The sequence below is a fragment of the Argiope bruennichi genome, chromosome 5, assembly GCF_947563725.1.
Source record: "Argiope bruennichi chromosome 5, qqArgBrue1.1, whole genome shotgun sequence".
In the NCBI taxonomy this organism is placed as follows: Eukaryota; Metazoa; Arthropoda; class Arachnida; order Araneae; family Araneidae; genus Argiope; species Argiope bruennichi.
Window position 1 is genome coordinate 119271969 of NC_079155.1, and position 72089 is coordinate 119344057.

The following is a 72089-nucleotide window of genomic DNA, read 5'->3' on the forward strand; positions in this document are numbered from 1 at the left end:
GCGCATTACATATATGAACCATATTAGTACTAGGTTTAATTCATCATCAAATCTGTTTTATATGGAAATTTTGAATTTGCTCCCGCAGAATTAGCAAATTTTCAGAGTTCAAATTTGTCTCAAATTTCGACTGCCAGAATTTCAAATTGTCCTCACATATTATCTAAATGGAATGATAATTTGATGAATGAAATAACTAAGATTAATTATGATCTGTCAACGCTATAAGAAAATGCATTTACTATTTAAGCAGTAGATGTTAAAATTTTTGAAAAAATATAAATAGCAGCATTGTATATGCATTGTATGTCGTGAATCATTCCAAATGACGAGCAGAAAATATCGTATATTAAAATATTACAAGAACCAAAACATGCAATATTTTGATATAACAGCTATGAGCAACATTTGGCATTTTGTCGTAGTATGTAACAATTTGAAATTAGATCTTGATAAACCTGTACAAATACTTTGGGAAATTCAGAATAAGACGACATGTATAAATGGTCAACATTCAAAAGCAAACGGTTTAAAACAATATTGACAAATGATTAATAAAAATAAAGTTATAAATAGTTTAAAATTTTTAAGTGATTCAAAAGACAGATTATTTTTGCATTTTCTTATGACGAGTCTATGAAATGAAACATATCTTAGATTTTCGTGACCTTGTTTAGAGCTTTTGATTTTACTTTATGTAATTCACTTATTTTTCACTCAAAATTATTTTCCATGTTTAACGGGCTGCATTTCGTTTGAATATTCTTTTTAAAATATTTGAAAAATTTGAAAGAATATTTTTTTACAGTAGATTTTACAGATCAATTAACTATAGATTTATTTATTTATTTTTGGAATTTCGAGCCAAATAACTTAAAAATATTATCTAGGCATCAGTCAGATTAAAAAATACGGTTTGAAGCCTTGAAAGAGCGAAAATTCAACATACAGCAAACAATAATGTTGGAAGAGAACAGAGAGACTGAAACTTCTGAATTTGTAGTGCAGAGTCGTCGAAATGCAAAATAAATAAATAAATTTAAAAAAAGGTTCTTTTTTGGGTTTTTTTACTGATTGCAATATTTTCTTGTATATGAAATATTCAGAGAGAAAAAAATCGCAATCGTCTAAATTTCGAACTCATGGACATTTCCGTTTCAGAGTTTTTCGATCCCGAAAAACAAAATTTTGGATTAAAGTTATCTACAAACATAGTAATTCAAAAACGTTTTGAGTTATTCGTATGAAATTTGATATGCGATTTTAACACAAATTTTACAGAGTTTGAATGAAATCCATTCAGAGGAAGTTTGTCTGATTCTCTGTTCGTGTCAAATAAATGTAATAAATTCAAAACGCAAATAGCTACATCGGTAAAATTTGGTATCTAGTTTTACTATATAAAGATACGGATAAAATTTTGAATCAAAGTCTTTAAAGTATTGAAAATCTGTCGGTCTGTACATTTGTATACTTCTAATCCTATTCTGTAGGAGGCACCCCACACCATTTTTACACCCACCAAAATGGCGAAAGCTAACCATCATACCGGAAGCTTCTCATGCTTGTGTCTAAGATGTCCCCTTTTGGAAGATATTACTGCAATAATTTAAAAACGCAAGAAATTTAAAGAAATAAAATTTGGTACATTTATTTTGTGATTACAATCATAGTTCTGTGTCAAATTTCTATTTCAACAATGTTGAAAAGAAACGACCAAAATGTATATTCTATTTCCTTCGCTATGCTATGGAACACATAATGCTCATTTATTAGAAACAACCCTTTCTGGATCCGAATTTCCGACTTCTCGACTTTAATAGATCACTAATTTTTGCGGAACGGAGAATTGATGATACTTTTATTTAGAAGTATGCAAGAACGTTTCGGGAGACCATTCCCATCGGTTTGTCATAATTTGTTGGGAGTAACACAAAGTAATCATGCAGATACAAAAATTCAATTATGTGAATGAGCGACGAAAATTTAATTATGCATGTTATCTGAACACAGTATCCGCAATTCAACAACTGTAGTATTTATACTTTTCATTCAGTAATTTTATTAAATAGATAGATAGATAAATATCAACAATAGAAGAAACTAGTACCAGATAAAAGACAATAGGTATATCTGACTGTAAAATGTTATCACACATACGATAGAAAACATGGATCATCTGTACCTTACAAACACAGTGGAAGTGCAATTAAAAAAATGTTATTGCCTTTGTAGTTTCCATATTTGCGGATGGTTTTTTATTTTAACACAGTAATAGTTTCAGCTATATTTTTTGTGTCTAAAAATTTTCTGGTTAATTTTTCCATTTTTTTTCAGGATTAAATCATACCTTGACACATTTGTGATGACATATTAAATAAAAACATTTCGATCTTTGTCTATGGAGTTTATCTGTTTAGTTCAGATTTTAATGCAAAATTTATTTTAGTTTGTTAAAAAGGATCGCACGCCTGTTAACTATAAACATTTTATTCGCATAAAAAGTACTAGAAAAACGCTAATAATGTTTAACGTTTTCATGTAGAAGGAAAAATGGTGCAACTTGTATTTTATTCAAACGATGGTCAGTGAATTAAAATATCTAATAACTTTCTTTTTTATCACATTGATTGATATATGACATCAAAATAAGCTGATGTGTATCATATAGTATATGATATCTCACAACCTTGAAAATATTTGATAAAAAATGTGATCTAATTAGTTAAAAGTACTGTTTACAAGCTCCAAGAATTGTTTAAAAGTATGTTAAATTTAAATTAAATTACTTAAATAAGACAGTGCCATTATATGTTTAACTCTTGAAAGTATTTTATTTAAATTGTCCTTTTCGAAACAGGCATGCAACTATAAAAAAAATGAAATACTGACTCATTGCGCTCAATTTTACTTTCTCGTGTATGAAGTATACAAGAGAGACAATTGTAGTTGTCAAACATTTTGAACTCAAGATTTTGACGAATCGCCATACTTCAGACCTTTCCAAGTCTGATAGTGTTTTTTAAAATTATGTCTAACTTCCTGTCTGTCTGACATTGAGCACAATATCTCAAAACTGCTTTTATCTAGACGGAAGAAATTTGATATAAGTTGTTTACACCAAATTTGCCAGTGGCATGCGGTTAATAATGTAGAAATGTCATCCAATTAAATGGGGGGGGGGGAGAATCGTTTAGTCTCTTAAAGTAATTTAAATAAGGAACACTTTTATTTATTGAAATGATTGTAATTCTTGCAAAAATAAAATTACCATGTCGCAAGATTAATTTCTAATTGTATTTCAAGAACAGGTGCTACTTTCCATGGACTCTTTTTTTTTTTTTTACACTTTTCCTCCCTGGACGTTTTATAACAAAAAAAAGTTATTTTGTATCTAGTTATTCTGCTCTTATATATATATATATACAAATCATTTAAATGTTTCCATATGTTTGCAAAATCTTCTAAATCCAAATTGTTAAAAGAAGGAATGAAAACATGCATGCCAGGTGATATCCATTTTTACGTCGTGTAAGCTCTCTATTAGGGAACAAAATTATTCAGCAATAAATATTTTGCCAAAGATTGTTTTTATCTGTCTACATGTTATATGAAAATGTTTTTTAAACAATCAAAATAAATATATCAAATAACCAAAAGAAATATTTACAAGAGATACTAACCTTTGCTTTGTACAAAGGAAATAAGCACTAAAACATAGAGTGAATTTAAAATTTTCGCTGTCTGCTATCTTTCCTCTTTATCTGCTAACCCCTGACCAAAGTTCAAAGTTGTCCACCCTCTATACTAAAAGTACAACTATTATAGGAGTTCCTTCATTGACGTACAGATAGAAAGACGAGAAGGTTCATTGACGTAAGAAAGAAAGAAGATGGCCTGTTATTTCATTACATATTTAGTCTTAAAAATTTTAATGTGACCTTCATTTCCTTTTTGGTTTTACTTTCATTTGACACATATAAAATAATTTTTAGAAATAAAATAAGGAATAATTATTTATTCTGTTTTTGCAACGAACCTATTATAATACTTATGCAAATGGTGAACGTTTTTTGGTCACAGTTGCCAGAATTTCAAAACGGACGAATTAAGGTTTGATATTAGTTTCTGAAAGCAGAAACTAATATCGAACTTATAAACAGTAAATAAGAATTGAGAATTCGTGAAATTAAAAAAAAAGAACTCTTAGTAATTTACTATTAATTTGGTATCGATTTATATAAAATTAGATTACATTATTATTACCTAAATTAATCGAGTATATATCAATAGCAAATTTAAAAAAAATAATATAACACACGCAAAATATTTCTCAAACCGCGTATTGAGATACTAGCTAAAGCTATCCCCAAGAGGCCACCTGAGATGAGAAGCAACCATCTGGGTGGTTCACGCCAAATTTTGTAGGCTCAACTATCCCCTATCGATGACGGGGCGTGCCTCTTAAGGGAGGGGTTATACCGTGACCGGTGATAGCTTTCAGAACTTAACCTTAGTTTACACCAGTGTTATCTTGCCATCCGATTATTCAGATTTTTCTGGTGCCTTCGGTGAGTTGGAGTATCTATTTATGGTTACCAATTTAAATTATTTGAGAATAATACCGGCGTTGCCCATTTGAAGATTTCAGCAATTGTTTAATCTTTCCAAAAAAAGAACCTGTGACTATGAAAAAAAATGCTAAGATTATGTTACATTAGTGTGCCGAGATAAATTTTTTCTTCAATCTTTCTTGCATATGAAGAAATCTGAGCTTGCTTGTTTTCTAAAGTAGCCATTTTTATCTTCACCTTTTAAGTTCGCTTTTTCAACTTCTCATAAACGAAGTACTCAAAGATAGATTACTGCAATTGTCAAATATTCGAACTCTGAAATTTTGACGAATTTTCAAGTTTTAGACTTACATGAATTCGAAAATCACATTTTTAGAAAATGAACGTCTGTGATAAAGATAACTATAAAATGGTTTGAGTTATATTGAAGAAATTTGGTACTCGGTCTTCACTTCAAATGTGTAAATTTCTATCAAATTTTGAGCAAAATCCGTTCAGATAAAGTCTGTCTGTCTGCCGTTCGAACATAAGTAAATGCGATAACTACAAAATAATGAGAATTAGTTGGATAAAATTCGGTATATAGATTCAAAAACATCTATAGTATAGGTACTTATTAAATTTTGAGTTAAATCTAACAAAAGGTTGACCGTTTATTGGCCTGTACATTCAAAAACATATAAACACGATAACTCTAAAACGCAAGGGCTTAAATATATAAAATTTCGTATGTGATTTTGTGACTCCAATTGAAGTTCTGGATCAGTTTTTCTTTCAATCGATAGGACAAAATGAATCTAAAATACAAACTCGATTTTCGGATGCTATTAATCTCATGTTGAAATTAATCGCCAAAAAATCGCCAAGGACCGCATGATAGATTTAGAAAAAGTGCTAAACTCACGCCAATGATTAATATTTCATAACTATTATATATCAATAGTATGCACTGCGGTCTCTGGGATAACACTTTTTTTAGGGATCATACAAGAAAGTTTTGGTTACTACAAGTATTGCCTTTTAAAGATAAAACGAGTCCGCGAATAATTATATTTTCGACTCTTCTTCATATTTGGCTTTAAAAGGTAAATAAGGTCAATAATATTTTATTTTCATATTTGTTCGGGATTGATATTCGGGGATTTACAAAAATTTAATATGCAGGTATGCATACTAATTCATATACAGGTACAGGTCTACATACACTATATATTAATTAACGCACAGGTTTTTAATTACCACAGTAGATTAAATAAATAAATAAAAACGAAATATCAAATAAGACAGAGGTAGATAAGTTGGCCTTTAATGCTATTTCCTTTGCGAAGCTATTCCGATAAATGGTTTCAAGGCCTGTATTGTTTTCGTGATTGCTGAAATCCGATAACAACTTGTAACCGCGATATTCTAACTTGCAGAGTTATGACTCGGAAGAAAACAAGACGCCGCTTTTACGTCACTGCTTCCGACAAAGTGTTTTTATTGCTTTGTTTTCTTCCCTCAGTCTATTACCGAAACTCCAAAATATGAGAATTCCAAAACCGGTTCAGTGTGGCTTATGACGTTTTGTGTGCAAATACCATTAGTTGCCATTCCATATTTTCTAACAGTAAGCAAGACAAAACAAAATAAAATACCATTCTTCTTATTATTATTGCTCGATTTCACCGTTAAAAACTTTTTGGTTCTTAGAAAACTGCAATGTAACTTTCTGAGGTTGTTTGTAGGTAACTATTAATGTAAGTTTCTTAGGTACTGGCTACAGAAATCCCAATTGTTCTCTCATTTCTTAAAATAAAGGAGTGGCCTTCACAAAGCATTCTCGGATGCTCTTTAATAAACTTGTCGTGCCAGAGAACTCCTTACTTAGTACTGGCATTAAATATTTTTCGGTGTGAATTAACATTTTTACTGAATCTGTTGTGTCTTCCTTGGCGAGTGTTTTGGCGATTAATTCTTGGCATGTGTTAATATTACTTGAAAATCGAATTTGTGTTTTAGACACGTTTTTCTCAATCGACTGAAATAAAAATTTGACACAAAGCTGCACTTGTAGCCACAAAATTTTATACCAAATTTAATATATTTACATTATTGCATTTTTGAATTATCGCGTTTACATTTTTCTGAAAGTACAGACCGACAGACAGTCAACTTGTATTTGGATTTGATTCAAATCTGACATGTGTCTAAACTATAGATGTTAAATATGTATACTGAATTTTATTTATCTAGCTCTCTTCATTTTGTAATTATCGTGTTAACTTATATATATTGGAACAGCCGGACAGATGGACTTTCTCTGAACAAGGTTTACTCAAAATTTGATAAAAATCTGCAAATTTTGTGTAAGATCAAATTTGAACTAACTAGCTCAAAGCATTTTTGAGTTATTTTTGTCACAGACAGATAGACGGACGGATATTTTCCTAAAAAATGTGTTGCTCGAACTCAGGCCGATCAAAAAGGTAGAGATTCGGCATAAACTGGAGTTCGAATCTTTTGATGTTTACTATACTTTAAACTACGTGTACGGAAAAGTTAAAAAAAAAAAAGTTAATTGTTACTGAAAGGTTTTGCCCTAAAATTTGAATTTTTTAAAAACTTTGGTATACAAAATTACCTAACAGGTAACAATTACCTAATTTGGCAGCTAAATTACCTAATTATCTTTTTTCAGTACATTTTAATAGCAAATTCACAGTGCTAAATACACACACACTTGTGCTTCTTTTGAAACTTGAATTTAATTTTTTGTATAACCAGCGTGGTCTATCATTTTAAGAACTATGCTGTTCACAAGAACACCGAAATCGTCACTCACCTAGATTAAAGATGCTTAAACGGCCAATCTACCAAGTTTTTCTTAATGAAGTTTCTTAATTTTGTTACAAATTTTTCCTTTGGAGATATCAAAAACGGCTTATGCCTCTCTAAATGCTAACCACCCTCCTTGTGAAATAGCATTAGTAGCTTTTAAGGTCCTACTCTTACTAAATCCACATACCGGGTTATTAAATAGACAAATGAGGAAATTGTTTAAGGGCCCCTCAATTTTGAGGCAACCGTAATAACAAGACTTTTTTTATGCAGTTTTTTCAGATAATTTAGTTTTACCTATTCATTTAATTATAAACGCCTTGAATTTATTCAAATTCAATAAAATATTGTTTTAATTTAGAAGCATTGTTTCAGAAAAATTTCATGTGAATTACGATTTGCAAGTTTTAGATCATAAACATTTTTTTAGATATAACAATTGTACATAGGCTAGCTTTAGTTATTTTAAAAATGATATCAAATTTTAAAACGCTATATGGCATAACTAAATATTAGTCAGACTGCGTTGAAAAAAATGTAGTAAATTTTTTTATTATAATAAATAAAATTATTTTTTAAATAAACAAAAATTTAAAACAACGTTTCAATATATAACTGGGCATTTCTGATTAATTGATTGATTGATTTTTTTCTGGCGCAAGGGTCAATATTGCCCAATCTCTGCCAAACTCGTGTTAACTTAAAATACAAAAAAAAAAAAAAATACTCATTAAAAACAGTAAGGAGATACTAAGTTAAAAAAACAAAGTGAAAATAGAAATTATATATTACGCATGAAATTGATGTTAAGTAAAAATGAAAATGCAATAACTGTTAAGGTTCTCCAAATATATCTTTCAAATTTGGATAATCTTTTCCAAAATATTTTATTCTTAGAAAACGGTATTGGATTCTTAGAAACTGGTACTGATACTGGATTGATGAGTCTTTTTAAATCCTTATGCTTAAATTGGAGATATATTTCAAAATTTGTCTGAGGTGATCAATGAAAAGATGTTCAAAATCCATATTGACATCAAACTGTTTTTGCTACAGTATGGAGACCGAAATTAAAATGTACCAAAACATGAGAAAAGCTGGATAGGCCTTAGGGTTCAACTTAAAAAGTTCATCATTAATTTAAAGTTTCTTGAGTTTTTTTTAAAGAAAACTCAAGAAGAACTTATTATCTAAAAATTCACCTTCCAAAGTCATAGTTTTGGTATGTTTCTCGATCAACCCATTGCTTGAAATTTCAGTTCCCTTTAAAACATTTGATGAATTCATTAAAAAAGATGTTCGATTGTGACAGACTTGGCTTCAGTCCTTTTGATAGAGAACACGGCTTAGAGCCGACTGATTTTCATCTCTTCCTTGAATTGAAGAAATGATTTGGAGGTCAAAGACTATTTGGGAATTTAAATTCTTTAGGGATCATGTCGCATCAATCGCGGCAGTGTTCTTCGAAGAATGATATCGAAAACCTAGTCTATTGGTATGACAATTGCTTAAATCATCAAGACGATTTTGGCGAAAAGTAAATATATTTGTGGATAAATAAATTCACTTTACACACTTCTCTGTCCTCTTTTTTTAATGATCCATTGGAGCAAGAAAACAAATAACCTTGTGTACACAAAGTAATGGATACAAACAGAGCAATGGATGCGTAAAGCACAGAAAGCTGCTCTTCTTGGTTTGAGAGTGCTTACTAGCCAAAAGTCTTACAAATATTTTAACTAATTAAGAATTAATTCTCAATATAATGCTTTTCTTCAGATATTAAAGAACGTTCTATCACACGAAACCAAACCATTCATTTTAAAATTAAAAAAGAATTAGATTGTCAACGATATCAAGTTTTATTTCCATGTATTTCTTCCCCTTTTATTTTAATAAATCTTTCAAAGGATTTAAAATGCAGCTTTCAACAATGTTTTTAAATCGAAATTCAAACTATTTTATTGTTTCATTAAATCTTCCATTCCCATGATTTTTCAATTGTTGAAATTAAGTTGAAAAATGTTGCTTTATTTTCTTCAAACCAGAAATTTTACCTATTTTTTTTATTAGTTTTAATAATTTAGTTTGGCATTCTATTTGTGAATTCCGGGCACAATGCAATGGCTGATGCAATCAAGCTAGAAGATGACGGGATAGACGAAACAAATTATCATCTTGATGTTTTGACCTGCAGGTTTGAAAGTTTTTTTTTTTTTTTTTTTTTTTTTTTTTTGACATTATAATGAATTGGGATAGATTTGGATTAAGGCAAAACCTCGTACTTATGAATACGACATTTATAAAAGAACATTGCTGCAGTAAAATTTTAAGAATTTTTTAAACGTTAGAAATTTTGTTTCAATACAAACAGTGCTAGTATTGTGTATTATAGAATTTTTATAGAAGCTTATCATTCATTCCGCAAGTGATTTTATGGGAAAGAAGACTTTTTTTTGCTATAAATGAAATAAGGATTTTCTTCTGTTTTCCTACCTCTTTTTAAATCTATGGGAATGTAAATTTCCATTACATAATGCTACAATACTAGACGTCGGCGTGGTTGTTATATGTATTGTCTTTTTGGCCTTCCTAATATTTAAATCACGATTTTGTGAATTTGACTCATTTTGCGATTTCATAATTCAGATTTAACAATTGAATTGGACAGTTGGGATGATTTTATAGGTATCTTTGTGATACTGATGATTATTTTAGTTTTTATATATTATTGTTGTAAGAATTGGCGATTCATGGCTTGCATAATTTCTTTTTCCCTCGAATGCATGTTAAGAGTTCTTTTTTCACACAAAAAGCAAAGTTTATTGATCTTGACTCTCTGTCATGAATAAATTTATCTATTGTCTTTTTTTTATTTTTACATTTACTTCAACACCTTGAGTTACTAAATGATAGTTAGTTACTGTCTATTCAAATCTTATTCATGTATTTCACTCAAAAGCAACTTGGTAACGAATACACTTTTTGGAATTCATTTGTTTATTACTGTAGTATAATGCTATGTGATTGCGGTCGGGCTGAAGTTTTTACAAAATGCTGTAAGATTTTATATTTTTGAATTTTTGTGTAAAATATGAAATTTGTTTCGTTAAGTAAATACTGTTTTGAAATTAAAAACGCACTACCGTACTTTTTTTATTAACTGTATTTTTACACGAAAACTTTACTTTAACATAGTTTTAAGCACAGTTTCTACCAAAATTAAGGTATTTGTTGTTTCTTTTAACCAGCTTTTGAACTCCTTTCTCATAGAAATCTGTTCTGATCTGATTCTATAATCTCTGCAATATAGCCGTTTTGAAGTCGTGATTGTCATTATGACTGCTTTTAAAATGTAGGTTTAAGTGATAATTACTAGATTCTAGATCGGGATTACATGGGGAGTGATCAAATAATTTCCAACCAAATATTGCGATGAGATCTTGGATATGATTAACAAAATGTGGATGGACATTATCGTGATGCAAAACCCTTCCTCAGAATGCTACTCTTTTTTTTTTCGGATTGCATGGCGCAATTTAATTAGGGTCTCACAATAGGTCCTTGAATTAGTTGCATCACCAAGAGGCAAAAAAAAAAAAAAACCTAAGTAAATAATCAAGATTAATTTTTTTACTAAATTTATATATAGGAAATAAAAATGTCTGTCCGAATGTGCTCAATAACTACAAAATACAAAAAGCTAGATAAATAAAATTTGGTACACAACTATAGTTTTCAAAATGCCGATCATTATCAAATTTTGAACGGAATAGGTCGAAGAGTGAACAATCTGTCAATTTATATAACATTCATGTAAACTCATAAATTTAACTATTCGAATAACTAAATTTCATTCTGATATTGTAACTAAAATCGTAATTCTTTATCGAATTTTAGCTTGAATCAATTGACAAAAAGGATATCCAAAGTGCATACTGGTTTTCATCATTATATTATGAAATCCAAGCTGCTCACGTGCAGAACTCTGAAAATAAAAATCTGAGTTCTGAAGCAGAACTCTGAAAATAAACATCTGAGTTCTCATGGTAATTACGTCCTTGACCGAGGTATCTAAATTTTATGGAAGTGAAAGAGGCGATAATACATTTATTAGAGAATATATACGAAAATTTCTAGGTTACCACTCCCATTGGTCCTATATTGGATAAATTTAGTGTGTCCATCATTATGCCTCTCATTGAATCATTAAAAGATTTCAAATCTGGTTCTTTGAAAGGTTGGAATAGCAACAGACTTGATGGACGCTGTGATTTGATTTAGTTAAATGTTGGTCTTAAAGGTAGATTTCGAATAAATGTTTTATTTAATACCCCGATAATTTCTCGAAAAATTCGCCAGTCATTTACATATTCTCGTCAAATGGTCACCTTCTTGGATAATAGCACAAAACGAAATTTCGCTTCAGTTTGGTGTCTGCAAGGCTGGAGAGGACTTTTCTGTATTAATAAATTTGGCTAGAAATCGCTTTAAAAATTAAATCGTACTACATATTTATAGGTTGAATTATTCAAACCGTCGTGGTTGACTATATCTGCATTGTACTTAATCATATTTAAATACAATAATCGTAAAACAATGAATGTGGTTTCCTGCCATGGAGTCGTATTGAAACAAAACTTACTGTTTCAATAAGCAGATTCTTTAAATATTTATTCTTTACAGAAGAAACACGCTTGAATTATTGACTATTATAAATAAAAATGCTTAAATTATTGAATAAAATAAACAGATAAAACAAAACGGAGCAGAAAGGAAAACATATATATTTTTTCTTTGGACAAATTGCGTGTAAAAATGAAATTAATAGCTTTCGAAACTGCTATCATTTTCCAGTTTATCACAGAGATTCAAAACAAGAGCTTATCCGTCTAGATAAAATGATGAAATATTGAACTGATAAAACTGAAATTCGAATTTTTTTGCAAGAAATTAGATGGTTTTATCTTTAGACTTATCAAATGATTACAAAATCAAAAACATTCTCATTTTCTTCTTTCTAGGAATGATATCATACATGAACTTTTTATCATTTAAACAAAAAAAATTTAGGAATAAACCATTTTTCAGCCTACAAATAATCTTAATAATCTTACCATAATACTTTTTATAAATATGAATGTTTGTTTGTGTTTACAAGCGTGTATGTGTGTTGGCGCACTACAGGCCAGATTGTTTCCCCTCGAACTACCAAACTTGACACATATATACTTAGCAGCTTGGGAATGAGCACCTCGGAGAGATTTCTTAGCATTTATAATTAGAATTTGTATTAATTAAAAATTTAATGAAATGTTGACTTTTTCCCGCTATAACATATGAAAATATTACGGTAAAAGTAAATAAGTTTTACATCATCGTAAAATTAAAAAAAAAAAAAAATCTCTTCAGCGAAGCCCATTTTTTATAATATAAATTTTTTTTCTATTTTTAATCATTTTCAAAACTATTTTGAGCATATTTCACAACAGTTTATTTCACATAAAATAAAAAAATAAAGTTTAATCTTCCAGAACATATTATACTTGAACATGTTAATTAGCTTTTATTAACATATTGCCATCACGTTGATAAAAGCTCAAATTAAAAGATTAAGTTAAATCTTTCTGCAAACTAAACTTGGATAAATATAATTTTTAGCACGTGTCTGCTTATGAAATAAAATAAATAGGAAACAGGATATATTCTAGAAAATTAAAGGTTATAAAGAAATTTTTGTGGCTCGTGACGTATCTGCATTATTAATTCAATAATTTTGTGTTATATAAGTCAAAAATAATTTAATATACACTGTTATTAAATTATTTTTATTAATTATTCCACGTTAATTGGGCTCAATAGCTAATTTCTGAACTGTGGGCAATAAGAATGTGCATTTAATGAAAAAAGTGGAAGCAAGTTTTTTTTCCTGATTTCCAACAACAAATTACATTATTCACCTGATGTTCAAACCGCCTTCATCGTTTCATCAAATATTTAATCGCATGATTTTCTTCCATTGTAGGAAACTAAAAAGAAACCCTGTTTGATATCTGCGTAGTTTACGTTAAAAATAAAAAGTGCAATTTTTATGATAGATAGCAGGCATTTAGAAGATTGCAATTTTTATGATAGATAGCAGACATTTAGAAGATTGCAATTTTTATGATAGATAGAAGAAATTTAGAAGATAGATGAAGTAGATGAGGATGATTTAGAAGATAGTTTTTAATAGCACTATGATCTCATGGAACTGGTCTCCATCAGAAAACCTCATGAGCATAACAGACAAATAAAATAACAGAAATAGACAACTTTAATTGACAATTTAACGGTGTCACGGTCTTGAAGTTATATTTAAATGATTTAATTGAAATTAAACATAATGTATAACCCAAGCGGATCAACTTGTTGCCAAAGATGATTAGTATCTGAATGAATACTTAATTTCCATCCAAGTTATATATTAGTGATTCGTTTTGAAGCAACGGAAGAGACGACATTGCAATTTTGTGCTGAATTAAGATGGCAGTAACTATATCTCCTAAATTGCAGGTAACTCTAGAAGGAGGGCGTTTAAACCTCATTGTAAAATTGGAATGTGGAATCTTCCAGTCTCAAAGTTCAGATCTTATCACCAAACCATAACCATTTAAATATTTGAAATAGCAGTTACTCGGCCAAGCGTTGTGAAAAATAGTTAATACCAGCTTAACAAAACATTTATTGAAAATTAATAGCAATTAATAGCAATAGCAATAGCAATATATTAATAGCAAAATATAATATATTTTTATCTTCGTTTAATTTAAAAGTAAAATAAACATGCAAAATTTAATTTATGGATATTTAAATATGTATATAAAATGGGAAAAGCAAATTAATATATAAAATGATATATGTTCGATTGAAAAGGATATATGACATATGTTTGATTACAGCATCAAATTGTAGCAATTGTTAAAAATAAAATTGTATTTTATTAGTCTATTATATTTAATTGTAATATAAACTTATAAAACATGTTAATAAATAAATTATAGCTTCTTTTCCAGTGATGAAGAGCATAAAGTTATTCAAACTGACCCATTAAAAATATTAAATAAGCCAATTTCTTTAAACTGGAAGGAATATGTTCAGTTTAGGAAAATGCCTCACATTTGCAAAAGAATTTCATAACAGCATTCAACATAATATAATTCTGTCAGTTGTTTAATATATGCAGTCATTTTTAGCCAAATCTTAAACTTATTTGATTTTTTGTCTTGGAATAAATTCTTTCCGTAACCATATATCCTAGTATCCCAAGAGTGGACACTGTTAGCAAGATATAGATTTTCACTGACGTGCATATGTAGTCGCTAATAGTGAAAGGTATGAGCCAGCCCATAGAACTGCAGACGTAGTAGCATCCGAAAGCCGCCTCCTCGTCTTTCTTAAATAGAACACCGTAAAAAGCTGAAAAGAAAGCACAATATTTTATTATAATCAGTACTTACATCGAAACAATTATTCCTTCCTAGAAAACCTTGTGAAATTAATCAACCTATATCTTTAATAATATTAATAAATTTAATTTTTTTTCAAAAAACTCCCTGCAGAATGACAGAATGTTACCTCGAATACTAATTGTGAATGACGATGTAAAAAAGAAATTGTATAGCGTCATTTCCAATCTTTTTCCAAGACGTTTTCAATATGCCATTTTTAATTAAATCTCAATTTCTATTGTTAAAAATTGACCGTTATATGGAATGAAAATTCGATAGTATTGTTATTTAAGTGGGCTTTAACACTTAAGTACTTAATGTATAACTGTTCATTGTGAAAACTTCCTTGGAATATACCATCATATTATAATTCAAAAATATACAATTTGTACATTTGGTAAAAAAAATAAAAATAAATAGAACTGATTAAACATTTATAAAAAAAGTAAAAAAAAAAAAAATTACACAACTCACTAAAATTCGAGCATATTAAACTCCGAAATGGTATGGATCAATGATGTTATTGAATTCTTCATCATGTTGAATTAAAACTAAATTCATGATGTTAATAGATATTGTAATCCGGCATAAGTTGGAGTCCTGAAATAGTATCTCATATATTTTATTGATTCTAATTTCCTATTCCTAACATAGGAGATATCGTGTATAGTATTAAGTAATCACGAAAAGAAATTTAACGCTGTAATTTAATAATAAAATTATATAATGCCTGTCATTTCAAGCACACATTCACACATTTCAGTTGTTTTGTGTTCCAAATAATCAGAGTTTTCTTCCAATAGTGTGTCTTCTAAATCCTTCTAATTATTTTTTTAAATCACAAATATTTCCTGAAAGCAAGATAACACGGATTAAATGTATAAAAATATTAAATACATAGATAGTTACTCTAGAAATATTTTTGCTTCTTTTAAATCGTTCATCATCGATTGAGCACTAGGCCACGTTGTAATCCAGACTGACGGAATTCCCCATCGAATAGGAAAGATCCCAGAGTTTCTCTGTGTATTCTAGGGGGTATTTTGGCCTGAAGTCGTCACAAGTAACATTGGTCAGTTAATTGTTATACATTCCTTTTTTTTGTCAGATCCCACAGTTTTGAAGCGTCGTAAATTGACAAAAGATATAACTTCTTTCTAATCCTCCAAATTTCCACGCAACAGCATACGTAAACCATTTAATTCGAAAAGAATTTAATGTGAAACAGCCTACTCATATTTAAAAAAGTGAATTCGATTTTCTATATAAAAAGTGACCTAATATTAATCGTTAATAATACCCAAAGCTTGCGAATAAATCTAAGCGTTTTTACAAAGAAACGTGATGCTATTCGTAAGTAATGCTATTAAATCATCTTATGTTAAATTTAATAAAATAAAGACATCTGATTTATCTGTATTTATTAAATCCATTCGGTGTATTGAAACATTATTTTATAGCACGTTTACTGATTTATGATGTATTAATTATCTCACCTGGTATTTGTGCCCAGAATACACCAGTAACGAAACCGCAAAGGCCTGCAGTAACGAAAAACATAGCTGGGTGATCTGAATCCGGAATCCACAGCATCATGAAGATGCTGATTCCTAAATTCACCAGCTGAGCCGTAAGAAATATTGGAATTCTTCCAATGTATTTGACTAAATACCCAGAGAGTGTGGCGGCAAGCGCACAAGCTAGGCCATAGAAAACTGTAACTATGCCAACGTAAGAAGAACCCCATGCGCAACCTATAAATGACTACAAAGGAAAGAAATAAAAAATCTATTATTATAAGTATTTTATTAAAATGCATTATTACGAAATCATGTTATTAATTAGTTATCAAATTCATCAGAAGATAGCATCTCTGGTAGATAAGGAAAATATTATTACATTTCATAGCTTAATTCATCGTTTGGTTATGAAAACAATAAAGCATCGTTATCTAAGGCATACATATGTGTGCACATATGAAAGAAGTCAAGTTAAATCTCTAAACGAAATTGTTGTTTTCATAGAAATCGTAATGATTTATCACTATCCTCAAATAAACTGCAGGCAATATCATCAAAAAGACGTTATTAAATATATTTGATTTTATCATCCGCATTCATTTTTTTTTAAATTTCAACATTGGGCCTAAGAGAAAAGCCATGAAGTTAAAAGAAACGGCAACTATCAACTAATTTATTACAAAGCTAATATTTTCAGTTATCACCATTCGTTATTTAAAAAAAAACATTTTTAAATTCAACAATAAATCGCAGTGGGCAAACTGTTAGCCAAGAGTGCCTGTAACAAAAACAAATGATGCTAAGCAACAGAATAAAAGCAAACAAAAATTATTTTTAAAGTAAAATTTCATTTTTTGGCATCTTTTATTTGTTACTTGAAGAATTCCATACAAATTTGATAAAACTGAGTCAAGTTTCCATTTTTTTTATTTGCTTAAAAATCAAATATGAATGGAAACCGGTGTCTTTTTTTGTGAAAAATTTTGTAGTCTCCATTCATTTTGTGTTCACATTTATTAGGACAATATCACAATAAGGACTCATAGATGTCTTAACAGACATCAAGAAGACAAGATAATTCCATTATTTCACTTTATGACTCTAAATGTAAAAGAACGAATAAAGCTATATCCTGATTTCACTTATCAATATTTCACAACATAATTGTGAAAAATTAAATTAGTAATCATTTGGGATATGAAAAATTATTAATCTGCATCGTCTTAAATTCTTATGAGGATTGCATTTAAGAATGAATTAAATTCTTTCAACAAAGATTTAAATGAATGAAACATTCAAAGAAAAACGTTTAAAGAAGCAGTTTCTGACTTTCATGACATCTTGCAATTTACGGTGACAGTCTGAAAAAAAAATCAGAATTGCTTATATTCATTAAAGAAATCACATTCAAAATGCTACTTAAATCTCTTCTAATAATAAAAATGAATATGTATGTATGTATGTTGTTGGCCCTAAACAGGCCGGATGGTTTAGCTTATATGTATAAAATTTGGCACATCTATACCTTGGAGGATAAGAATGTGCACCTCGAAGCGATTTTTTTGAAATCATAGTTAAAATTTTAATTAATTAAAAATTAAACTGAATTTTGGCGTTTTCGGTGATAACTTCGAAAAGTAATATTGGAAAACAAATTTTACTTCGTTTTAAAATTAAAGTTTTTTTTTCAATGATTCCAATTTAATACACGAGCGAATTTTTCCTAAATTTTGACAATATTAACTTTTTTTTGCTAAATTTCCAACAATAGATTAGATTGTTACCTTGAAATTCAAATCGTTAACCTTTTTACCATGAAAAAATAAATCGCGTGATTTTTTTTATATTATTGAAAGCGTAAAAGAAGGAATTTTTTAATATCTGTGTAGTTTACGAGACAAATTTTTTAAAAATTGAAGGTACAATAGCGTAAAATTTAGGAAATAGACTCACCTATCATTTATATTTTCAATAGTGCTGTGATATCATGGGATTTATTTCCATTAGAAAATTTCATGTGCTAATCAAACAAAGCATATGTAAGACAATTAAAGTAACACAGCTTTAATGTCTCATCATTCTGAAATCGCATGAAGTTATTCCTATATGAATTAAATAAAATGAAATATAACCAATATTTTTCCGAAACAACGTCAAAAGTGACTAGTTGCAGTTCACATTTCAATCTTTCTGCTTAGTTTCAAATGTTCAAATTCATGCATTTTCATTCTAAATGCTCATGATAAGGCTTAATAAAAAGATCTGTACTGATTATTGAGTCACGAATTTAATATTTAATCGCTTCTTTACTATAATATCTTCCACACGCAAAGCGAAATCAGCGAAAAGAAGACATAGTTTAAAATGAAATTTATGGTTTAAACGAAGTATACTCAACTATCTGGTATAGTTGAAAGACATTTCTACCTAATGAAAACAGAAGAATAATTTATTTTGCGAAAGCGCTTAATTCTTTCAAAAACTAAAATATATCAGCTTTATATTCTTCATTTTAAGTCTATTATTTTAAAATTATTATTTTAAAAATGTCATACTTATAATTCTATTCTTCTAATTATTTTAAAACAAGGATTTAAAAAATATGTTTGAAATCTAAAATACATATATTTACATACCTTCGTGAAATCAGCCGTATAAAATCCTTGAATCATTCCTACGTAGAGTGATATCGGTATCAGGAAAAGCTGTTCTACCTTCTTGCAATTGCGGAAAGTAGCCATGAGAACGTTAAAATTAAACTTGACGGGTTCTTTCTCCGTATTCAGAGGATCGAGGAATATAATAACCAGCATAACACCGATTACAGCAAGAATGACTGACAACCCAGACAGAAGGTAGCGCAGGTCCTCATCAATCCCACTAGCGCTCACGCCAACGCAGTCCGGTTGCGAGTTGCAGAATTGAGACCCACAAAAGCAAGTCGAATTTACAGTCGCATTTACATGGTTACCGACTTGTAATATGTAATATGATACAAGATTACTCCACACTTGCGCTGAATGGAAAACTAGTCCATGGCATCCGAAAAAGCGGGCAGTGATCGATTCGAGACCTGCAAATCTTTGAAGTGCGTCGATGTAACCAGTGCTTTTCCTGGGAACTCTGTAGTATGATTCTCTGTTTTGTCTTGAAGAAGTAGCATTCCCTTCCCTTTGATTAGAGTTGAAGTTAGGGGCAATAATTGATACTCTCTTTCCTGTTGTAGTCGGCAGTGAATTCAATTCATTTTGAGGCTCATTTCCTGACCTTTCTTCTAAATTTTTTCCAATATCGTTAGATTCTGCATTCATTTTATTGATTGAATAACTACCTCGCTTTTGTGTAATATCTGTTTTTTCGGGAAATGTATCACCTTTGAATTTTGCTTTTACCTCTGGTGTGCTGATCAATTCCTGTGAATTCTCATAAAAGTGATTGTAATTAGAATTTAGATTTTTGTAAGAAAGCTGTTCCGCACTTTGGTAATTGGAATTGTTTGCCGATATATCATTAATTATTTTAGAATTCGAATTTCTAACAGAAAGATCTTCCACACTTGGAACATTGGATTCTGCAATAGAAGAAATAGCTTCTGTACTTGTCTGAGCTGATTCTGTATTGCTTTTTTTTATCTCTTCTCTTGCAGTAAGCGTACAGTATATGAGAGCAGACTCATTAAAGTATGTACACTGGGCTCCCCAAATCAAGGACGATCCTACACCCAACAGGAAAGCGGACGGCATCATTGTGAAAAAGTTTGGATAAAAATTTGCTGCAATGTATGGAATGAATGATATCGAGCCGATTAGAATTGTAATCCTGCAACCTAACTTTTTAATTACATACTTAGGCAGGAGCATAGATGATATACAAAATCCAGCATACACAACAGCTTGTGAAATGGTGCCTATGTTGTGTTCTTTGTTCATTGTGCTCTGTAGCATACTCAAGCCGTCATAAGCAGTGAAGAGCATTAGAAATGTCGATGAGATTATCACCAGGTTTTTGATGACTCGGAATTTGGTGTACCTTGGCGATGATTTCACCTCAGCTGAAGTTTGTTGCATATCCATTATATAGCTTTTTCTTCTTACTTTGACTTATTGGAGGCAGAAAGTATTAAATATTCTCTGTGTGTTTTGACTGAGATAATTAGTAGATCATATTACCTATAGGAAAGAGATATTTTAAATATATTTAAGAAGAAGACTAATTACCATTTTAAGATAGATTTGCATTTAAAGAATAAGTGCATATATCTTATTTTTCAACGAGATTCAGGGCGGAATATCATTGGAGATTTTCTAAGTTAATGTTCTAAATGTTTGATAGAAATTTCTTATAATAATCTGACGCAATTTTCTAATCCCTTGAAATTTTTTTCAGTCTTCGCTGCTTAGGGAGACAATTTAATTTCCTAAATTTTAAGAGGATGGATTGATATAGAAAGTTTATGTCTTTTTTTAAAAAAAGCAACACACACACACACACTTAGAAATGAAACCTTTTATAAAAAGCACTAAATCTCAAACAAGTTGGACTCCCATTTCTGCTCACGGAGACAAATAAGAAATTTTTTTTTATTTCGCTTCAAGAGCTGTTATGAGATGAATTAAATTTCGAAATGTGATCGAATGACTAAGAAATAGCCGGACCCTTTTCCCATTTTGAAGATATACATTTAACATTAAAATGAGCAAATAAGTTTTAGAAAACATACCAATCCCAACCTCAAAGTGAAAAGAGAAGGTTAATATTGAATCTACGATGATGACGTGTCCGCGTTACCACGGAAAGTGGGTGCAGTAGCTTCTGAGGGTAAGGACCCCTGAGCACCAGAGGGAGAAGTCTGACTTCTAGCTCATATGAAGATGAAACTCACACATTCACTTGCACAAGCGCTTTTTACATGGGGGCACATTCACACACCTCAAAGATAGAACCCAGATGAAGATCAACCATACCCGAACTGGGATTCGAACCTGGAACGCCCATATCACGGGGAAGACGCGCTACCCCTATGCCAGAACGCCGACTGAGACTATGTTGATAATATGAAGACACATTTATTTTAATAAAAATTTTTCCAACGTGTAAAATAAGACTAAATTCTTGCTAAAATTAACATTTACATACATTTTTTATTCGAAATATAACATTAAAAATTATTCTTGCTGCTATATCTTTTGTAATTATCCCTCCACTTTCAAACAAAAATTTCTGCTCATCCGATCCAGCAGTAAACAGTTGATTCTTTTAAAAAACATTTGATGTTGAAAAAGAATATATTTCATTGTTTTTTCCTCAACTTTATTGAAAGTAGTGAATGAACTTTAAAAAAAAATTGGTAAATGTTTCATAACATTAACAAATTGGTTTATTCATTATGAATCTTAAATATTTTTTTTTTAATTTAAAAGAAATTTCACAGTTTGTTTAGTTATAAAGTGTTTAATAAGTAAGTTTTTCTTGTAAATAATGTTCTGTTAAGAAATGACAAAATTGATTGTGCAGTCAGGGAAAATAGTAGTTTAAATAACCGTAATCTTAGATAATAACCATAATAAAATCAGTTAAAATATCAGATATTGAGTTTGGGATTAAATTTTAAAGAAATTCACAAAATTCTTAAAACAAGTTTTTTTAAAGATAAAAATGCATAAGAGTTTGCAAATTTGAAAAATGTAAAATTTTTAGCTTTCATATAATTTTATGTTTCATAATTTACTTATCAAGAATATGAAATACCTTGAAGAAATTGATGCCATATTATGAAAGAAAAAAGGATGATTCAAAATTTTTAATAGTAAAGATAATGATTATGATTTTATGGAAATTATTGAGTAATACAAAAGAACATGATATAAAGTTAATAAAAATAATTTATAAAAACGATCTTTAATTAGTGTAATAAAAAGATTTAAAACTCCTTTTCTTAAAATCGAAATATCGATAGGGAAATACAACGGTAAAATAATATATAAAAATTTGAATTTCAATTACATTCATAACTTTTAATTTTTCAATGAATTTCAGGAATTTTACTTCATATTGTATTCAGTAAATTTCAATTTCTGAACAAAATTGTTTTCAGCAAATTATGTTTCTGCAATTTTGTTCTGATCTAGTGCATAGCTTTAATAAGAATTATTTCCTTCCTCTCAATTTTCAAATTCTGTAAAATCTTGAAATAAATTTTTCCTCAGAAGTCTTTTCTAGAGGTGCCGTCAACATAAAATCCAAAATCAATGAAAACTAATTAATTAATTTATACTTAAATTTAAAAAATATTATGTTTATATTCTCATCGGGAGCATATAATTGTCCAAGATTTAAGAACACTAGTGTATAAATAAAGTGAGTGAAGGAATAGATTACAAAATTTTCTTTTTACAGAATGAAATAAGGGTAATAAAAACATGTAAAAATGAATCCTGGTTCTAAAGAATTGTTCATAATTAATAGTTCATTTACATTTTTTTTTTAATTTTCAGACAACTTACCTTTTATCAAGAAGAAATTTTCATTTTTGTATTTTTCTGAAGTGATTTTTTTTTTACTTTTTAATAATTAAATTTAAATATTTTTGAAAACAGGAAACATTGAATTTATAAAATTATTCGGAATAACATTAATTGAATTTATGAAGCAATTCGAAAATGAAGCACATTCTGACGCACTAAATACTGAATACAATGAGTTAGAAAAATCACGTCAGCTAAATCATTATCTTATCACTTATTGATAATTTCAGTTTCAAATATGGCTCTATTGTACTATTGACAAAGGAATGCAAATTGAATGAAAAATTGCTCGAAATTAGATTGTGAATTATAGACTACTTTATCACATCTAGATGAAAATAATTTTACAATATGCATTGTTTTCAAACTGAAGCAATTTCTGATTAAAAATATCCGTTATAATGTAGAAGCACAGAGATAGTGAAACAAATGCGCTTGGTTCTAAAATTAGAGAATTAGGTTTTTAGAATAATTCAATTTTTAACCGATTTGCTGAAGAAATAAAGTTTTGCTTTCGGACTTCGAAAACGAACTTGATGTCGGCTTGGTTTAGTCATGTTCTTATTAAATGCAATTCATTTCTGGCATAGTTTATTTTTCATTTGAATACAAAATGAAAATTCCTTTTTATATAGAAAGCAAATTTTATTTATATTATTTCTCTAGCATGAATAAGTTTATCTGTGATCGTTTTTTACATTTGTTACAGCATTTCGAGTTACTAAATAAGAATTAGATACTTTCTATTCATAGCTTCTTTATATGTTTCAATAGAACGAACATTCTAATAGATATGCATTTATTTTCGAATTTATTTGTTTAATGCTCTGGTATTGTATTTATACTATACATACTCTTACTATATGCGATTGTGTCCGGATTGAAATTTTTTAAATTTTTGTGTAAAATACTTAACTTGTTTTGTTAGGTAAATATCGTTTTGAAATGAAAGCAGTATTTATTTTATTAATTTTATTTGCACATGGAAACATTAATCTATCAATGAGCATGATTTCCCCCAATAGTGAGCCATTTATTGTTTCATTCAACAAGATTGTGAATTCCTTTCTCATAAAAATCTGCCATTTAATTCCATAATTTCTGCAATACACCTGTTTTGAAGTCTTACTCATCACCCTGCCACTGATCATCCGAGATGTTTTTTCAAATGCAGGAACAAGTGGTAATTACTAGGTCCAAGAGAGAGTTGGACCTCTCCTCTGGTGGGGAGAGGATCACCTCTCAAATGATGAGGTGGTGATCAAATAGTTTCCAGTCAATTGATGAGGTAAAATTTTGGACATGATTAGCCAGATGTGGATAGCCATTATAATGAAGTTAAACAATTGCCTTACTCAGCATGTTAAGCGTATTTTAGATAGGCAGTTGAAGTCTTACAAAAGAACCAATTTTGTCACCATGTAATAAAAAAATCCACAACCAATAATGTGCATATCATTGGTTGCGAATCATCCAACTTCCTTCTTATTTCAAAACAAAGTGTACATAATTTTTTAGGCTGCAATTGTTTGTTCGAATTCTACATTCTTCAATGATAGTGAATACCGCTATTCCAAGGATTGTTGTTTCGATTTCGACGAATTTGGAAAATTTCTAAATTTTCTACGAATTATTCAGCTGATTACACCTAATAACGTTAAAATTCATAGCAAAATATCTATGCATTTGGTACATTTTTCAGATTTTTGAATCTCGTACATGCGAAAAAATCGACACTATTTAAAACGTTTTGAATAGAACTTTCACGGGGAAAAATAATAACTACAATCATTTTCATCAGAAACAAGTTTCATGTAGTTTTCTTAATTAGAATTTTTATGTATTTATTAAGTTTTAATTTTATAAAAAATCAGATTGAAAAGTTCAATAAAAACCTAGGAAACAAAAAAGAAATTGATTTAATTGTGTAGATCATTAATTAAAATTAATGATTTGCAAAGTTAATAAATCTTATTTCTCATAAAATAAGCGTTATTTGTTTTGGAGATCTGTTCGAAAAGATGCTTTGTTCATACTAAAAGAGATTCTTCTTATTTAGAAAAATGAGTATAATTCTGAGAAAGTTGAATTTATGTACACTAGTTGTACTTCAATATAATTTTTAAGAGAATTAATTTCTCCATCATGTTAGGTCAGATTAGAACAGTTCTTTTTAAAATAATATCTTATTATAAAGGTTACATGATAGAATCAGTGGATGCATTTTCAAGGCGTTTTATTGTTTGGTTAATGTAATGCTGACTCATATATACATCTTACAACTGCAGCATTTAAAATGTGCAACTAGTAACCCGAACTGAATATGTCTTATCATATTTTTCTGTTTTAAAACAATAAATATCACAGTTTTTCACTTTAATAAATTTTTAATAGTACAGTGTTGCATTGTGTTTTTATTTAATATGATTACATATGATTGTAGTAAATAAAATTATTTTGCACTGGATCATTTTTTTCTATTATATATTCAAAAGTAACAATTTACATATTTATTTTAGTTATGTGTATACTATTTTTTATAATAATAAAATAAAGGAAATTAAATATAAAAATGAAAAATAACTACATGCAAAATTGTCCATAATACAAAATTTTCTTGTACCTTCATCCTCTTGCAAGTACGTGGATTATGTTTTGTCTGCATTGTTATTAGTCCTATTTCGTCTTGATTTATGAGGCGATACAGGGGAAAAAGATCTAATCTTAACCATGTGTCTACAAAATTTTTTAAAGAAAGTTCCAACCTTGGAAAGGTTGAAAACACTTGCTTTTGACAGACTTGCTTTTTTTTGGTTTTCTACTGAATAATTTTGCAGTGTAGTTTCAATTATTCTTTGCCAACTATTTTTTTCTTCGTTCCACTTGACAGATTAATGTCATATTTCTCAGATCTATGGTACAGGGTACAGGATTATAGATCCAAAGTTCAAGAATTGTTTTTGATGCATGGTACAAGAAGTGAAATATCACTTTTTCAACATGTAGTAATTTTTGCAGATTACGTTCGAGCTTGAAAACAACACATAGGTTTACTTACCAAATTATACCATTTTAATTGGAATATAGTGAAAATCATAAAACAGTTCTTGAAGTTAATAAATTTAGTAATTTAATTCGATCAAAAAATTTTACAGTGAAAAAACAAATTTATTACAGTATTTATAAACAAAACATGAGTGTAAACTATAATAGGTCTCTTCTAAGCGCCAATGAGAATTGTTTACTAAAGTTCCATTGTTTTCTAGAAGGTAATCCATAATAAAATTAGGATTAATGATTTAATAACAAAAAATCCCCATTTCGATGGTATAACAATCTATAGTTTGCAAATAATTCATAATTCGAGCAAATGATGGTTTCTTAATCATTTGGATGAAACCATCTGTCTTTTTTTCAAGCTGTAACTTCTTTCAGAAAGTAAATATCCTAGCAATCCTATGGAGGAAAATGCAAGAAGTATATATATTTTCACTGAATTGCAAAATAAATCGTTGTAGATGAATGGTAAGGCCCATCCAATTGAAAAGAACAGATTACAAGCTGAGTAAGCTGTTGCTTCATCGCCTTCGAAAAGAATGCCGTAAAATGCTGAAAGGAATAAAAAATCATTTTAGTGAAGAAATTTTTAAAAATACATTTATATTAGCCCACTAAAAATTAAAATAAAAAAAACTATTTTTAACTATTATTTTTTTTATTTAATTTATATATTATTACTGTAAATATTATGCAGACTGATTCTCAAATTAACTTACAGGTCATGGCATCTGCATGGAATAAAAATTAAATTAAATTAATCGATTAATTGATTGTCAAGATATGAAACCAACAAAATGGTGCATAATTATCCATAATTGAAGATTTAAGATATCAAAACTCTGACAAATCTGTAGGTGTGAAAAAAAATATTCTATTTATACAAATATAAAGTAGATATGAAGTAAATAAAAAAATGCATAAAAGTGTTAGAAATATTAGTGGCAATTTGAAAATTCAAAATAAATATCATAACAATAAATAAATTTTTGACATTTACATTATGCATGAAGGAAATATTTATTTTGTTATTTTCTTCAAAATTAAAAAATAAATCCTCCCTTCTTTTATTTAATCACACCAATTCATATTCTTAGAAAGCAATTAATTGTATGGTAGTGGCAAGAAATGATTCAGAACCATTTAAAATAACACAGGATCGATTGAAATTGAAATTTTGATGAAGATGGATTGATTGAAATTGAAATTCATAATAGTTGATAATAATCATTTTTTTTTCAAAAAAGGATTATAGCATGTGTTGATCTGATTGGCATTTGAATTGCCAGAAATATTAATATGTTTTTAAATTTTATTTTAAAGCTATTAATTCTAAATACTGAATTACTGTTTTATTTTTTCTTTGCAAATAAATTTTACAAGTTATAATATTTTTTAAAAATTAAAGTTAGCGCTAATAGAATGAAATCTTATGTTTAAAATAATTAGTTTATTAGAGAATGAGTTCAACAATGAATTTGCAATTTTTTCTCTACATTTATGATTGTCGTTTCATTACCAAAATATTGAATAAAACATTATTTTGCATCAATAAAATTGAATGATTATGAAAATTCGATATCAATGACGACCTTGCGATACCCTTTTCGATAAAAACATTTAAGCTAAAAGTGTTATAAATTTAATAGACATTTCTATTTCTAATAAAATATATAATAATGAAATAATTATGAATGAGATACTCTTAATTAATTTAATCCAATGTAAAATTTTCTTATATGAGTAATATATAAATAATAATTTTCTCTACTCATATAAGAATTTCATATAAGAATAAAATTCTTATATGAGTAAAACTCATAGCTTTCGTTTTGCATTAAACAAACAATTTGCCAGGAGGATAGCTATCATTAAAAAATAAGTAAAATCCAGACCAACCTCTAGTTTGAGAATAATATATTCCAGCAATAATGCCAAAAATACATCCTTGTAGGTAAAACAGATATGTCTCTTGTGCGTTGGGGGTCCACATAAACAGAAAAACAAAATTTGCCATGTTGATGATCTGACATAAAATTATGACACATCTTCTTCCTATATATTTGATCAACACACTAGAAAATATAGCTGATAAAGAAGAGGCTACTCCGTAGATGACTGTGATCAATCCAACTTGGGATAGACTCCAGGCACAAGCGATATAAGACTGAAAATTAAAAAACATTTCAAGAAATTTGACACTAGTTAGTTTTATTAATATATGATTCGAATATGAAAGTTACCTGGTAGACTATTATTATTTATGTGAGAATAAAAATGCATAAATACAAAATGTATAATTACTTGGATATACATGCATTTAATTGATATTTTGCTTCACTTTTACATATGTTTGCTTTTTCATCAACAAATTAGTAAAAAAAAAGTTACACAAAAAGATTACTGTGTGCTTTTAAGTCACGAAATCATTTTAATAATCAGGGTATTGCATTCAAACTGCGAGTAAAATATACGAGAAAATAATTGAACAGATTAAATCCTTATTCATTAAATAATTTTACTCCACAGTAAATTAGACAAATATCATAACGAACTAGATAAAAATCATGAATTATCATTTTAATTTGTCCTAAGAATATTATAGCAACTGAGTATTTATCTAAAAAGAATTTAATTGTTAATGCTTTCGATAATTTGGTTGATCTTTATAGGAAAACCTGCACAAATATAAAAACAATTACCTTTGTAAAATCAGCCATATAATATCCTCTGCTGATTGTAGTAGAAATAGTAAAGGGCATTAAAAGAAGATGATTTTTGTCTTTCATGCTCTTAAAAGTAGCCCAGATGTGATCCCACGACATTGGCAGATGTCTTCTGTCTCTATCTATTCGGTCTAAAAGGAAAATCGGAAAAACAGCTAAAACTGCGCATGCTACAAATAAGCTTGTTAATAAATGTCTTGTAGGATCGGACACTTCTTCAATGCTGTTACTGAGGCAATCATGATTCGTACTACAAAATCCTGCTCCACATGAGCAGCTTGAAGTCTTATTGTAATTTTCTATTTCATTTGTTTTGAACACATAATGAGTGATTAAGTTGCTCCAAATAAAGGCTGTAAAATAAAGCAAACCATAGATGCCGAAGAAGAAAGCTTTAGTTGAATTAACATAAGATTGACATGTCTGTTGACTTACATTAATATTCTCCGTAAATGGTTCCAGAAACAGTTTTTCTTTTCTCTCATCCGAAACATTGACTGACTTCTTGGAAAATCCAGAATCATGAACTATTATCAGCTTTTGGCCATTGATTACCGCTGTTGTTGTATTTGTATTCATTTCTTTCGAAATGCAGTTGTTTTCAGTTAGACTGTTAATCCTGCCTCTGTAAGCAGTAAGTGTGATTGGTAAAGCACCTGTAAAGCACTTGGAGTTTCTCCCTGATGTCTTGCCATCAGTTTTATTGACTAGATGATTATCTGAGAGTTCTTCAATTTTTTGTTGATCTGACTTTAATGTCTTAATCACTTTGTCATATCCGGAATCCTTATTTTGTGTCTCTATATTGGAAATACATTTTGATGCATTACTGTCCTTCTCTGTTTTACAAAAGAGGATAGACGATTCATTGATATATATAGCCTGTGCTGTCAGGACCAGATTACAGCCAATCCCTCTTAATATTGCTGATGGTATCATGGTAAACCAAGTCGGATATAAATTAGATGCAATAAAAGGTAAATACAATATAGCGCCTAATAACTGAGCGTTTTTGGCACCACATTTCTTGATAATTAAATTAGAGAATAATAATGATGATATCCCATAGAAGATGTAATTAACTGCCGCAGAAACTGTTCCTATTCCCTTTTCTTTATTCATCGTGGTTTGTAAAAGGAGAAGCCCTTCATAAGCAATGGAAATCAACAAATATGAAGCAGATAACACAATCAGGTTTTTTACTATTCTTAATTTGCTGAGATCTCTAACTTGGTTTGAGTGTTCCATATTTGAAAACAGTTCTTATTCAATTCTTGAGAAAGCAGAAAACCCTGTAAGCAATAGACACCATTAATGATTTGTAGAAAAAAAACTGAAAAATATGAATAGTAAATAAAAAAAATAGAAAAAAGGATTGATTTTGGAATTGGATTTGATGCGTATGTTTACAGATAAATTGAAAATTGATAGGAGTAATATAAGGGAAAAAAGTGAAAATGAATTTAAATGAATTTGATGAGATATCTAATACGTTTATAGTTATAATTATTGATTATAGAAACAGGGTTGTGGGATACGATTCTCTTTTATAGTATTCTTGTATTTTCCTTGCTTTAACTGAGGAAAAATTAGAAAACTTTCTGACACTTTTAGATGCAAACGTCTTCCCTAAGTCTATGCTCATTAGATAAAAAAAAAGTAATATTTTTGACATTAATTTAATATTAAGTAACAACAATTTAACATTTTAGTTAACATTTTTTTAAAGTTAACTAATAGGAAATGAAATTTTTACTTTGAAATTGCCAAGAAAAAGATTTTTTAAGACTCTTATTTTTGGATATTATGTGATGCAAAGTGTGTAATAAAATAAATAGAAGTAATAAATAATAATGCTTTTAGCATTAAATAATTAATTCTTTTAGCTTTTTTTCTCTGAGAAATAATTATGTTTACTTCTTTGTTCCATGAAGCATTCGTAGAGGAGGAATGTATTCACCAAAAAATTCGGCCCCTGCGTATTTCAGATTTGTTTGAGTCTTAATTTGTTGTTTGAAATCATGTCTATCTGTTACTGGAGATAGTCTATTAGGTGGTAAATAATGCTTAAAACAAACAGCAGAGTGATTTGAAAGAGCTGCTAAGGATTTTAAAATTTCGCCATGCGCGACAAAAAAAAAAAAAAAAAAAAACATTTAATATTATTATGAACATATAGGCTGAAAAATCAAGTATGTAAGCTAAATAATGTTGCTTGACTTAAAATGACTTTATCAATTCCTTCTTTTCTATTTAAAGTACAACGGCTGTAAAGTCAGTCTATTCAAAGTATAACGTTAAAAAAAAAGTTAGACAATTTAATAATGTTGAGCTGTTTGATCCGTATTTAGTATATATGTATATGCTTGATAACAGAAGTGAGGGGAGACAGTATTGAGTTTATATCGTTCAAAAATATTTAAATGGATGCTAGTTTGGAAATAAATTGTTTCTGCATTTGCTCTGTAGATCTTGTATAGCTTGATTTTTTACATTTAATGACCACATTGGCTGTTGATGATGTAGCATTCTACTCTACACAATCATTGGTGAAACAATTCATAGTAACACTCGTATCTGACTTAAGAACTTTCGCGATATATACTCATCACTTCTCGTACCGTTCGATAATTTCCAAATTCGTATCTGAATAACACTACCTGCAATTATACATTACATTCACGGCAATTTTACTGGGGAAAAGTAGTTGGAATCGCCCAATTCATTTTAGGTTAAATAAACCCCTCCGACAAGCAAGCATACCGTTTTCATAAAACTCTGCTTATTAAAGTAAGATTTGATCTGGTATACCTAACTTGCCTAGTTTGCAACTTAACATGTCGAAAATTTTCTAATAAAATTATATGGAAAATTACTCCAGTAGAGAACAAGAATCTCTATAAAAAAATGTCATTTGTTTTTTTTACGGTAAGCAATTCTTAAAATAAATAATTAGGTTTCCACTTTTCAAAAAAACAACATTATAATACATTCAAATTAACTATATTGCTTCGCAAAAATTTTTTGAACTAAAAAATAAATTAAATGCTAATTAAAAAAAAGAGAATAGGAATAGGATATTAAATTTTTTTATTATAATTTATATAAAATTCATTGCATTTATTATACAATTAGGATCTAATTATAGTGTACTTTTTTCCATTTTTTTTTACCCTTTCTTATATAATTAAACGTTTATAGCACAAAAAAATCCTTAATTGTGTTAAAATTTTAAAGAAAGTTTGATTTTTTTATCAATACCATAATAAAATATTTTTAAGTTCGGGATCAATTGTTTATGAAAATAAAATCTTTTAATTTAATAGATAAAAATTAAATGATTATAAATAAAAAAATAGCGAATAAAGACACTTCGATTCAGTGTGAAACAATAAATCTAAACATGTTTGTTTTAATTTTATTAAAATTTTGACATTTATTTAGATCTACGTTCTTTCCAAAGCCAGCAGTAGACTCACTATTATCTCGCAATAATAACAATAAATTGTTATTATTACGAGAACAATTATTGTTATTATTAATAATTGTTAAACTACATAATATTGTTGAAATGTTTATCAATTTTTTTTGTTCCTGAAGTTTTTAAAAACATCAGCTCTAATTGTAGAGATTAAATATTTTTCAGTGTGTATTAAAAATGAATTTAGTTGTATGTATACTTCTCAGAATCTTAGAAAAAGGTAAGTTCATTTACTAATTTAATTTTAAATCCATAAATGCGATAAGCACAAGAATGTTTTAACTATGAATTGATTAGCTAAAAGACTGAACTGTAATGCTTACAAATTCCATTTTATTTCATGTTCTATTAAATACCTCTAATAAATGTGCTTAATAAATTGATATGCATTTCAACAATTTTTCCCTTAATTATCAGGAAGATATGATCTGCTTTTATCTATTAATTATGAAGAAATGGTTTCAAAAAAATCTCAAAGAATTTGTTAACCAATTTTAAAATTCAAAATTCAAAAACTATTTGTAGGATGATTTTAACTAAAATGGAATGGATATTTATTAAAGAAAAGTGCATACCGGGAATGATGCGATTTTGGAAAGAGTCGGTAAATTCAAAAAGGAACTGTGAAACTGTACTCACTCGGAAAGCTTGCGGCAAAGAACCCGAAGAAATAGATCTGCCTTTTAAATAAGACACCTGAATACAAACACAGCAGAATTTCACTCTTATAAATATTTAAAAAAATTTCCGAAATGTATGGCATCATACATTATTTGAGCAGTTTTTATACGTATGGCCTCAACACTGCATTGTTGCGTCATTTACTGTTGGTAACTTTTACTTTCAATTCCTCTTCACTTTGACACTACAACAAACCGAATAGGAATATTCTCGTATTTTTTTTTTCATTTTAAATATAAAATTTTCATTTTACATAAATGGGAAGTAAAAAGAAAAAAAATCATGCTGAATAACTTATGGGAAAGAATGCACTTTCATTACGAATATTCAAACCTATCCGGGCTAATAACTATTTGTTGCTATTATTTTTAATTTCATACTTTCCATGAATTATTGAACATATTATCTGACGAAAATCATTTCTTGAATTTAAAGAAATTATTTTTCAATGACACTGTTTTGGTTATTAGAATTATAAGCATTTTTTCTTTTGTACGCAAAAAAAAAAAAAAAAAAAAAAAAAAATTATTGTCGCAATAATGAAGCTAGGTCACAAAGAAAAAAGCTTGACACGGACACAGACATAAAGATATTTTATATACAAAAACTAAATACTGCATTACTTGGAAGTATTCTTTTTAACTTATGCCCTTCGCACTATTTTTTTGAAATTTTCAGATATCTGTGGCGAACTGTTAACCCAGTCAAATTGTACTTTGACATGGAAAATGTACTTCAGATTAATTTTATGTTGACTATCTAAAACAGGCATCTAAATTTGAACCCGATTATGATAATCGATGAGGGAAGGAGGAATGTGATATATCGGTTTTTCACGATTAAATAAAAATTAATCTTAGAAGAAAATTTTAAAATCAAAACTTGTATGTAATAAAAAGATCTATCAAATGCGTTGTCAAAATTCATAATAGCTTAATAAGGTCAGGAGTAAATTTTCAAAAAAAGCTAACGCGGAAAAATAATTTTTGCTTTTTAAAACTTCTGGTTAAATTTTTGAAATTTTATTTTTCATGTTACGTACGAGGAAATACGTTTTGGTAAAATCAGAAAACGATATTTGGTTAATGCTTGAATAATTTGATGCTGTAGTAAAAAGCAAGTACGTGGAAAGATTCCTACAAGTGCTTTTCTAATTATCAGAATACAAGATATCCCCCTCCCCCCAAAAATATTCATATTCTAAAAATATTTTTCGACGATTTCAAAAACTGCATAATGGTCCATTTTCAAAAAAGAAGCAAGGATTAAATTTGAGTTACAAATTTCTCTCAGTTATCAAAATTGAATTCATTTTCCGATGACTTACTTACCTAATACTTATTAGTTTTCGAAAATCAGTCACTATCATGTAAGACCTTTCTTTTTCAAATTTCATCTTCATTTTTTTTTTTTTGAAAATCGACCGTTATGACATCTTTTGAAATTGCGGGAAAATTTTTAGGAATGGGATTTTTTTTAATGCAGGTTCAAATCTAGAGAGCTGCCCTGAATAGCGAACTCAGTAATTTAAACCAGTAATTTTTTTAACGTAATTTTCTTGACAAGTCGATTAGATTGTATTCCATGAGTGCATTGATGTACCATGTACAAAGGCAGCAGCTTACAATTTACTCTTACGTTACAGTAAATCCTGTTTGTTATGTCTTTCAAGTAATTGTTAATGAAGTCCTGTTGTAAAATGTTATGCACCTGCTCATCGGAATTAAACTTGACATAGCATCTATATTTGCTACTATGTGCGAAGGATTGCGTTGGCCTCACCTGTGCAGTTTCCAACGCACTTTTGAATTTGATCAATAAGTAGAATACAGTTCGCCTCGACACTGCTTGCTCTGTTGCATGGAAAGTATTCCGTAATGCCCAACTCTACAGTTTTCCTGACACCTTTGAATTTGGCCAATTAGTAGAACTTATTTCGCCTTGATAGTGTTTGTTCTCTGCACAGCGGCACTATATGTCGATGAATATCAGTTGCCGAAATTCCCTCTTCCCCCCAAAATCAAACTGTTTATCGTGGAATGGGTCAACCATTTTTCATCTCTGCTGTTTATGTCTACCATGAAAGCGATGGGAAAAATAACCTTGCACCGAATCTTATGGGTATTGGACGTATCTTATGATTTGGGTATTTAGAGTACTAGAGTCGTGAGAAGTTTCCTTCAGGCCATGAAAAGGCTTATGTCCATCGTTTCTCTACTACCATCATATATGAAAAAATGCTTATTATGTTTTCATTAGAGGGATATCTATCATTAAATGAACATAACAAGAAAACCTTCCTATAATTTTTTAGAAGAGAATGGTAATGTGAAGACCAAAATAAAAACAATCTTAATAAAAGTCTTCAATACTTTAATTCGATGTAAATAGATTCTAATTTCCTATATGCAATCTCAATAACAATTAATAATAATTAAAAACAATTAACAATCTCAATAATAATTAAAAACACAATAAGCCAAATAGATCAGTTTTAGCACAAAATTTGGTGACTTCTATTGGATTTCGAAGTTTATTTAGAAGAAATTTATCTGTCTGTCTCCACGTATGTTTACTAAAAATATAACAAGCTAAAATTCATATAGTTTAACTAAAAATATAACAGGCTAATTAACCGAAATCAGGCATATGCTTTTATTACAAAATTTATGGATCTGAACCCAATTTTGGGCTAAATCTGATAGGTTGGTTCTGTTTACCTATCAATTCACATGTCAATTTGTGAATGCAAAAAACAAGATAGAAATTATAGTTCTATGTCAAATTTCTGATTAGATCCATCAAGTAGTTGTCTATTTTGTCAGTTAATCCGTGAAAACCTCAATTCGGAAACACAGCCAACAAAGTAAGTGAAATTTGGCATACTGAAATGAGATGAAAATATCAAAACTGTATCAAATTTTGGGACACTTCCAATGTACAAGCAAAGTTAAATAAATATTGCATATTCAATTCTCCCCACTTTACTACGATGCTACACATAACGCAAAAGGTAAATGAATGAGAAAAGCAAGTAGAGAAAGCACCCACTGGTTGAATATAATGGTCATCTACACCCGGGCAGAGATATATGCAAAACATTCCATTTTCTTGTGTCAAGTACGTATAAAATATTAAGATTAATTGGAATCTCGTGATTTTATTTGCAAGCGTATTAATTAATGAGAGAAATAAATTCAAATTGCATGCATCATCCCTATGAATGGTATATCAAGAGCCAAAGCACTTAATGAGAATGTTTATGTTGTATTGAATGCTACCTACTGAGAAATGACGAATCAAGTGACCTGTGGATCTGATGGGCATCAGTTTATTTTAAAGGATGACACAGCAAAGACGTTCAAGTTCCGGATAATTTTCTGAAATTAATAGAGACGACGGCGCTTATTTATTTATTCACAATCTAAAAATAACATGCGGAAATTGTAGCACATCGCATTTTTTAAAAATCTTTGTGGATTGTAGCACTTTTTTCTTTCATCTTCATGCAAGCCTGCTTGTGTGCTTTATTTTATTTAAAACGTGAAAAATAGCATAATTTGTTTTTATGAAACTTATTTTTTTTATTTACAATGTATAAAAAAACACATGGAAAATTGTAGCGCTTTATAGCTTCCAAAAGATATATTACTCCATTATTTATCATTAAGACATATATTTTGAATATTTATCTTAGAAATACAACATAAGCAAAAAAAAAAAAAAAAAAAAAAAAAAAAAAACCGTATATATTGCGAAATTCAAAGACATCTTGAATCATCTGCCATATCAAAAAGAGTTGCTAAGAAAGTGTGAGAAAAATAAGAAAATACATTTTATAAAACACAATGATTGCGTGAATCCTTGATTTCCATTCGCATTAATATTTAAAACTTGACTCAGAAGTCATGACATCATGTAAGATATTTATTTTTACAAAAAGGCAAAAGTATGATATTCTTCTAAAGTCATGTTTATTTTCAAATGTAAATGAAATTCATTGCTCACTTCGCATGAAAAATAAATTTAATGCCATATATTGTGGGAATTTGAGAAGAGAATTTTCTTTTCAAAGTATCTAACATTCACCGGAAGATATTTTTTCCAAGATCAGAAAATGTTTAAGAAAAGAGTTGCTTAAATTCTGTATTAATTCTTAAATTCAGAATTGCTTAAATAGCATACTTATAAAAAAATCAGTTGTAAAAATAATACCATTTCTTAATATTTCATAATTTGGTTTCAGAAATTTGTATTCTTTACTATTTCATTCTTATATTACTATAGTACTTCTTTTAAAACAAGTTTTCCTGTAATTGAAATGTATAGAATATGGATATAAAAAAGATCAATACGATAAAAAGTGAAAACTGATGCAAATATGTAGTAAAGGGCCTCTAAAGTTATAATAAATGGCCTCTAATAACAAAATATATTGGCAAATGTATAACTTCCTCCATAAATTGGGCTTGAATTTCAATGGGAAGAAAGGCATATCCTCAGTTGCAAAGGAAATTGATAACGATCGTATAGTTTTAAATCATTCACACGCTATTGTTATAATTTAGGAAACATGGTTTTAATAAATTTTATAGAATATGGGGTATTTTGATCTAGAAAGGCGATATTTAACAAAAAATTTATGTTTCATTAAACAAATAAATTTAATTATATCATTGTTCAAGAGTACACAAAAATTTGCGTTCTTTAAGAGTTCATTCTACAATCATTTTCTTATCACAGAATTATGACAATAAAGGAGCTAACCATCTCCTACCTGCCTTTCCATAAGAGTGGATTGATTGATAATCGTTGTGATAGCTTTTAGGAAGGGACTAAGGCTAAGTCCTAGCGGCTAATACCGGCTACGGTACAATTCCTTCCCGAGGAGGTTAAAGACTGTCATTGAAGTAGTAGTAATTCGATCCATTTACAATTTCTAAAACAGCGGAAAAAATAGATACGATCGTCAAACCGGTAGTTCCTCATTATCATATTTGGAGTGATCACCATTGAAGGTGACAATTACGAAACTATAACCTCAAACCAAGTTTTCAACACCCTGCCATAACATTCGCGAAAAATGACTGACCAGACTCCACGGCAGTTAACCAGGGGCTGAGAGAGATGCAAGGAAATAGTTCCGACAGTGCAGCTACTTGTTATTTAAATGATATAACCCAGCGTTTCTCAACCTTTCAGTATTCGTGGCCCAGTTTTCAATCATAACTTTCATCGTGCCACCCCCCCTTACAATTAAATGTATACAAAAATAATGTATATTGAGTATTTTGGATTCTGTTTTTAAATTATTTTTAATTTACTGCCAAAACAAGAGTAAAAGCGAGCCAACGTTGGTGAGAAACCACATCTTGCATTTTGGACAAGCGGACAGTGAACAGACGAAGCGAATGAAAGCGGAGAGAATTTAAATATTATATTTGAAATGAAAGTCAATTAGGGAGATAACGTTAAAAGAATATGAAAGTAGAAAAATTCGTCAATGAAAGTTAACATAGACGGGGTGAGCTAAATTTAGAAACGGGGAATACAATTTTTAGAATAATAAAGGAAATAAAACAGAAGCATGACAAAACAAAAGTGAAAAAAATAGGAATGTTTGTGCAAGGAAATCCACACAACCGAGGCCGTCTCGAGAACGCGCGGAGTAAATGTTTTCTCATAAGAAGAAGGAAAATATTCGATTCGCAAGTTTCAATTCCAGCCAGTCTCATTCGAGTCGATCCTTTTATCGCTATCGAATCAATTGTGAATTCTTATGTTATATATGTTTTCGTGTTAATTGCAATTCACCATATAAAATATTCACGGCAGCAGATTTATGCAAACTCATGAATAAATTTTTAAGCGGAAGTAAGCAAGCATTAGACGATAGTCAAGCATCAACAAGTACACAGACGAGCGTGGTTCCGAAAATAAAATCAAAGAAATTTTCTTAAAAATACTTAAATTTTGAGTTTACCAGTACTGAAGAAAATGAAGAAAAAAGGCCTCTGTGTATCATTTGCTCAAAATTATTGGCCACAGACAGCATGAAACCTAATAAACTTAAACGACATTCGTAAACGCTTCATAGTGAGTAAGTCAACAACCCAGAGAATTCTTCGAATTAAAATTAAAATCATATAACAAGCAATAACAATCATAACAATTTGCAGGACAAATTGTTTTCAATACAGCTTGACAAAGCAACAGATAGTAATAAAGATGCTCATTTAATTGCCACGTTCGAATTTGTGGTAATATGTCAGTAGTAGAACTACTTTTCTGCAAACCAATAGAACTCAAAACATCAGCACTCGCATTATTTGCTATTTTAAATGATTTTATGAACGATGCAACATAGAATGGAAAAATTGCGTCGGAATATGCACCGATGGTGCTCGTTCCGAAGATTCCAAGTCCGATGTCCGAAAGATTCCAAGATATACAATCACTTTTAAAACAAAAATCGCCTCGGTGCACACATTGCATGATCCACAGAGAAACTTTGGCTTCGAAAGAAATGAGTCCTGGTTTGAATATTGTGTTAACTACAGTTGTAACCTAGTAAATTATATAAAAATGAGACCCCTGAAATCGAGAATCTTTTCCGCACTTTGTGAAGACATGGGTTCTGTACATTCAGCGTTACTATTTTATTGCGAAGCAAGGTGGCCATCACGTGTGAAATTTTTGCAACGTGTTTATGAATTAAGAGAAGAAATCGCCATTTCCTAGAAGAAGAAAACAGACAGGAGGCCGAGAATTTTCGCGATAGTTTATTTGTGATGAAATTGAGGTACTTGGTCGACATATTCGAGAACTGAGACTGGCCATTTCTAATATTAAGCCTTCCTTCGAAACACTTTGCTCTGCAAGGCAGGCCCAAGGGAGTCACTAATAATTATTAAATTTGTTTTTAATTTAGTATGTTTTAAGTAAGTTGTTTTACTTCAATAAGTTATGAAATATGTCGAAATGTATTTGTTTTCTATGTGTATGTGTACTTTTCTTTCAGTCATATTTTCTCTTTAGTCGTAATATTTTTTCTTTTCTTCTTTTAAATAATATTTTCTCTTGGATATTCTCGTGCCCCCCTTCTAGTGTGCTCGCGCCCCCCTAGTGCGGCGCACAACACAGGTTGAGAATCGCTGATATAACCCATCATCGATAACTCAAACTCTCTCCAATATTGTGCCCACCATGAAAGTGAGAATCTGCTGATTTAAACGGCAATTTCTCATCCTCAGATCTGAGTTGCCGAAACTTTCGAGAGAGAGAAGAGAATTTCTAAATTATAAAAATGATTCTAAATGCCTGGGCCTAACTATAAGTATAACCAGATACAAAGAAAGCATTTTTACAACAGAAAAAAGGGCGTTTACTGGAAGTTGGTCTTTCTGAATGAATTAAAAAAAAAGAAATGCACAGTAAAAAATGTGCATTATAGGTTTAATGAAATACAAATTTAGAATGGCATAGCAACATCATATTGAGACGTAGAATAAGTTAAAAAATATTTGAAATAAAATAAAGTATATATTCAATGAACTTGCCTTTCAGACAATACACGCTTCTCATGTTGTTATTCTGGCAGCTACATTGTAGTGTTGTAATTTTGTATTCTATTCAACGACCGTTGCATATTTTATTTGGTATATATCTTACTCGGACAAAGCGGTTGCTATGTATTTGTCACCTAATTTTCTATTGCAAGAATATATTTATTGTATATATATGACATTTTCTTAAAATTTTGTTTCTTGATTTTAGCATTATTAATTTTTTTAAGAAAACCAGAATTTTAAATTGATTTTTTTTCAAACATCTTCTTATGTGCCAAAATTTTGAAACTTTTTAACATTGTATATTTTAAAATGACAATATAATGTCTTTAGTATTTTCCGTATTTTATTGACAGTTACTTTACTAATATTTTCAGATGACTCTTCATCGTATTGAAGTTGAGAAAAGTAGATTTTCAAATTTCGTGTCATTAATGATAATAAATTAAAAATTAAGATGTTGTCAAAAATTAATAAAAAATATTTACTTTTTAGTACAGTGATAAAGGTATATTTAAGAGAACTATTTTTCTTCAATTTTTTTCTTATTTACTGTACATTGTAAATGTAGGTACTTTATCAATGATATTTTATAAAACATATTAGAGAAATTAAATATAGGACGTTTTGATTATAAATTTTGTATAATTTGTGAAAAGAAGTTATTAAAGTCTCAATTTTCCATTTGACTATATATTATATAACTTTTTATAAACCAAATTATAAAAAAATTTCAACTACACACAGAATTCAGAAAATACAATTTTATTAGAATATGTAAATAATACATTAAAGAACTTTTTAATATACTTTAACTAACTCCAAGAGATATTGAAATTTAGTTATCCAGAATCCAAGCTTTTCAATAATCATAAACAGAAAGTAAACACGGACAGGGATTAGCTAAAGTATTCAATAAGTTATTATTTAACACATTAACGACTGGAATTGAGCATAGTGTTAACTTTTTTATTTCTTAAATCCGCAACCAGAAGTAGAAATCAGTGCGTTCTGAATGCAGATTCTTTAACGCATGCTTTATACATAAGTTACAGAATAAAACAGACATTATTTCAATTTTGAATTACCAAATTCACATTTCTTCCCCTCATAATTATCAAGAAAGGAATTTCCACAATGCCTACCTCATCTCTTTATCATGACTTCTATAATAATAATAAAATATTCATTGAAAATTCATGAGAATATTCATTAATAAGGGAGTAAGCATCGATTTCTTCGGAAATTTAGCAGCACTAAGCTCTTTTCTTTGATATTCATCCAAAATTCACATATTTTGAGAAGTATATCAGTTGTTTCTTCACTAATTGTGAGAGAAAGAAATAAGGGATGACATTTTCGTCAATTACAATTCATATAAATGAATATTACGTAGAAGTTGTAAATGCTTTAGTGCCAAAAATGGGAAGTATTAAGTACTCGCCGAAAAATGCTTAATTAATTCCTAGAAACAATACATTTGTAAGGTCGTTTTGAGACCTTTTGTATAGTTCAAAATATTTTCCAATTTTACCACTAAAGAAATCATTGTTCATTTGACACTTTAATGTGGAAAAATGACGGGTTTTTTAGTAACTCATTACTTATAATTTCTTTTTACCTTAATTAAAATTCCAATCATTCGAGGATCGGAAAATATATTCAGTATGGGCATGGCATTTTCAATCGCCTTTCACTAAAATAGGATATGCCATCTGTTGGCAAGGTGGGATGTATGCATTTTATGTATAAAATAAAAATTATAGTTAAAATATATCTGAATTATTCAGATTTCTCTAATATAAGATTGTGATGGTATGTCCGAACTTTTGAGTTCTTTGTTCCTCAAGGTGAAGCTTCTTTCCGATAGTAAATACCCTACTATTCCTACACAAGATAGTGTAAGCAAAATATATATCTTCACTGAAGTGCAGATAAACAAACTGTAGAGAAAGGGCAGTGACCATCCTATGGAGCTGTACATGTTGCAACTCGAAAATGCTGTTTCTTCATCTCCCTCAAAGAATGTTCCGTAAAGAGCTGAAATGGAAGAATAGTTGTTAGAAGATAAAGAGAACATAAGGCGATACATTTTCTCTTATTCAATATATATCAGCATCAAACTGCACCAAAAAAAGAAATATAGTGTCATGAAATATATCGTTTTTGTCAATATCGCAGCCATTATTTCTATACTGGCACTTTTACGAGCTACAGTCGTGAAAACACAAAAGTAATATCTCACTTAATACTTATGTTGGACGATGACTGTTACCAAACCAACGAGATAACATTTGCGATATTACTATGTTATATCTCAAACCGCACCAAGAAAGAAATATTACGTGACGAAAAGTGATATTTTTCGCCAATATCGTTGCGAATATTGCTGTAGTGGCGCTGTTGCACAAACTTTTACAATCTCAAAAGCAGAAAAGTGATATTTCACGTTAATGCTTATACTTGACGATGATTGCGGTTAAGCTATCGAAAAAATATTTCTGAATTTACATATTATTAACAACTTCAGCTCTGAAGATGATTCAAGGAAGATGATCCAGTATTTATTAAATGTAATGTGCTTAAATTAATGAAAAAAAGATAATTAAAAATAACCGACTGATGCAAACATAATTTGAATATCTTCGTTTATAACCTGTGATACTCAGCCACTTTTTATTCATGTTTTTTTTTTAAAATAAAATTTCTAAAGAGAAGCTGAGTTAAAAAATAGATTGATCTTTAACTTTTGGAGATAAATGAACTAAATTGATTGCTTCATCATTACATTAACATACTGGAAAATCTGGTTGTTGCAAGAGAACGAGTTTTATTTATTAGTCCAAATTCAGGAAATAGATCGCATCTTCCTATACAAAATTGACAGGTAATTTTTAATTATTATTTGAATGTAACAGTTCACATTCCTTTTTCTTTTTTGCAAGGAAACAATAGCTATTTATATCTAACATCAAACGAGTATTTCTCATCAAATTGCAAGGAATATTCGAAACATAATATCTATGCTGCCTGAGGAAAAAAAAATTTTGTGGCTGCAAATTATTTACGAATAACAGACAGAAAGACATGTGAGTGCAAGATTTGTAGGTATATACACGTTGGTAATAATTTATATACAGTTTAATAAAAAATTAGTATATTCCTCTAAAATAATTTAAATTTTTTAAAAATATATGTGAATAATTCTGAAATGAAATATTGAAAACTAAAACTTTTTTAACTACTGAAAAGATATAGAACAAAATTATGAATTAAACCAAGCAAGAAATAATAATAATTATTACATTATTGGTTAAATCAGTACAATTAAAAGGGCTAAACTTACCTTTAGTTTGTGTGTGGAAAACTCCAACTATAAAACCAAATATCGCACCTTCTATATAGAACGTGAAAGAAGCCTCTGAGCTTGGTTTCCATAGAAGTAAGAAAATCAAGTTTGCTACGTTGAGAATTTGACACATAAATACAACTGGTATTCTTCCTAGGTACTTAATTAATACACCAGAAAGCAGAGATGACAAAGCAGAGGATACACCGTAGAACACAGTGACCATTCCAACTTGTGATAATGTCCAGGCACAAGCAATGTAAGCCTAAAAATAATCATGCCACGTTTTATTAAAAACTGATAATAGATTATTCTTTAAAAAATAAAAATAAATTTTATATTGTTTTTGGTATTGTGTAGCGCATTTTAAATATTTCAAAACATCCATTTGAAAACTGGTAGACATCATTGTTATGAATAATATATATTTGTGAAATTTGAAATTCCTCGCATAAAATGTAGAAAAAATATGAATGTAGTACAGAATGCAGTGTAAAATGTTTCTTTAGAGGAAACTTAATAGTAAAATAACCATTATTCGTAAACGATAAACACTATCGTTATGAATAATATTCATTTTAGAAGGGTTGGTCAGAAACATTTCGCAATGTATAGAATGTATAAAGAAACATAGGTATAATACGAAAGACAGTGTAAAGCTTTTCATTAGCTGAAACATAACAGTAAAATAATCATTAGTCGCACAATTTTATCTAAAAAGAAACGTCCAATGTTTCGGCTTTGTATAGTGATGCATGCTTTTCACCACCACCTCATAAAATGTTAAGCATTTACATGAATATCTTAAGTTTCGCGAATATGTGATGAATGTGCTTTTTGATGAAAACATGTTAAGAAACATATTAAACATTAAGAAAATGTTTGGAAAAATATTATAAAACCTTAATCTAAGTCTGATACACTTCGTTTTTGGAGTGAAAAAAAAACACAATTTATAATACTTCCAAAATTGCGCTCATGTTACATCTTGGCGTCTCTTCTGTAAGCATTTTCGAGTCATGCTTTTCTGTGTGGATATAATCCACATGGATATTCTCAACTCTCTTAAAGTTCACGAAATTTCGAAGGCATTTTGCAAAAACATATAATATTTTCTTGAATGAACATTAGAAGCATATCAAATTGTTAAACTGACTTAAATGACTAAGAAAAGATAAATGCAGCTATGAAATCAGAAATTAACTACCATTTCATGGATTTTGAATTCAGTATTGAAAACTTTTATTACATATGTGAAAATTACCAGGAACAATTGAAATAAAGCGTACAACAAATTAATTACAACACAACAAATGATTTTTAAAAAATGTAGGAATTCACTTAATTTATACATTGCAATTCAGATGTTTTTAAAAATTATTGATTCATTTATTGGTAATTTAATGTTTCTCAGTTATATCTAAATTATAGATAGATACTGTCATTTTATGTTTTGCATTTCACTGCACTTGAGAATAAAGTCAGCGTGAAGAAACAGAAAAAGTATTTCAAGTAACGCAAATTAAGTACAGACATATTTACTCAACTAATAGTTATTAAAATATATATACAGGAATTAAACATGTTATATAAATGTTAACACGCTGGCTGTCAAACTAATTTGAAAAAATATAACAATTACAAGTTATTTTGTTTTATCCAGAGGCTCACAAAATATCATCGCGAAGCCAAGAAGAGATATCCCTGCCGAAAGAAAACAGCAGGAATAATTTCGCCAACTCTATAACAAAGTTAAGTCTGTGTTTTAAGCGATTTTTTTTCAAACCGATTGAAACAAAAATTTGACACAGAACCGAAATTGCAGTCACAAAATCTCATTCCAAATTTGATAAATTTAAATCATGGCTTTTTTGTGTACATATTCTACATGTTTATAAATGCATAGACCTACAGATAATAATTTGATAAATTTCTACATTTTGGATGTTACATATATGCACTGAATTTTATCCGTTCGTTATGTAGTTATTGCATTAACTTATATTTGAATAGCTGGACAGACAGACGCCCTGAATAAGTTTCGCTCAAAATTTAAGAGACATCGTACAAATTTATCGTAAAAAACATATACCAAATTTCCTCAGCCTAGTCCAAAACTTTTTTGAATTTTCTTTGTAAGAGATAAACAGTCAAACGGAGAGACATATCTCTCATATATATATATATATATATATATATATATATATATATATATATATATATATATATATATATATATATATATATATATATATATATATATATATATATATATATATATATATATATATATATATATATATATATATATATATATATTTAAATGAACTTCGGGAAATCTAAAACTTCTATATTTTGAACTTCGGGAAATCTAAAACTTGGAAACGAATTTTTTTGACGATTAGCAATATTTTCTACTCTATTGTTCTTACACGAGAAAGTAAAAGCCATAGAGGAAGGCGGTAGTTTCACGGTGTCTTGGTTGAGGATTCATGACAACCAATGGGCTAATACATTTTTATAAATGCTTTAAACAAGTTTAAAATAGAATATTAATAGTAATTAATATTTTAAAAAAAGTACATATTTAATAATATTTACTTTTGTTACATCAGCCGTGTAAAATGCTTGAATCATTCCTCCTAAAATCGTTAATGGAATCATAAAAAGCTGTTCTTTCTTCTTAATGTACCTTATTGTGACTAAAAACTCGTCAAACGAAAAAGTTACTTTTTCCTCCCTTTTGTCCATTGGATCCAAAAATAGCCAAACAGATAATGCTCCTATCGCTCCACACACAACACAAAGAAGAGTGAGAAAATGTCTTGTGTCTGTTGGCACTTCTTCTATGCTTTCGTCAACACATTCTTCGTCAGTATCGCAAAAGCCAGCTCCGCACGAGCAGTTTAGAGTTTTATTAAAGTTTTCAGTGATTCCGTAACTGAGGACGGAGAAGCATATTAAATTACTCCAGATTTGAGAAGAACAATATGCCATGCCGTGAAATCCGAAGAACAAAGCATTAGTAGAACTAAGAGATTTTGGTTTTTTCTGTGTATCTCGTTCCAGGGTAGAAAAAGGTACATCATTTTTTCCATCTAGTGGCGTATTTTTTAAGGATTTTGATATATTAGTATCATTTTTAATTCTGGTAAATGTTTCTCCGGGGCCTTGAACAGAACTGGTTTCCTTTTTTATTTTTTTCGAAGACTGACTGTCATTTACATCAAGACTTTCTGATGTATCATTGTTTGTATTCTTGGAGTGTAAAGGACTAGTATTTATAGAATAGGAACTGGATTTCTTATCCTCTTTATTTAAAATTTGCTTTGCTCCTTCCGCGTATGGTGGCTGATTTTCTGACATTTGTACATTTGATGCATAATTGTTAGGTGTAGCACTCATATAAACTTGTTCAAAATTTATACTTTTCAAAGTTCGACTTTTATTCACGATTTTATTGTACAGAGCAGCACATTCATTGAAATACGTACACTGTGCACCCCAGTTCAGGGTGGATCCTATTCCCAGTAATACTGCTGACGGTATGATGGTAATCCACGCTGGATAAAAGTTTGCTGCAATGTAGGGTAAATACAAAACCATGCCTAAAATCTGAGCAACTTTTATTCCAAGTTTCTTGATAGCATAGCTGGAAATCAACAGTGATGATATTCCGTAAGAGATGTAAAGGACTGCTTGACCAGTTGTTCCAATTCCTTGTATTTTGTTCATAGTAGATTGTAACATGGTAAGCCCATTATAAGCTGTATAAAGTAACAGGAATGCTATTGATAAAACTGTTAAATTCTTAATAATTTTAAGCTTGCTGAAGTTTGCGTTTCTGTTTGCTTGTTCCATTATAGTATAATTTCTTCAGAACTGCAAAGTAATTTGTGACCTTTCTTCTGGTATTTGCAAGAAACTTGAAATATATCCTGCAAATGAAACATATTTATTTGTATATATGGCAAAAAGAAAAATCTAAATTTAAAATATTAAAATTGAGTGAGAAATGGTATACATAATATATATATATATGTGTGTGTGTGTGTGTGTGTATATATATATATATATGTGTGTGTGTGTATATATATATATATGTGTGTGTGTGTATATATATATATATATATGTGTGTGTGTATATATATATATATATATGTGTGTGTGTGTGTGTGTGTGTGTGTGTGTATTTTATAGACTTATGTTTGTGCTGTTTATCGTGTTCTTGAATTTTCCTACGGAATTATGTCCCATGACATAAAAACTCATTAAACACATAACTATTTAGATAATTAACATTATAACATATAACATTGTCTGTGGTACTATACTTATGCCTCATGTAACCCAACTTATTTTTAAAAAGAATCTTTCTTCATAAACTTCCTGTAATGGAAATAATTTGTTAAAAAAATACTTTTCGAATTTTATTGTAACTGTGGGAAATATTGTTGAACAAAGAAAAAAAAAATTTTTGAAAAAATTGCTCATATTTATTTGAGAATATCACAACAACTAAAGAGATATATTTGAAAACAACTCTTTGGATTTTGAAATAGATGAAAAATGTGTATTGTCCAAATATATTTTCGAGAATTATTGATGTAAATGCCAAAATTATAAGCTTATATAAGCTTTATTTAATTAAAAAAGTTAGAAAATCTATTCAAGGTAAACATTTCGGATCTTCTAAATATATCTGTCTCAGATTTTAAAACTGCAGATCAAGTTATCAAGCATGTAAAGCATCAAAATATACAGATATACAAGCATGCACACATGCAGATTTAATTTTTAATTGAAGCTCATTGAATGAATTTATTTTTATCTAGTTCTTTGAGAGAAACATTTTCTGGCATCAGTTACAAATTGATACTTTTTTATAAGATGGTGATTGCAAAATTTAAATTTCATTTATATTTAGCACTTATTATCATTCTCGCTTCTATTGTTTTAAACACTTTTATTTTTTAAAAAAATCAAAACTTTCACTCAGATTTGGGACTCCTTATCAGAATTTGGAAATTCTGACAGTGATAATTTTTTAAATTAGTATTTAAATAATATTCTTAATGCCGTGTTTTTACATTTTTGGGGAAATTTTGTTAAATTAATTGTTAAATACTTTTTTAATACCATTTTTTTTTTTCTTTTTTTTACATTTTTTGAAAAATTTTGCTTTGTCCTCAGTTTAATTTGATTGATTCTTCGAAGCATTCAATTGTTCTTTCGTGAAATGTGTATAATAATATTTGCAATCTTTATTTTATTATTATGCAAACTTCTTGTTCTGTGAATGTCACTGAACACAGAGATTTAGTTCCAAATATTTAATGTCAATAGGCTCTATTGTGAAAACAACTCAAAAGAAAGTGCAATACATTTTTGTATAAAATTCAATTTACATTTGCCATTCAAATTACATAAATTTACATTTACATTTTAATTTTTCAACTCTGTAAAAGAATAAAAGTGAAATTTTAAATATTTTGCATTCTATATTAATAATTTTAATATCCATAACAAACAATGTACTTGCTATTAGTAAGTATTGGTATACTTGCTGAAAACCAAAATATGCTATTAGTAATATTGCAGTTGTTTATAAAAAAATACTTTATATTTATATAATTTACAAATAGGTGACTTAAAGCTGTTTCAAATATCAACAACATCCTTGTATCTTTTACGTATTCCACCATATTTTTACACACGTTGCCATCACATGCGTTTCAAATTTAATAATAAAGCAAAATTTTAGTTCCTGCATTTGAATTTACCCTCATCAAATAAAAAGTAGTTCAATAATAACTAATAATAGCTTCAAATTAATATCTAATACTAATAATAGTATCAAATAACCATTCTTAAAACAATAGATTTTAAATAATCTAAATAAAAATAAAGAGAAAGATTATTTATATTTCTGTTTAAAATTCTATCAGAAGGCCTCTAATTTTATTTCTATTTATCTTTGAAGTAAACTAGTAATAATATCCTAAAAGCGTAGGCATTCAAACAAAACATTAAAAAAATGTGATGATTGGTCAAAAATGTGCTTAACATGGTTGAATACCTTAACTTAACTATCTTTCTAAAGCTGCAACAATGTCATCGGAAAAAAAGAAACTCATGCTAAAAATATTCCAAAATAATATTTAATAAATGGCAAAGAAAAAAATTGAAAAGTAAAACAATAATTTCTGAATAACCTAAATAAAAGTAACGAGAGAATTTTATTTACATTACTGTTTAGATTTTATTTTCAGTTATTAATTTTAATTAAAATGCCATTAATTTAATTTTTGCTTATTTTAAAAGTAAAATAAAAATAGTTTTCAAAATGGAAAATGCAGGCATTAAAATGAAATATTAAAAAAAAAGTGGTATTTTGACGTAGGTGGATCCTTTACAATCTGTCTAATGAATGCTATATATCAGTTAAAATTGTTTTGAAATTTGATAAAACACATTGAACATATATTGAAATTTATTGAAATAAAAAAGAATGAACTGAATCGATAAAAATGAAATGTTACTACCCCTTAAATAGACGCTGGAGGTAAATAAGTTAAATTCAAATACATGTTCTAATTAACATTTATTAAATATAATTATATTCTTAATAGAAACTTTTTTGTTAAAATATACTCTTTTTGAACTGGTATATGCTCTTACTAAACAGTGAAAACTATGAAGAAAAGAAAGGCTTATATCTTTATCTCAGAAGCTTGATTTTTTTAAAAATCTAAATTCAGGCTGTTATTTGAAATCACATATAGTTATCGAAATGACTTGAAAAAAATTAAATAGAATAAATACAGATCATCCAAAATACGTAAACAAAAAAAAGAACACTTTCTATAATGGTTCGGAAATGTGAAATACATCTGAAGTTGAAATTAATAGTTGAGATAAAATTTTCCTTTGGAAAATATACAATTTTTCTACGATTTAAATAGTATTGGGTAAAAGATTAAATAAATATACATAAAATTAAATATAATAGTAATATTTAATTTGCATCCTTTAATTTAGAATATATATCCGTTAATATATATCTTCTAATAATATTTAGTCGATAAATAGAATTATAATTTGAACATTTCTCATTTTTTATAATTTCAGAAGACAGATCTAAAAACAAATGCTAAGTATTTTTATGACATATAAGATTTTTCTTTTAAATTTAAATAAAATAACTCACTAGATCACTATTTCTCTTAGACAATAATCCAAATAAAGTGAAAAAATAGGATTAATTGATAAGACACCAAAAAAGTTTTAAATGTAATTACAACGCAAAGTGAAAATGATTCGTTTTTGTTATGAAGTTAATGCAATTTATTATTTTTTTATTTATGCGTCAATGCGTGTTGATGGTTGAATTTTTTTTTATATTAAAGAAATTTAGTTAGTGCGGATTTTTTTTGTGTCTATTATAGTTGTTATCAGCGAAAAATATTTTTTCAGAAAAGCAAAATCGATCCAAATTAATGTGAAAATAATAATTACCCGTTTTGAGTAAGTAACTGAGGATGAAAAATTTTATCTTCAAGAAACTTAAGCTACTTTTTTCTATTTCAGTGGAAATGTTATTTCATGTAACGTCAATTACAAATGTTTTAGAATCCTTGAAAAAATTAATTTTAAAAACCATAAGGAGTTGTATAGCATATTTTAAATAATGAATTAAAGTTTATAAACAAAATTCTAACTTTAACAAGAGCAAATAGGTAAATTTAGGTTAATGCTGACAGAGATTCAACTTTTTTTAAAAAAAAATTATGTTTCTTACAACAAATATGAATTTATTTGATTTGCTGAGCAATAGCATTCCAATTACGTTTTAATGAATTCATTGAAAAAGAAAACTTTCAAAAAATTCAAACTTTCGAAAATTTAGTATTTTTTTCAAGCCAAAGAAAAAAAAATTCAAATATAAATAGGAAATATTCAAATATAAAGAAAAACAGGAAAAATACATGGTGTACTCACCAACCTGGAGCGGACAAATGTATTGCAATTACGTCGCTAGCACAGTAGCATTCTGAGAAGAGACAATGCAATAAATCTGATTCATCATTTTTAAAAGTTGAATCAGTTAAATGTTTCATTACTGTCTCTTTCATAAAATGATGAAACTATTCTTTTTTTAACTATTCTTTCTTATTCATTTTTTGTTGCTCTTGAAATTTCCTTCTTTTACTCCTGCTGTGACATCAAATTTTTTTGTTTAATCAGACACATAATTTATAGATTACACAAAACGCATATTCATTTGATAGAAAGACACCTTTTGTTTATCATGAATCTCGTAAACTTGTCTCTTGGAAGTTTGTTCAGTGACCAGACAGATTTTAATGGTGGCTGATTCAATAAATTTTAATATAATAATGTTTTATGTAATTATGAAACAAAACTTTTGAAATTGGAGTAGACAAATTTGGCATTTAGTATCGACTTCAATAGTAAGTCTTCTGTAAGACATGATTTAGAAATTTTTATTTCAATTTTAAATGAAGTAAAAAAAAAAAGCTAAAATTGTAAGAATTTTGTTTATAATAATTTCTAAATATATTGCTTCAAGAAAAACTTTTTGCACCATTTTAAATTGATATAAAAAAGCATTTCGGTAATACCAATTCTATTTTCATAGACGATTTCTTTTTTTAACTATACTATATTTTTCAGAATTAATATCAATACAATTTGTAGTAATACTTTTTATTGTTGTAATTAAATTCAAATTAATTTTATTGTTTCATCTGATCTTTCACTCGAGTAGTTTTTTAATGTTTAAGCTATGATTAAAAAAGTTGAGGACGTAAATTTGAAATAGTAATTTTTATTTTCGCTTTTATTGATACTTTTTAAATAGCATCGCATACTTTACGCAAATCACTTAATGCAGAAATAGCCAAGTACAGAATGCAGAAATTGATGTAATGAAGCCTGATTGGGACTAAATTGACGAATCAAACCTAAAATGTCATCATACTTTGATGTTTCAACCATTTAATTATAGATTTTTTTAAAAATGGGAACAGCTCAGTTTTGATGTCGTTGAAATCAAATAAGAAAATCATCTTAAAAGTTTCACAGCATTGAAAAAATATCTTAAGGCTTCTGCAAATCCTGAATGTCTGCGCTTTTTGAATATTTATCCTGAATTAAATGAATTAATTTAATTCTAGTTTTTTTCCTAAATTAATCTTAAAGGTAGTTTCCAGAAATATATAGAATTAACAAAATTATAGACCTTTTCAAAGTTGTTGATAGCTATAATTGTTCGATTGAAAGCTGGATATTTCGTAATATTTTTCAAAGGCTTAAAAATGCATTTACTCCGTTAAATAAATTAACAAATAAAAATAATTTTTTTTTTTATAAACTGAAATCAGGGCATTTTGGCAATAGTGCCCTGCATATTACTAACCAATTTTTTTCTGCATAGGCAATATAAATGGATGCTTCGTTTTGTTGCAATTTTCTTTTATCTGATTCTAATTAAAGAAAAACTCAAATTCTGGCATTTGAATATAATTTCTACTTTTCTTGAAATCCAGTGTTAGACTAGATAATATTTCCTCCAGATGTTTCCTATTTCTATTTGTCGATGGATTGGTGATCACTCAGCTATACAGTCTTCCATTATAGTAAAGTGAATAAATAACAAGGTTTATTCCCCAAAATAAGACTTTAACAAATGTCTCTAAAATTGTTTTCTTGAAATTTGGCAAGACATTCGAAAAGTTTTCTCTTCATTCTTCATATTAAAATTAATCAAGCTCAGTTAAATTGAAAAATTTAAACAGTTCATCATAGAACATTTCCTTTTTGACCAATCTCCATAGACCTGTTCTATTGTCTTGCGATCAGTAGCGTCATAGGGGTCGGAGACCACTACGTTACTGTCTTCTCTGTAATAGAAATTTTATTTCACCAAGCCGAGTATACAAAGCGTATCGACTTGATGGCAAAATATTTCTCAAAATAAAAGATTAGTGGTACAAATAATAAATGTCATGAAGCCTTTACAAGAACGAAGCCATGATATCGTTATATTTTTTAAATATCATAAATAGGCACTAAAAAAAATTTACTCTAAACCTTTTCAGCGTACACAGTTTGTCAGCTGTGTTTTGCTTGTTCGAATATTGTTGAATAGAGAAAAAAATTCGAACTGGAACTTTTGAAATTTTTACGTTTTAGACATTCCTTAGTTACACATTTTTGGAAAATATCTAACTGTTTGTGCCAAAGATAACTCAAAAATGCTAAGAGCTAGACAAATGAAATCTGGTGTATGGTCTTTATACTAAATTTGTAGATATACTTCAAATGTTGAGCAAAATACTTTTAAAGAAAATCTATCTGTCCAGCTGTTCGAATATAAGTTAACACGGTAATTGCAAAACAAAGAGATATAGATTGATAAAATTCTTATGCCCAGATTTAACATTCATAGCGTAAAAACATTTAGAAATTTCAGCCAAATCTAAAAAGGCCTCGAATATACGTCGAACCGTACCTACAGAAGCATGCAAATGATATAACTCAGAAATGCAATGACTCATATATAAAAAAAATTGGCAATGGATTTTGTGACTACAATTGTAGTTCTGTGCCAAAATTTGATTTCAATTGGTTGGTAAAACCGAATTTGAAGCAGAAATTAAATGTTAGGATTATTTTAACCTTATGCTATAAATTAACTTCTAAAAAATAGCTAAACAACGGACGATATATTCAATAAAAATGCTAAATTCAGTCCAAAGGTTAATATTTTGTAACTATCGTACGCCAATGTCATGTAAGATATTATGTATTTTATCCAAGGTCCAGACATTTTTGCAGAGTGTGTATGAGGGGGGATAATTCCTTTCTTAGGAAATATGTGAGAAAGTTTTGGAAGATGACTCCTGCTGGTTTTATTTATTTTTCCCACATTTATAGACCCCCGAGGGGCACCTCGAAATGAGGATGAGATGCTTCCGGCATGGTGGTTGGATCTCGCCACCCTGGAGGTTACACTAATAGGTGGGGGATCTGCCTCCTCCCATCGATGACGGGACGTACTTCCTTCGGGGAGGGTTGTACCGTGGCCGGTGACGGCCCTTAGGACTCAATCACAGTTCCTGCCAATGTTGCTGTTGCGGCGGGCCCGGTCATTCAGTTTTATGGTTTAAATCCGTGTGCCTTCGGGCGAGTCGGAGAGTTAGATGGTTGACTTTCCCACATTTATAGTCTTATAAGTGAGGATATTTCCTTACAACAGAGGCTGTTTCTTAATCCTAAACATTACCTGATTGCCCCCTCCCGATGACTTATTACTAATAATTGAAATCGTAAAATAATTTTTTGATAAGGCGAGCATATTACAAGGATTTTTCTAACTATCCAACGAATTATACATCCTTATTCCAATAATTATTTAACTGTTAATTACATAATCGAAATCTATACTATATATATCTGTAACTGTTATAAATAAAAAAACTATTACTAAAATTGTCAGAGGAAAAGGAAATTTTGGACATTTCTTGAATATTTTAAATAACGCCAATCTATCCGATCAACGTATTACAACGTATGCAATCTTTGTGTGACACTACTTCGTCTGATCGATTATCAGTACTGATATCAGAGTTCTTCAAAAAATTGTAATTTCATCGAAGAAAAGATAATGGAATAAAAAATTTCCAATTTTAAAGAATGACTGAGGAAATCTATTACATCATTTTGAATGAGTTTCTTTTTCGCTTGTAACTTACTTTCAAGCTGATAAAGAAAGCTTTTTTGTTCATTAAAGTGTAAATTTACCAAGGATATCGCAGTCTTTTAAGGAAATGAACCACGTAATGATAGATCGGTTATATAAGGAATCATACGCAATTTCCTCTTCAATGTTATGGGTATGTTTTATCCTTCCATCTATGTAAAAGAAGTTTAAATTTTTGAACAATTGGAATTTAGAACATTTTACTTCATGATTTTGCAAGTTAAAAAGAAAGGTTGTGCTTTTATGAGAAAAAAAATATTATTTCCATCTGTTTTTTTGCTTTTATTTCTAAAGTAAAAACAAATTCGAATTCTCTTTTCATCCCTGAATTATTTATCTCTAGAGGTACTCAGTACTCATCTAAAGGATAGTAAAATGATAGTGTCATTCTCCTTTTGCACGAAAAAAATGTTTTAAAAACAATGTAAATGTGCATTATCAGTGCAATGTGTAACAATTTAATATTTAACAAAATATTATCAGTGATTACATCATTATCAGTGCTATTAAAGTTCACGGGGAGAAATTAAAATTAAAGAATATTTTCTTGTAAATACAACTGTATAAGTATTACCTTTTCTAATTTGTTTGCAGAGATTCATGCCTGCTGTATTCACGAAGTTACAGTTTTCTTTTTAAAAAAACACTAATTGCAGCATGCGATGCAATTATTTTAACACCTCTCTGTCAATAAACGATTTTCGACTTTCTTTTTGTAGCCATTAAAAGCTGAAAACGAAATATGACTAGAATGCCACCGGCACTTTGAGATGATATTGAGTTAGCTTTCAGCAAATATTAGTTTGCTAATTTTATTGATTCTGAATAGTTATACGGTTGCCATTACTAAAGGGCTCGATGAGTCCAGTACAGCCGATATTAAACGTAAAACATCCAGTTTCCTATAACTTTTGAAGCGAATAAAGTTCATAATGGGCACTCGTTTGTTTAGACACCTTGCACTGTATAAATACACTGTTTTTGCCCATTAGTTGCTATGTGCACAAAATGAGCATCTGTCATGTCAGTATTACTGTATAATTCTTTTCTATCTTTTTTATGTCTTTGATAATGTCTCGTATGCTAAATTATATTTAGACCAAATCCTGGGTAAAAGTGATTTTCTTTCGTATAGTTGACGTACTCCTATAGTCTATCGATATCTTTTCGAATCTTATTAGCTAGACTAACAGCTTAAAAAAGAAAATGTTTCATCTGTATGGACGATAATGTTAACTGTCATCGTGCAGCATGCATTTCAAACAGCTTGAAAATATAAAGAGGTATATGTTGAAATGGTCGAGATAATCCCCTATCTTAATTTTATTGTCTTTGAAAACGAATAGAAGAATCTAATGAATCACCAGACTATAATTTTTTTGTTGTGGGTTCGAACTGGAGTTGTAACAAAGCTATACTTTTGGTTAATTATCGACAGCAATGTAAATTAAACACATCAAATTAAATTAATGATCACAGATCTAACATTAATAAAAAGTTTACTAATTAATTTAAATTTAATATTAATAAAAATTATTAATAAAAAAACTTTAAAGATATAAGATGTAGTCACAAATATTTACTAAATTTATTAAATATTGACAAAATATGGATATTTTGCATTATAAATATGCTACTCATATTAAGAACTGTTAAATTTTTTAATGGTGTGACCTGTATTTATAATTACTTTTTTTTTTTTACTTTTGAAGTATCCCAAATAAAAAAGTGTCTGAAATCGTCAGTATTCTGAAAATTTTGCATACATATTTGTTAATCATGTATAAACTGCTAAAGGTTTTTAATAATATAAATTTTAGTTATGTTGTCGGAGCATAAAAAAATAACGAAAACATTTGGAAGCTGATTAGTTTCTAGAATGCAGCACAAATGAAACATTCTTTCTTCAATAAAATTAGTAAAATTCTATGCAACCAGCTGATCCAGGCTACGTTTCGTTTCATGAATATTAGTATGTGTTTTTTTTCTTTTCATTCGCTTGCGACAAGAATTTTATTGAGATTCTCTTACGAATTTTAATTTTTTTCATTTTCATCCTTTTTCTGCAATATTTTATTGTAGTAATGGAATTTTTAAATGGTTACAATTGTCATGACTTTTACATTATAGATCTTCACATCTTTGGGTCACATTTTAAGATTATCCAAGAAACGTTTAGAATTAAACTAGTGAATTTGGTTTGTTTTATTTTGATTATGATTAGTAGTCCTTCGGACAGGCTAATTTAATAATAAATCACCTTTTCTGTATCGAACCATCAATTTTTACAATTTTAATTTCTGTACAAATTTTTTATAATTTTCTAGAAAAATTTTTATACTTCTTGCTAATTTATTTTCATTGGAAATCGAGGGAAGACAGTTTTGTTGTTATATCTCTAAATATTTTTAATAAACCCGAATTCTAATCTATTGCTGCTTTACTTTATAACGTTTAGTTAGTTTTATTAGAATCTAATACTGTAAAAAATATCATAATATTAACAATGTAAATATTTTATCCCAGGCATTTGATTAAAAAAAACTGTTGCTAGATTTTAAAATTTGAAGATTTTTATTTTGTATTATTTTAAATGTTTTGATTGTTACATTTAATATTGAGTCTCAGCAAATAGTTATTTAGATTTTCTATGCGATTAAATACCATTTCTGCTTTGGGGATCATTTCTTTAATCTTTTAAGAAAATACTGATCTTAAAGAAAGATAAAACTTAAAAACTGGTCTTTAAAGAAAGAAGAAGTGCCGACTTTAAGAAATAATAGGAATGGTGCAAATTTGCATTTTGTTTCAGCGTGACTGACCCTTTTAGGCTGTGGATCCACTGTTCTTCATGGTGCCTTTGGGAGCGTCCTTTCTCCCATCAGCTTGTTTCGAGCTTATTAACCCAACCGGATTGACATAATTTATCTTTTCATCTAATTGTGGATGAGCTAGATAAAAGTGAAAAGTTTTATTTTTCTATTACCATTATGAAAGTGGCTAGATAAATATTCGAGTTATATTGGTAAAGGCAATTAGAAACATTAAAAATGCTCCAATTTTTCTATTTGGTAATGGAATGGGGGTGCCAGAAATGTATACATTTTTCTCAAATTTCTGCTGTGATTTTAAAGCATTCTTTAGTGCTAGAACAATTTGACAACCTTTTTCTTTAATTCCTCACTTTATTAGAAATTTAAAAGTATTATTAGGAATTTTTAAGCAAATTAGATTAAAACTGTAAAGTACGAGTAAGGAAACGACATATTCATTCATAAAATCTTTAATGTTGAAGATAAGTAACCAACAAAGCACTGATTATAAAGAGTGATGCAAAATATATAATCTTTTATTTTTATAATTGATTTTTTTTATTATATTTGCATATTTCTTGGGTAAAATCGTTATAAAGATCATGTGATAATAATCTGATAATAGAAAAGAAAATGCTGAAATATTTACAGTGTGTTAATAATAATAATAATATTACTATATTATTATTATTATTAACATCTTGCATTTTCTTCCTAATTCATTATAAACCCACATCAGCTCATTAATTGGTTAATATTGGCATACACAATATTCAAATTAAATATTATTAAGTATTGAATACATTGCTCCTATTATTATTTAGAAGTGTGTAGTTAAGAAATTGATTTAACACGGGAAAAGAAAAAGAAAATGCTAGTTCTGCGACGAGTGAAGAAAACGTATGGTATAATTATCCACAGACTTCGAGAATGTCAAGTAACATATACCATCCACCCATTCTATCTCCAACGAACATACAGATTTTTTTTTAAAATTCCGTGAGATAAATTGACTCTACAATTATACCAATATGTTGTAAAGAAAAAAAAATTAATAGTTCACTGATTGTGAACAGAATTTGATAAAAAGGGATAGAAATAAAGATGTCAAATATGAAAGGCACATTTGACAGCTTTTTCACGTACATTTCTTATGGAGCAGTTTGCAACTGATAGGTTTTTTACTAAAGTATCGTCTTATAAATTAAGCTAAATCCACTTTATTAAATAAAATTACCATGATTTTTCTTCTGTTTTCATAAAATGCTTTGAAATTTTCAGAATGGATTGAACAAACAGCAGGAGTTAAGCAAAATTCTTATTCCCATTAATGACAAACAGAAATTAAGCTTTTATGGTAAAGGGTAGAGACAATATGATTTTTTAAATGCAAAATCGTTTTAGATATCTTTTATTTAAACATTTCCCTTTCTCGATAAGTCAAATAATATTTAATTTATAAAAAATAGCTTAAAAAATTATAAATTAAGGTCATTTAAGGATATTTTACACAGATATCCTTAAGGTCCCAAAGGTCTTCTCACAGATTTTCTTAAGGTTTCTCCACAGATAGTTTAAGAACATTTTATTTTGATTAATTTTTAATCAAAATAATTAAAAATTATTCTTAAAGATTTTTTAAAAATATTTTTATCGCTTTAGGGCATGATACTGCAAATTGTAGTTTGCAAAGATAAATTATCTAATTACTTTGTTCTGAAAATTAGGTTTAAAAAAGTACCATAATTTTTTTTCAGCAGTTAAAAAAATAATATTTAATGAATAATTTTGAATTTATTTCAAATTTTCAAATATGTTTTGCACAGTATTTTTCCTTTCTATAAGAAGCACATTGTTAAAAATAGTGCCAAAAATACAATTATGTGAAATTAATAGAAGATAGGGGAACATATTGTTAGATAAAGATGCAACAAATGATACATGAATATTATTGTGCAAAGTTATACAGTCCTTAAGCAACTATACTTTCTTGAATTTCAGATTTCTAAAATTTCCTACACAATATTCTTTATTTCCATAAGAAACATTGTTAAAAAATAGTGATTGAGATACAATTATGAGAACTGAAAGGGAGATGCGTTATACTATTAGATAAAGATATAAAATATGATATATGAATATTATTGGGACAATTATGCAGTTTTTAAGAATTAAAATTTTATGGCAACCTTTTAATGAAATTTTGCTTAATTTTGAGTACTAATCCATTGCTTAAAAGACATTCATTAATGCATTAATTAATTCTGGAAATAGACAAAAAGGAAATTTTTTAGTCTAACTTATGAAAATGCATATATCTCAAAATATACATTTGGAAGGTCTCTTCTAACAGTATAAGTGCATCCAAATATTATAGATTTTTATATATATGTACATAAAAGATAGCTTATGACTCCATACCATAATGTGAATATTTTAAATGCAAGACACAATTAAAAATATACCAATGAGTTGACATAGCCTCTTTATAAATGAAGAATATTCATGTTCATGATATACGACATTCAATTAGATATGGAAATCAAATGGACAGACAACATTATGTTTTTAAATAATAATTACTTATGAATATCACTGTGAGCAATTGTAAAGACAACAACAATAACAAGTATCAGTCCGGTTCGTTCATCTGCTTCTTCCTTATGTGGTGCTTCCTTTCAGTAATTAAATACCCTACGATTCCGATGCATGATATGCTGCACAGGATGTAAATTTTTATGGCCGTGCAAATATAATTGCTGTACAAGAAAGATATAGTCCATCCCATGGAACTGTAGAGATAATAGCTGCCAAAAGCTGCTTCTTCGTCTCCTTGAAACAAGACTCCATAAAATGCTAAAATGAGAAGATGAATGAGTGAGATATATAAAATTTTTGAGTAGATCTGGTTCGACAGATTGTCGTACCATTCAATTTTAATTATAATACGTACTTTCATCAACCTTAGAATGTCTTAAGACTTTCCTGAACTACTGTATTTTAAATCTTTAAAATATTAACATTTCTTTAATGTCAAAAAAGAATAAAATTAAATTTCTTCGTAAGTAGAAGAAAACGTCACTTAATTTTCTCACTAATCTGGTGCAAATTTAGTTAATTCATTAGTCAAGTTAATAGATTATATTACTTGATTATTGATTTAATTTATTTTTTTAATAGATGTCATCTAATATTCTTATAAATGCATGCTTAAACCTATGTACATTTCTTCTCGCCAAATCTATGAAAAACTTCTAGGGCAGCCAAGCTAAATTCTTCGCCAAAGTTCAAAAACAACCTAAAAGGCACTTTCCCTGGGCCTCTTTTCCCTGTAATTAAAATTTGTGTCGGCCTGGGACTTTGTATCAAACCTATAGAGTATTATCTGAGTGAAAATGAAAGAGGTCAAGGTCATATTAGATATCGGTATTAATGGAATCTGAGATCTGATACTTTTGGCCTGTATCAGTTCTCGGTTCAGGTTAAGATATAGCCAAACAACTTAGCAGTTCCCTGATAAAAGAAGCTGCTCACATATTCCAAAATTTGTTTGCATGTTTTCTTATGTTGTTCTGTTATTCTCTTTGCCTTTTTTGAAGATACGCATGCGCATCACTTGAAAGTAGATGAATTTTGTTGAATTTGAACTGAACGCCATTGAAAAAATAATATCATAAGTGTAAAGGTTTAAACTATAAAATAAAAAGTGACTTCCAATAAATATTAACTCTTATTTAAAACGACTACATATTTTAAATTAAAGACTTTTTTATATTCAAGATGAACGGCAACTAAGTATTTATAAAATGTTTCAATTTTATTGAAACTAGAAAATAGCCAATAAATTATTTCAATAAAAAAAAATTTAGAGCTTTTAGATACATGTGTGCGCTCAAAACACGTTTCCATCTTTTCTTTAACTGAATCAATAAATAACGGGAGGAAACTGCTTTAAAAAAAGAAAAAGAACGCATTAGTAACTTTGAAGACCGGAAAAATCCGGTTTGATTTATTATGATGGTATCTAAAAAACGACTATCAATTCAGACAGTAGTGTTTTTTTTCCTTCCATAGTATTTCAAAGTCTTTGACTTAAGTCAAAAGTATGTAAGTAATGATTATATTTTATTACTTATACAGCTTGGAACATCTATGCATTACCAATAAATCATACTTTTACATTTATAGTTGCTTATTGAACTTATTATTCCAGCCTTTAACTTCATTTGATATTTTTGAATGAATATATAAAAAAAAATAGAATAAAAAAATCTAGTTTGCTTTCTGAAGATACAGAAACATTATTTTTCAATCTCATTTAAAAATAGCAAAAATTACTCTTCGATTTTCTCACATATTTTCATTATAATATGTAACTAAATTATGAAAATATAAGTTATAATTTAGTCACATATTTCTATAACATAGTTACACATTACAGTGAAAAAAATAGAGTGAGTATTTTAGAACAGTAAATAATAACTTAAAAATTTTTTGTCAAATATTTTATACAGATTCTCATCTTTGGGGTAATTACTACATATTGTATTTCATTTTTCTAGATCAAATGTTTTTATCTTGTAGCACCCACACCCTTGGGGGCATATAGAAGATCAGCTAGAATACATGGAAGTAAGGTGAATAATGATGGAAAAAGAAAAAAGGGACTAAAATGGAAAAAAAGGAACTGTAGAATAGTGTTTCCCAAAATTCACTGGAAATTTAATATATTAATACCCCTCCTCATCACAGAATATGTGGGAACAACATATTCTTCACATGCGTATGGTAAGAACAAATATTACGGTGCTTCTGGAACTTACATAACTTTATTCAAATTCTATTTTTACAAATTTTCATCTTTAACATCATTTTTCTGAAAACAAAAAAAATTAAGCTTGCTCTTAGAATATCTCAAAAACTACTTATTCTATTAATCTGAAATGTATGCAAGTATTCAAAATAGGTTCTACTAAATAATAATAATAATAATTTTAATAAGTTATACATCAAAGTTTAGATAAATTATTCACAGAAAAATTTGCTTGAATTTTAAGTACACTGCAAAACTTAAGCAACAATGTAAATTTTAAGCAGGTAGCCATTAATTACAGAAAATGGGTTATTGCGATCAGTACAATGAATACACATTTCAAAAGAAAGGTGATGCATATGCAAATGTCAGGAACAAAACATCATACGCGACGTGAGTGTACGCAAAACGCATACAGTCAGGACGCGCAGCTCAAAACTACGAGGAAAGGAAGGACGCAGGCGCAATTTAAGACATTCGCTGCAAGTGCAAGTGGATTTTTCGTGAAATATGGCTATAAGAAATCACCTGGACGACTTCACACGTGGAAGAATGATCGGAAAGCTGGACGAGAGGCGCAGTTTGACCAGTGTAGCTGAAGAGTTTGGAATCAACAAAAGTGTCGTTTCGCGCAGCTTGGAAAGCCTTCCAAATCAAAGGTATAGTTGTTAAAAAGATTAGGTTGGTGGTGGCAGCCCTAGGAAAACAACTGCAGTGGATGACTGATATATTGTCCTGCAGGCGAAAAGAGACCAATACCAGTCAGCAAACGCTACTGCTCAACAACTGTGTACAGCAACAGGGCGATAAGCGTCGCGGTTTACTGTGGTCAGACACCATCACAAAGGTAGCCTATACGCCCACCGTCCTGAACTCTGCATTCCTTTGAAAGTTGGCCATTGGTGGCCCCGTTTAGAATGGTGTAAGGAGCACAAAAACTGGACGTCTCATCAATGGAGTCGTGTCCTCTTTACGGATTAGAGTCGTTTCAGTACCACAAGTGATTCTCAACGCCAGTTAATTTAGAAAAAGGTGACGTGATTTCATTTCAGTAGCATTATGGAAAGAAACAGCTAAAGTGGTCCTGGAGTTGTCGTCAGGGAGGCTTTATGCTGCACGGGCGGACTGAAATCCACTTTTTCGACAAAGGTTCTGTAACTGGAAATCGCTATTGTAAGGAGATGGTCCTTTCCCATGTGCGTCTGTTCCGAGGTGCTATAGGACCATACTTCTTTTTTCATGGATGACAATGTCTGGCTACACCTGACTTCTGATGTTTAGCAGCTACTGGAAAGTGAAGATATAATTTGAATGGATTGACCAGCATTCTCTCCTGATTTAAATCCCACAGAACATGTGTGGGGTGATTTGGAGAGATGCCTTGTGGCACGATTACATCTTTCGGAGAACACCCAACAACTGAAACAGATGCTGATTGAGGAATGAGCACTCTTATCTCAAGAACTGTTGGACAATCTGGTGCTGAGTATGGAGAGACGGTGAGAAACAACCATTGCAATAGGGGGGATGCCTATACCATACTGAGGAACATTTGCTTGATGTTCTTATTTTTGGACATGCAATCATACATAACGGTACTTGGGTTCAATAAAGCCTTTTTTTATTCCATACTATATGCATTGTATTCATTTTTGCGCAACTATGCTTTCGCCATTGTTTAAGTATTAAATACTGTCTCTCATTTCTAAATTTCGTGTCTCTCAGATGATTTCTCGTGTAGTTATGGCAAAAAAGCAACTTTTGCTTAAGTTTTGCACAGCAGTGTAGATTTTATTTTTAAATTTTAAATTTTATTATTTAAATAATTGCATTTAAAGTGTTTAAAATTTTTTGTTATGAAAATATGTATAACTTCACAACTGAACATTTTTTTTCAAGTTAATATGAATTTGTAGATTTTTACTAATTCTTAAATTCAAAATCCTGCTCTCAGTAAAATTAAGATTAAGACTAAGATTATTTTAAAGATTTTTTAAAAAATCCAATTTATATGCTCTTATAATTTTTTAAAATTTTTTCTTAAATTATATGAAAACATGAAATGTGATTGTATATAAATATTATACGTCAAATTTTCAGATTACACAATTATTTCATTTGTAAATAAAAGACAGGTTGGAAAAAAGATAGTTTTTTGCTTCTATAAGTAATTTTGTGAGTCCTGAGACGTCTTAAAAAATACGTTTTTCTTTTTGAAAGATTTGGTCCAAAATATAATGTAAGTTTATAATTTTGATGTTAAGATCACATGTCAAATTTTATTTATCTATATAGTGACGCTTCTTACTATGGTTTTCCCATGCACACGCACAATATCAACAGTTTAATATTTAGCAGATACAGGCCTACACTTGTAGCATAAATTTTACATATCGAACTTTATCTGACATATTCGATATTTTTCTAAATTTATTCCGTTCACACATATACAGTCGGATTGACAGACATGCTTATATAATAAAAGAAAAGTGTTATTTGATTCAAGGAAACTTAAAATATGCAAGTTCATTAGAATATGGAAGTCTTTTTTTTTTTTTTCATTTATGAAATTTTCTTTATGCGCTTGAGGCAGAGAAAAAACAATTTTATTGCGACCATATAATAGAATTAATCTGCGAAATTATATTGAACCTAAGGGAAAAAGAAACTGTATCACAATCAGATAAGTAGAAACATTGACCTACTTTTTGTGTTATAAGTAAATAAAGAAAACATTACAGAAGGAAAAATCATTTTTCCTAAATTGGTGTTTTCCAAATTGCTGAAGCACATGAAAGATATGAAACAAATAAGCAAAATCAATAAAATCTTCCTGAATACGATTTTTATTGATGCCACCCTAGAGCACTTTGTTACATAGCACCCTAGTAACAATGTGTTTCAAATGCATTTTTGGTATTTTAATGAGAGCATAGGGTAACATTTTTTCCCCTTCAATATCTTATCTGTTTTTTTAGCACTAAAATTTATTTTATTTGTAATTCATCAATAATTGTCTTATCAATGAAAGAAATATATCTTCATGATAAAGACAAGGAAAATGGTTTGAACTTTATTTCAGCAATGAAAATTATTATTTAAAAAGCATATATTAAAAAAAAAATGACAAAATTTAAGAAAAAATTGCACGATTGTTAAATTAATATCGTAAAAAAACTTTTTTTATTTAAAGAAACTAAAAATAATTTTTGTGTATAGTAAATGTATAAAAATTTAAATTTTGTATTTTTTAAAGTTTAATCCCTTGAAAATTTTAATCGATTTCATAACATTTTACACCTTTTTTTATGCAACTTTGTAATTTGCAGTATATGTCTATGATCAGTATTTAAGGAATAAAAGCCTTGGTCAAGGGTTTTGAGACACCCTGTATATGTGCCAATTTTGGTGACTGAAAGTCAAACAGTCTCACCTATAGAACACCAATACACAAATAAGCAGAGACACATGCATTCTCGCTCATTATTAGCAAATATTTAATATTGTGATTCATTAATATTTATGGGAATCTGTAGTTCCCTACACTGGTCCGCATTATGTTCCACCTTTATGACTACGTATATGAAAAATTTCAATATATTTCCGGCTGGAAATTTGTCATTTATTTAAATATTAAAATATAACGAACAGAATATAAAAAAATACCTTGCAATTGTGACCAGAATAACCCCGTAATGATTCCCCAAAGGGCAGCTGCCAGATAAAACATGAATGGATGATGAACTTCTGGACTCCACATAAGTAGGAAGGTGTAGTTGATTATATTCCCGATTTGGCCAATCAGAAAGATGGGTATTCTGCCCATGAACTGGACAAGACAACCAGATACTGTCGATGACAGGGCACATGCCAAACCGTAGAAAACTGTGACAAGCCCAATATGAGAGGTGCCCCAAGCACATGCGATGTAAGACTGAAAAGGAAAAAAAAGAGTTAAAACAATTTGAAGTTACAATAGTATTTTTATTACTTCCTCGTCTATATAGTGTAGAGGAAGTATTATAATCGTCAAAAAATTCGGACATCAGATTTTGACGAATTTTTACGTGTTAGATCTTCTTGAGTTCGAAAAGCACATTTTTGATATTATGTCTGACTCTCCATTTGTCTGTCCGTCTGTGACAAAAATAACTGAAAAAAATTTTGAATCAAATGAAATAAATTTAATATACGGTCTTTACATCAACTTTGATGATTCCTGTCAAATTTTGGGTAAACTCCTTTCGTCTGTCCAGTTGTTCAAATACAAGTTAACACTGTAACTATAAAACGAAGGGAGCTAGAGGGATAAAATTCGGTACACAAATTTAGGATGTATAATGTAGACACCTATTAAATTACGAGCCAAATCTAACAAAAGGTTGACCGTGTGTCTGCTAATACTTTAAGAAACATGTAAACTAGAGAATTCAAAAACACAACGATTTAAATACATCAAATTTGGTAAGTGATTTTGCAATTTCAAAAGCAGTTCTGAGTGAAATTTTTATTTCAATCGTTTGGAAAAAACGCGTCTAAAACACAAATTCGATTTTCAAATACTATTAATATGTCAGCATATCAATGATTTATCTCCGAAACATTCGTCAAGGTTCACACGATAAATTCAGTAAAAATGCTGAATTCGCGCCAAAGATTAATATTTTGTAACTAACCAATGCCATTCAAAGCATTCTTTGGCGTAACATCTTTATTAGAGAGTATGTAAAAAAAATTTTGGAACCACTCCCTCTGATATATGTATGTGAAAAGAGCTTAAAATATTCCGTTTGTAGTCTGCGTAGAACTAATCTCTTATAAAAAATTCCATTTCAAAAAATTAAAACAAATTTCTTTTCTAACTTTAAATTTGAAGGATTTACATGCATTTCTTAAAATAAAGCTTCATTTATCATGTACAACACCACACACCACTTTGAAAATCAGAGAAATAGCCTCGTCTTGTTCTATTTACTACGAATAAAAGAGAATGTGTGTGGGCGTTGGCTCTTTATATGACTGACCAATTAACATAGATTATTGCACTTGCCAAATATAGGAAAATGTCAAATAAAAATGTGCTTTCTAAGCGATTTTTTGAGAGTTATAATAAAATTAGGTGATTATTTAACATTTAGGTGATATTTTAACATTTTTCCACTGTAACCCTCCAAAATATCATTGTTACAAATATGATTTTCATGTCATTAAAGACAATTGTTTTTAAGTATTTTTTTTAGTGACACCAGCTAAATTTCTTCCGAAATTTACAGAAAGTTTGAATTTTTAAAAATATTTTTGCCTAATTTTGAGTTACAGGTTTCATTATTAATCTGAAATCCAAGACGTTTTGATTGTTCTATAAAACATTTAATCACGCGAATTTTCTCCATTGCTATTAGACAAGCAAGAAGTATTCTGCATAATATCTGTGTACGAAAATGAAGATGCAATACCATATAATTTAGATGATTATTCTGGGAATTATATTTAAATAACTCTATGATTTCATGGGATATTATTAGGATGGTTCATGCATACAGTGAATAGAACATGTATAAGGCTAACAACATGGCTTTGACGCCTGTCACAATTTGAAGCTTAAAAATATGTTTCGGGATGAGTCATCAGTATTAATTATCCGCAAGAGAACACAATCAATTTTCCAAGTGAACCAGTTTTTCGCATAATTCGAATAATAGTTTCAATAAAAGCGAAAGTTTCATGAAAACATTGGCACCTTGGATAAATTCAAGATAAATCCTTAATAAATTTTTATAAAAGATATTAATCTGAATTTGATTTAATGACTAAATCGGCTTATTACAAATTTTTATAAAATATTTTGATATAGAAAACAAAATGCGGAAAAGAAAAGCAATTTTTAATTCTGATTTTTCACAAAATAAAAGGTATTTCTTGATTCAAAGAATGAATTCTAATAAGCAATATCAATTTTAAAAAAAACAAAAAAAAAACATTGACATAGAGCTTGGTACTCATGTTCGTTAAAAAATTATTATGTAAAAGAATAACTAAATAAATGAAAATAATAAGATATCCATTATTTAATAAGTTAATGCTGCACAAAAAATATAAAAAAATTTAAAGTGATATGATGTGAAATATTATTTGATTTTAATATCAACGATTTTTATTTTCAAAAAGTCATCTAATTAGTAAATGAAGATTTTGCTAAATTCAGTTACAAAAAACTACAATGCAATACAATAATGTATTTTAGATAGAGATACATATAAATGCCGATTAAGTATAAAAATAGAATTATTATTTAAAAATAAAATAAATACTTATATAAATATGTCTTTTTATTGACAATATAATAAAAATGTAGCCAAACTGTATCCTTGGTACGTAAGTGATATTTCGCTTTAATAGATCTTTATTTGAAAGCTGTTAAATGATTATGCTTGCGCATTTTTTAAAAGATACATATATTATGAGGAATATCTTTTCTTATCAAGATGTCGGGCGACATAAAAAATAATGAAACAGTAATATTGCACGAAACTGTTTTCTTCTAACATTCTCGCTTTTATTCAACAAGCACAGTTTTCTGAATTTGTGCCAATCCCTATCTAATTAAATTTTAAACAAATGAAAAAAAACATCATTGATGATAAGATGAATTGTGCTATCCAAAACAAAAATACATACACATAAAAAACTGGGTGTCTTTATTAATCAGTATAATTGCATTATAACGAGTAAATTATCATACCACGATTAGCAATTATTATGCAAATAAGTACTATCAGTTTTGTTTATGCGAACAAAAATATATCATTTAGATACTAGTTATCTTATGCAAAAATAAAAAGATAGAAATGGTTTGAATGATACATATTGTTGTGAAAAAGAAACAATGTTTATAAATATGAGTTATTAAAAAGATTACAAATGACAAGAAATGTATCTCAACTTACAAATGCACAAAATAATTTTCTGCAGAGGTTCTTATAATTTGTAGAGAAAAAAATAAAGGGAAAAATGTATTTTGGCATATTTATTTGCATTGCAATTTTATAAAATATTACTTACTACATTATAAAATTATGTTTTTTACTGTCCATACTTTTTCTGACAAAATTAATTAAGCAATCTTATTTTATTTCTACTTTAGAAGTGACTATTTCGAAACCTATATGATTCTTTTTTCAAACTGTGTATTAATAGTTTTCCTTCATTTAATATACGCCTTAGAACAATGCGTATTTTCTGTGATACTTGTATTTATTAAAGAAACCGCATATTTTAACGTGGGACAAATTCAAATTTAGAGATTTTCTTTAAAGAATTATTATACAATCTGTCAGTTTTTATAGTGAATGTAAAAAAAAGAGTTAAAAAGGAACACGAACTAACAGGAATACAAATAATTCAAACTTTTTAATTAGATTAATGAAGCATACTCTATTGATTAGTAAGAAAACTGACTTCGGCATTGTTAAATGGCAAAAAGTGGCATTGTTATTTATCAAATCTGATTTAAAACAATTTATTAAGCAAGTGGTAATTTGTGCAAGAATTTCTTTTGAAGAACAAAAAGACTCCGCGAATAAATAAAGATGCAATTTCTACGAAATTGACTTTATGCAGGAGCAAGCAATATTGTTTACAGAATCCTTTATTTTTCTTATTTCTTTTAATGTTTTGTAATTTCTACTGAGCAATTAATTTTTGTTCAGAATTATTTACTTCATTCATTATATCATGGATTGTGAATATTTAGCAACTAACAAAGTTCATAGCATATTTTGAACAAATATGATAATTCTATAAATACTAAGACTCTTTGGATTGATATAATTACAAAGAATTTTATTATGTTCGAAGTTTTATATTTAAATAACATGCTTGATTCCAGAAATTTTAATTTTAAGCCCATCAATTATCTATAAAGCTTTTCAGACGTTTGTATGAGATAGTTATATGTATGTATTTGCTCAGATTTTTGTAATTTCAAATTTAAATATGTTTACACATTTTCAACTCAATTTATATATTATTTCATTATTTATTCTTTATATTATTATATTATTTTAGGGACAGTCAGAATTATGTCTATTTCCAAAAATTAGCACGTTATAATTTGCACTTTTTACAATCTAGGCTAAATATTTGACTCTGAAGTGCAGTCACATTTCTGTATAAAAAATAATTGTACAAACAGTAATTCTCAATGCAAAATTGAAATAATTTCAGTTAAATTTACCTTAGTAATATCAGCTGTATAAAATCCTTGAGCCATTCCAACATAAAGCGACAACGGCACCAGAAACAATTGTTCTTTCTTTTTGGAATGATTAAAGGTTGCAAGAACTTGTTTCCATGAAAACGTCACGGGCTCTTTGGCTTTGTTCAAAGGATCCAAAAATAACAAGATTAGCAAGACTGCAATGACTCCTAATCCAACTGATAGTCCTGTTAGCATGTATCGAGTATCTGGAGTAATATCATCAGTATCATCATTTACACATTCAGGCTCCGGATCACAGAAGTCCGCTCCACATGAGCAGCTATAAATTCTGCTGAAATTATGAGATTTATGCTTATGAAGGACATAATAGGTCATTAAATTACTCCAGACTTGAGCTGAATAGTATGCTAATCCATGACAGCCAAAGAAGCATGCATTAGCCGAATCAATAGCGGCATATGTTTCGAAAATTTCTAATTCACCGGTGTCTTTTCTAGGAATTGCATCCGAAGGTAAAGAACTAATTCCTTGTGGTAAAATTTGCTTTGAAACTTCTAGAGGTTTAGATTTAAAAATAATGCTAATATCTTCTTCATTTATGTTACTTAATTGCCTCTTTTTTTGTTGCATATGGTCATCAGTCTGTTGTCCAGCATGATATTGC

The 72089-nt window shown here is 28.9% G+C and overlaps 4 protein-coding genes across 6 annotated transcripts in view; all 4 read right to left on the bottom strand.

The window, feature by feature from the left end:
* Nucleotides 1-14210: 14210 nt before the first annotated feature.
* Nucleotides 14211-23074, bottom strand: LOC129969421 (uncharacterized). Its single transcript, XM_056083989.1, has 4 exons — nt 22908-23074; nt 19041-20573; nt 16381-16648; nt 14211-14852 (listed from the first exon to the last, which is right to left on the bottom strand). The coding sequence occupies exons 2-4, from the start codon at nt 20475-20477 to the stop codon at nt 14626-14628; spliced, it is 1932 nt and encodes a 643-aa protein (XP_055939964.1). The 5' UTR covers nt 20478-20573; nt 22908-23074; the 3' UTR covers nt 14211-14625.
* Nucleotides 23075-26313: 3239 nt separating this feature from the next.
* On the bottom strand, nt 26314-32834 carry LOC129968377 (protein unc-93 homolog A-like). The gene is made up of 4 exons (XM_056082234.1): nt 32768-32834; nt 28688-30003; nt 27885-28152; nt 26314-26537 (listed from the first exon to the last, which is right to left on the bottom strand). The coding sequence occupies exons 2-4, from the start codon at nt 29957-29959 to the stop codon at nt 26314-26316; spliced, it is 1764 nt and encodes a 587-aa protein (XP_055938209.1). The 5' UTR covers nt 29960-30003; nt 32768-32834.
* An 8423-nt stretch (nt 32835-41257) lies between these two features.
* Nucleotides 41258-51932, bottom strand: LOC129969682 (UNC93-like protein). 2 transcript variants are annotated; one of them, XM_056084348.1, is made up of 4 exons: nt 51792-51932; nt 46392-47728; nt 43788-44055; nt 41258-42481 (listed from the first exon to the last, which is right to left on the bottom strand). In XM_056084348.1, the coding sequence occupies exons 2-4, from the start codon at nt 47649-47651 to the stop codon at nt 42228-42230; spliced, it is 1782 nt and encodes a 593-aa protein (XP_055940323.1). In that variant the 5' UTR covers nt 47652-47728; nt 51792-51932; the 3' UTR covers nt 41258-42227. The 2 variants fall into 2 exon arrangements, with proteins under 2 accessions (XP_055940323.1, XP_055940324.1); XM_056084349.1 differs by having other exon boundaries at nt 51796-51834.
* Nucleotides 51933-58979: 7047 nt separating this feature from the next.
* The window catches only part of LOC129969557 (protein unc-93 homolog A-like), a 16820-nt gene continuing 3710 nt past the window's right edge, over nt 58980-72089 (bottom strand). For both annotated transcript variants that reach the window (XM_056084178.1, XM_056084179.1), the window contains 3 exons: nt 71441-72089; nt 66871-67138; nt 58980-61247 (listed from right to left, as the gene is read on the bottom strand). The exon at nt 71441-72089 is cut by the window's right edge and continues 906 nt beyond it. In XM_056084178.1, the coding sequence (XP_055940153.1) occupies nt 61024-61247; nt 66871-67138; nt 71441-72089 (1141 nt within the window). In that variant the 3' untranslated portion in view covers nt 58980-61023. The remainder of the gene's footprint in view (nt 61248-66870; nt 67139-71440) is intronic.

What these genes read in the sequence shown, in the direction of transcription:
- LOC129969421 (XM_056083989.1), bottom strand. Translation starts at nt 20,477, where the DNA reads ATGGATATGCAACAAACTTCAGCTGAGGTGAAATCATCGCCAAGGTAC. An exon ending in ATACGGCTGATTTCACGAAG is followed by an intron (nt 16,649 to 19,040) that starts GTATGTAAATAT and finishes TTTCCTTTGTAG; the next exon opens with TCATTTATAGGTTGCGCATG. An exon ending in ATTCTGGGCACAAATACCAG is followed by an intron (nt 14,853 to 16,380) that starts GTGAGATAATTA and finishes CTTTCTTTTCAG; the next exon opens with CTTTTTACGGTGTTCTATTT.
- LOC129968377 (XM_056082234.1), bottom strand. Translation starts at nt 29,959, where the DNA reads ATGGAACACTCAAACCAAGTTAGAGATCTCAGCAAATTAAGAATAGTA. An exon ending in ATATGGCTGATTTTACAAAG is followed by an intron (nt 28,153 to 28,687) that starts GTAATTGTTTTT and finishes TTTAATTTTCAG; the next exon opens with TCTTATATCGCTTGTGCCTG. An exon ending in ATATTATTCTCAAACTAGAG is followed by an intron (nt 26,538 to 27,884) that starts GTTGGTCTGGAT and finishes TATTCCTTTCAG; the next exon opens with CATTTTACGGCATTCTTTTC.
- LOC129969682 (XM_056084348.1), bottom strand. Translation starts at nt 47,651, where the DNA reads ATGGAACAAGCAAACAGAAACGCAAACTTCAGCAAGCTTAAAATTATT. An exon ending in ACACGGCTGATGTAACAAAA is followed by an intron (nt 44,056 to 46,391) that starts GTAAATATTATT and finishes GATTATTTTTAG; the next exon opens with GCTTACATTGCTTGTGCCTG. An exon ending in TTTCCACACACAAACTAAAG is followed by an intron (nt 42,482 to 43,787) that starts GTAAGTTTAGCC and finishes CTTCCATTTCAG; the next exon opens with CTCTTTACGGAACATTCTTT.